We start from the raw sequence: 68263 nt of genomic DNA, 5'->3' as shown, positions 1-68263 counted from the left end.
GCTACTCTGTTGTGGTGCGCGGCTCCTCATTGCCGTGGCTTCTCTTGTTGCGGAGCTCGGGCTCTAGGCATGTGGGCTTCAGTAGTTGCAGCACATGGGCTCAATAGTTGTGGCTCACGGGCTCTAAATCTCAGGCTCAACACCTGTGGCGCACGGGCTTAGTTGCTCCACGGCATGTGGGATCTTCCTGGAGCAGGGATCGAACCCGTGTCCCCTGCACTGGCAGGTGGATTATTAACCACTGTGCCACCAGGGAAGTCCCTATTGATTCCCTTCTTGATGTAGGACATTATGTTTCCTGGAGTCATTTGATTTAGCCTCACTGTCACTCTATAAGGTGTATGTTCAATCCTAGGTCAGGAGCCATTTCACCATCCAATATGCAAGTTACCAAAGGGCTTTTGGGTGACTCAGCATTCCTCTTTCCCAGCCCCAAGAGTTCATGCAACTTATAGGCTTCCTGGACACACCAAAGACAATCACCTAGTCCCTTTGATATTCAGCCTCATCTCTAACGTTCCATAACCGCTGCCCATGGTCCCACCATCAGGCATACCTAATCTCCTGCTCCACCTCCTGCACTAGCCTACCAGCTCTACTCTCTGTCTCTGGTCCCCCTACCCCTCACTCTCCCACTATCCATCTTACCTAGCATGGTCAGCATCACCTTCCCCATAACTAGCTCTGTGAGGAAACTCCTGTAAACAGGATCTGGAATGAGATGGCCCGCCTTTGAGGCAGATGAGGCCAGGCAAGTCAGTTATCTTCTCTGGGCCTCAGTTTCTTCATTGGTAAAATGGGAAAAATCAATATATTTTATAGGACTTTATGGGAATTAAGTGAGATTATGTTTGCTAACATACTTTGTAGGGATTTCCCTGGTGGTCCAGTGGGTAAGATTCTGCACTCCCAATGCAGGGGGCCCAGGTTCGATCCCTGGTTGGGAAACTAGATCCCACATGCCACAACCTGGCATGGCCTAATTAATTAATTAATTAATTAATTAAAAAAATAAAGTACTTTGCAAATGCTTGGCACATGATAAATAGTAATTTTTTTTGAATAATCTAAATGTTGGTCCCTCTAATCAAACACCTGCTATAAAGTTGAAAGAAACAAAGCCTCCAAACCAGAAACCTGCTATGGCTTCCTATTGTCTCCTGGGATAAAGCAAAATCTCTTTACAATGGCACTGTTTTCCCAAGGGATTCTAAGTTCTATCTATTCAAATTGTGTCACATTGTTCCATTTCTTACATTTGCCTTGCACTCAGCTAAACTGAACTCTTAACAGTTCCTGGGACTTGCCTCTGTCTTTCCAAATTTATTCTTTTGCTTTTTCTGTGTCCCCCTAAAATCTCCTCCATGCCCTGCCTATACTGAAATCCTGGTCGGCCTTTTTACATCACAACTGCAAAGCTTCACTCTATCTCTTAGATCACAAGTGAGCACACTGATCTCCCAATGCCCCCTTGTGGCAATGACTGCATTCTACTTTTTAATTGGAGGTATTCTTATGTTTTACTTCTCTTGCAAGACTATAACTTTTCAACGGTTCTAATTGCATCTCATTTTTCTCTGTGTACCTGAAAGTGATCAAGGAGTTTAGTGCACGTATAAATATTTGAGAGGTAACTAAATGAAGTGACAGGCCTTCAAGGTACAGAAATGCAGTGCCCCAGAGCCTGGGTAAACCTGTGTCCAGGTCTGGAGTTAGGAAGTAGTGAATCCTGAAGGTCATCTTTGGAGAGAGGCAGCACAGTGGGGCACACACAGACAGAAATGATGCTAGAGCTGAGCCCAGCTTGGTAACTAATGTCCCCCCCAAGTGTCTGTGTCTTTTGGGGTGCTTCTAGGTCCTTCAGCTTCCTGGGGATAATTCTGTTTTTAAATTTTGTTCAAAAATGAAAACTTTATTGAGATGTAATTTATATACCATACAATTCTTCCATTTATTTTTTAAAATTATTTATTTATTTATTTATTTTGGCTGCACGGGTCTTAGTTGTGGCACACGGGATCTTCACTGCGGCATGTTTAGTTACAGCGTACAGACTTTTAGTTGTGACATGCATGTGGGATCTAGTTTGCCGACCAGGCCCCCTGCATTAGGCATGTGGAGTCTTACCCACTGGACCACCAGGGAAGTCCCAATTTTTCCATTTGGAATTTACAGTTCAACGGTTTAAAATCTGCATTCGGAGTTGTGCGCCAATCACCACAGTTGAATTTTAGAACATTTTTATCACCACAAGAAAATTTATTCCCATTAGCAGCTACATCCCATCCATACTCTCCTATACCCACCCCCTTACCCCCCTCCATTCCCACCCCACTGGCAACCACTCATCTACTTTCTGTCTTGATTGATTTGCCTACTAATGAATTTGTGTATTCATTCAACATTTGATGGACATTTGGGTGGTTTCCACTTCTTGGCTATTATGAATAGTGCTTCTATGAACATTTGTATATAAGATTTTGTGTAGACATATGTTTTCAATTCTCTGGGTAGGTAGATTCCTAGGATTAGAATTGTTGGATCAAATGATAACTCTGTTCAACTTTTTGTGGAACTGCCAAACTATTTTCCAAAATGGCTGCACCATTTTACATTCCCACCAGAAGTGTATAAGATTTCCAATTTCTGCATAGCCTTGCCCACACGTCTTGTCTGTCTTTATCATAGCCATCCTAGTAGATGTGAAGTAGTGTCTGAAAGTGGTTTTGACTTGCATTTCCCTAATTACTAATGATGTTGAGCATCTTTTCATGTGTTTATTGACCATTTATGTATTCCCTTTAGAGGAATGTCTGTTCAAATCCTTTGCCTATTTTACAATTGAGTTATTTGTCTTCTTATTATTGACTTGTAAGAGTTCTTTATATATTCTGGATACTAGTCCCTTATCAGTCTTTTCACTTTCCTGATGGTGTCCTTTGAAGCACATTTTTAATTTTTTTTAATTTTTAATTTTTTTATTTTTTACAATAAACTGCATATAATTTAGAGTATAAAAATTGGTATCCCAATCTCCCAATTCATTCCCCCCCCAACCCTCCCCACTTTCCCCACTTGGTGTCCATACAAACATTTTTAATTTTGATGAAATCTAACTTACCCATTTTTTTTCTTTTGTTGCTTGTGCTTTTGGCATCATATCTAAGAAATCATTGCCTAACTCAAGGTCATGAAGATTAACATCTATGTCTTGTAAGAATTTTACAGTTTTAGCCCCTACATCTAGGTCTGATCCATTTTGAATTAATTTTTGTGTAAGATATGAGGGAGTAGTGCAACCAAGCAGGACCCTGTGGGGCCCTCCAAGGTACAAAAGCCTTTACGTGTCTCCTGTTTCTTAGTTGTAAAAAAAAGGCTTCAGCCTTCTAGATCTTCCTAAAATTCCAAAATGCAGATTCAAACAGTTACTAATTAGGGAAGGGAGGAAATGCAGAAACAAAGGAAAAACAGTCAACCAAAGCAGAAGCAAAGCAGAGTCCTAGTTCCTCCTCAAGGGATATACATGACAATATATCAGGTCTTCCTTGGTGGTCCAGTGGGTAAGACTCTAAGCTCCCAATGCAGGGAGCCCAGGTTCAATCCCTGGTGGGGAACAGGAGTCTGCATGCATGCCATAACTAAGTAGTCTGCATGCTGGGACATCCCTGGTGGCACAGTGGTTAAGAATCCAGCTGCCAATGCAGGAGACATGGGTTTGAGCCCTGGTCCGGGAAGATCCCACATGCCATGGAGCAACTAAGCCTGTGTTTCACAACTACTGAGCCTGTGCTCTAGAGCCCAGAAGCCACAACTACTGAGCCTACGTGCCACAACTACTGAAGCCCACATGCCTATAGCCTGTGCTCCGCAACAAGAGAGGCCACTGCAATGAGAAACCTGCACACTGCAATGAAGAGTAGCCCCCACTCGCCACAACTAGAGAAAGCCTGCACGCAGCAACAAAGACCTAACGCAGCCAAAAATAAATAAATAAATAAATGAACAAAAATAAATAAATTTATTTTTTAAAAAAAGAAGTCTGCATGCTGCAACTAAAGATCCTGCATGCTGTAACTGAGACTGGGCGCAGCCTAAATAAACAAACAAACAAACAAACAAACAATATATCTTTGAGTTTGCAGGAACTAAGGCCCCCACCCTTGTGGTGAATGGTAACTTCAGGCTGACCCAAGATCCCTGGAGAACCGCCCTTTTACCTCACCATCAAGCAATCAGAAGAAAGTCACACACCCTGCAGCCCTAACCACAAATTTTGCCTTTAAAAACTCTTCCCTGAACACCATCTAAGAGTTTGGGTCTTTTGAGCACTAGCCACCCATTCTCCTTGCTTGGCCCTTGCAATAAACCTTTCTTTGCTCCAAACTCTGACATTTTGGTTTGTTTGGCCTCACTGTATATCTGACACATGAACTTATGTTCAACAACAGGGGGTGTAAATTCATCCTTTGCATGTGAATATCCAATTGTCCTAACACCATTTGGTAAAAAAAACTTCTTTCCTAATCACACTGTCTTGGTACACTTGTCAAAAATCAATTGCCCAGGGAGTTCCCTGGCAGCCTAGTGTGTAGGATTCAGTGCTTTCACTGTGGAGGCCTTGGTTTGATCCCTGGTTGTGGAACCATCCCGCCTGCCAAATGGCATGATGTGGCCAAGATACAAAAAAAAAAAAAAAAAAAAAAAAAATCAATTGCTTGTAAATGCATGGGTTTATTTTAGTTTTGGATTCTTGATTCTATTGCATTGAGCTATATGTTTAGCTCTCTTTTAAACTTACAATGCATTGGATCAAGCCTTATTCTACATGTTAGGAAGACAACAGCTTCTCCTCACTGCCAGGGGTCTGGGAATTCTCAGGGACACACTCCCTGCCCGCCCCCCCCCCCACCTTACCTCTTGTACCAATTCATTGTTTTCACTGAATTCTCTCTCTGCTTTGAGCCTGGTCTTCTATAACCTAGCCCTTCCCACTCCATTTCAACTTTCTTTGGACACCCCCATTCCTTCATGCCCTGGAGTACCACAAACACAATAGTACGTGGCAAACTCCTATTCAGGATTTATAAATGAATGGAGAATCTTGCAAAGTTCATATAGGCAGCAACTCAGAAAAACAATTTAAATATCACTGCCTAAAAGTGCATCAGCCACTTTCTGTGATGGTAAATTTTTCCTTGTCTGTGATTCCTTTAGGTCCTGGCTAATTGTCATCTTCCTGGGCTCTCTTGCTTCCTGGATACCTTTCTCTTTCCCTCTCTACATGCCAGCCTCCAACCCCCACTCCTCCTTTTCTTATGAAGGAAACTTTAGTTCTCTCCTTGACTTACCTTCACCAAGACCCTCCAGCCTCACTTTTTTCTAATAAAGAGGCCCATGAAGTTTTCCTGAGTGTTTCCCCCAACAGAAGAACTCCCATCTCTGATGTAAACACTGCTCCTTCCCTAGAGTGAGGAAGCACAGCTGGCTTTTTTTTTAACTCACAATATTTTTCTCCCTGTACATACATTTTAGTGTACATGGCATGGAGTGGCCTCTTTTGGTTGTAGCCTCCTCATGTGGGAAGCTGAACTACCCTATCTCCAAAGCTCCTTCCAGTTCTGATGTCCAAATCCATCTAAATCACTAATTGGAAGATTATACTTGATAGAGCTTGCTTAGAGAGGAAAAGGGAAGATGGAGGAATTTTCCTTCTTTCCCTGCTTCATAGATTTCCCAGTAGCCCAGGCTCAACTGTGAACATGAGTACCACTCTACAGAAATGCAGAGCAGAATCCCTAAAATACTTTTCAGACCCTTTTGTGTCATGTGGGTGAACAACAGCATGGCCATGGAATGAAAGTCAGTCTTGAGGATTCAGATTTAAATAACCTTCAGTGAGCCCCCAACTCGTTAAGCATTTCACTTGTGCTTTTAAACACACTACCTCATTTAATCACAAAAGTCTTAAGAGGAAAGTTTTATTGCTTCAATTTTAAGGATGACAAAATGACACTCACTTAAAGAGACAAGGTAGCTACTCAAAGTCACACAGCTACTGAGGAGCAGAGCTGTCACAGGACTTGAGTGTCCCTTGGAAAGCCCAGTTAGATATACGAAAACATGGTCAGGGCTGCAAACTCCATGCCTACAGGGGCCAGGCAGCTAGCACCAAGGAGTGAGGGGTTCAAGTAAGAGAAAACTGGTGTGGTGGTGCAACAGGAGGGAAGGGGGGCAGAGCACAAGCTCTGAAAGAATGACATAACCCAAGGACATGACATAAACTGATTAGAAACAAATGGGTCCAAGATGGTGGACAAGTTGACTTCCAGGTGCCATGACAGTTCCAAGGCCCACCGTCAGGATCAAAAAGTGGGCAGTGGCCTAATTCCTGGAAATCTCTGCCCCTTCCCCAAATAGCTGGAATACTCCTCCCACTCATTAGCCTATGAAACTGCCCACCCCTTTAAAAACTGACAATCCCATACCCTGGTGCCTTTCTCACCTTCTGAGATGGCCCACACTCTGTCTGTGGAGTGTTTCTCTCTAAATAAATCCACTTCTTACCTATCACTTTGTCTCACTGAATTCTTTCTGGGATGAGACATCAAGAACTTGAGCTTCATTAAGTCCTGAAACCAGGTGTGTGATATCAGTTGAAAGACATTGGGTTTTGGGTGGGTTTGAGTCCCAGCTGCATGGGTTCAAGTCCCAATCTGAGTTTTGGCTGTGTTTGAGTCCCAATCAAACTGAGGTGCACAGTTTCAGTGAGAGGAGCATATGCATTCTCTAAGAGTGACAGTTGCTGATGAGCACTGGGCAAGCAGACACGTAGAAATGTGGGTCTCATGTGGCTAGTATCCTGATTCTTCCCTAGATGCTGGAAATCCAGATTGTGTGAACTATCCCAATTTTTTAATAAGGCACCAATAATGAGTCAAACAAAATACTCCCACAGGTCAAATTTGGCCCAGCAGACGGCTGTTAAGGATGAGTTCCTTTAGCCTCCCTTCCAAAAGCAAACAGGCTCTAAGTGAGGTAACCATTCAGCTATTCATTGCGGTTCCACAGAGCATAACTGGTTGATTGGCGGTGTGAGGGCAGGGGTGCCTTCTGGCCTCAGGGGCTTGGTTGTTGGAGAAGAAATTAAGCCATTGGCTTCAAGGAGTTGGTCCTCTGGGAGGGCAGCTACTTTCACCGATGTTCCCGGGCCATGGAGACGGGTCTACTGCGGAAAGGGACAAGCATTTGGGGACAAAGAGGAGTTTTGCTGGATGCTTAGAATGAGGGTTTCGGAAGCTCGGGTTTTAGGTGGGATTAGGGGGAACAGAGCTTTCTTTCCATTGTTCAATATAGATGAAAAATCCAAAGGAAGATACCAGTCTCTCTTTCTCTCTCTCACACACGCACACACGCAGCTCAGCCCCTTGCAAGGTGCTTGTTTCCTCAGCCGGAAATGGGGCTCCTTAGCCCCTCCTTGCCTGCAGAGCTCACAGGGCTGTTACCAAAGGAATACGTGGGTAGAAAAGCGCTTGGGACAGGACAGGGGGCTAAGCGGGCATACGTTTCGCTATGATGTGAAGTCTTGCACGCCACAGGCCAGAGTCCGAGGTAGGCGAGAGTACAGGCCGTGAGCCCGGAACCATCGTTCGAGGGTCCCGGGATTTGCCGGTCCCACCCACCGAGCCCGCACGGTCGCAGAATATTGGGGCGCACGCGCAGGAGATATGTCCAGCCTTCACTTCCGGTGCGCGACCCGGAAGCGGAAGGGAGCCCATCTCTTTCTCCCTCCTGTGCGTCTCTCCTGCGTCGTTCCGGTGCGGCGGTAGTGGAGATTGGCGGCCGTTTGTAGCGTGAGGTAGAGGGAGCGGGGCTCTGAGACCCCCAGAGCAGCCGCGGCCATGGCGGATGTGACCGCCCGCAGCCTGCAGTACGAGTACAAGGCGGTGCGTGTGGGCTCGGCGGAGGGCTCTGGGCTGGGGAGTCCGGTGGGGAGCGGGAGGCTGAGGAAGGGAGTTTGTCTGAAGGCCTATGGGAGAACCGCTAAAGCCGAAGGGAAATCAGATCCCGGCGGAGGTGGGGGTACACGACGATAGGAATAACCTCTCTGGTGACTGGGGCGAGCGAGATGGCCTGAATGCTCTGCTAGGAGTGTTTGTCCCCTGTCCCCTCAGCGCTGTTCCCGCCCCCTTCCATATGTCATCCCCAACGTGCACGACACTTTTCCGGGGTCGGAGTTGTTATGAGCAGTGTTAGGAGCAAGCATTGTTCTACTCATTTGATTGCCCTTGGCTCATGCGCAAGTTATACGATGCGCTTCTTAAGGAAAACATCTTTATTCCGACTAGTGATCATCAGCACTTAATTGTTCCAGTTCTTTCTTTGTTATCAGCTGGTATCTCTGTGATACAGGAATTAGCCCTGCCTCTGTGAGAACTTTCATAATATTGTGATCTTTTCAGAACTCGAATCTTGTCCTCCAAGCTGACCGCTCTCTCATTGACCGGACTCGCCGTGATGAGCCCACAGGAGAGGTTCTATCCCTGGTTGGGAAGCTGGAGGGCACCCGGATGGGAGATAAGGCTCAACGGACCAAACCACAGATGCAAGAGGAAAGAAGAGCCAAGTGAGTACCAAGGGGAAAATGATTTTTCTTCAGATCCGAAGTCCATTTTCCCTTTGCATTTGATCAGTGTTTTTGCTGAATTGCTTGGTGCAAGGTGAGTCATCGGTGGCATTAAAACAACTTAGTGAAGTTAAAAACAGAACATAAGAATTGAAAGGTTCTTTGTCCTTAACAAGTGTACCTGAAGTGGAAAACAACTTTTAGATCCTTTTCCAGCATGCATTTCTCATCCATAGAGATCTTAATTTTCTTCATGGTATTTTGAAGACTCTTGGTAAACTCTTTTCTCAGTAACTCTTTTCTTTTTTTCTTTCTTTTTAAACAAATAAATGGATTTGTTTATTTGTTGGCTGCATTGGGATTTGTTGCTGTGTGCAGGATTTCTCTAGTTGCGGCGAGCAGGGGCTACTTCTCATTGTGTGCACGCGCTTCTCATTGTGGTGGCTTCTCTTGTTGGGGAGCATGGGCTCTAGGTGCGCAAGCTTAGGTAGTTGTGGCACGTGGGCTCAGTAGTTGTGGCTCGTGGGCTCAGTAGTTGTGGCTCACAGGCTCCAGAGTGCAAGCTCAGAAGTTGTGGTGCATGGGCTTAGTTGCTACACAGCATGTGGGATCTTCCTGAACCAGGGCTTGAAGCCATATCCCCTGCATTGGTAGGGGGGTTCTTAACCATTGCGCCACCAGGGAAGTCCCAGTAACTCTTTTCTTTTATTACTCTCCTACTTCTCTTCTCTGCTGTTGCCTGCTTCCACTTTTGTTGTTATAAACTACCATTCAAGCATGAAAAGCAGGTGTTTTGTTTTGCTTTTTTGTTGGGTTTTTTTTTTTTTTTTTTTTTTTTACTTTTGGAGAGTGATATATTTCCAAACTTAAAAAAAAAATCGTTGAACTTTATCTTACTGTTATCTTTCGACCCTAATCATCTCTGTTCTCCTCCTCTCTCGTGGTGAAGTCTCAAAAATTTGTCGGCTGTTTTTTGTTTTTTTTTTTAAATTTATTTATTTATGTATGTGTTGGCTGTGTTGGGTCTTTGTTGCTGTGCGTGGGGTTTCTTTTAGTTGCAGTGAGCAGGGACTACTTTTCGTTGTGGTTTGCTGGCTCCTCACTGCCGTGGCTTCTCTTATTGCAGAGCATGGGCTTGAGGCGTGTGGGCTTCAGTAGTTGAGGCACATGGGCTCAATAGTTGTGGCTCACGGGCTCTAGAGCACAGGCTCAATAGTTGTGGCACACGGGCTTAGTTGCTCCGCAGCATGTGGGATCTTCCTGGAGCAAGGATGGAACCCGTGTCCCCTGCATTGGCAGGCGGATTCTTAACCACTGCGCCACCTAGGAAGTCCCTATAGGCTGGGTTTTGATTAAAGCATTTGTGTTTGAAATGAGTTACATATCATTGCTCCTCCACTCTGCAAGGTTTGACTTCTTTTCCAGGAATCCATGTTAGTAGATTCCTTTGGAGCTTTAGTTCTCTGGCAAGAAAAAGAAAATGTGTCTGAGGGATAAAAAAAACGAGTCAAAATCCAATTGTATGATGTTGTCACATAAAGTATAATGGGGTTGTCTTTTTTAAATGAATGAGGAGGGTGTCGATTGTAACATTTAGTTCATTTAGTGAGAGAATGACAGAGTATTCCTCTTCTGTTACTGTGTTCCTGTAAAGAAATACTCCTGCAAGTGACTAAGGCCAAATGGGAATCATTTGCTGAGGTACAGATTTGTGGTGTGAATTAAATATTACCTGTGTGTCATGAAGCCGAGGGGAGGAGGGTGGGGTGGACTTGCTTTAGTCTTGCCTTTGAGAAGGAAGGTTCTGCCTGTTCAGCGTCACACTTTGTCCATTAGGCGAAGAAAGCGTGATGAGGACCGGCATGACATCAACAAGATGAAGGGTTATACTCTGCTCTCAGAGGGCATCGATGAGATGGTGGGCATCATCTATAAGCCCAAAACTAAGGAGACCCGGGAGACCTACGAAGTGCTGCTCAGCTTCATCCAGGCTGCCCTTGGGGACCAGGTGAGGCAGCCAGAGGGTGAAGCCATGGTTTTGGAGAGGGAGGAGGTCACGGCTGGGAGGCGCCAGAGGAACCTTGTCTGTGGATTTTCCTGTGTGGGCCATAGCAGAGTGCGAAAGTGGCTAATGTTTGCTGAGCTCCTACTTTATACGGGAGAGCACTTTACATGTCTTCTCTCTTTCATTCCTCACGTTAGCTCTGTGACTAGGCACTATTAATATTTACTTTCCATTCTATGGAAGAGAGGTGTGAGGCAAAGAGTCCTTTAAGTAATTTTCCCAAGTCACAGAGGTAGTGTTTGGCAGAGCCAGTGTATGAGCCCGATAGTCTGTGTCCAGAATCTGTGCTCTTCACATTACGCATGTGATTAGATTAAGGACCTCTGTGAGTCTCTGAGAGACTCTGGTGAGGTGGTTGCTAGAGGAGGTGAGGGTAAAGAATTACCGCAAGTTTGGCAGGCTAGGGCAGGACTGCGGAGTGCCTCTACCATCTGGAGTAATGTGGCAGACTGCTGTGGAAGCCGTGTCCATCTCCCTAAGACCACTTACCTGTATTTTTGAAACAGATGAGGCTTCCTCCAATTGTGTGACCCTTGGTAGCATTTTTAAATTAACATTAGTGAAAATGGTCAGAGCCTGGTATGCAGATTTTGAAGAGTTACAGCTCTTTACATCCTGTTGTCATACAAAGCTGGTCAGTGATATTCGTTATCTTAGTCTCATTGTTCTAATTTTTTCTTTTTTCCACCAGCCACGTGATATCCTTTGTGGGGCAGCTGATGAAGTTCTAGCCGTTTTAAAGAATGAAAAGCTTCGGGACAAGGAAAGAAGAAAGGAGATTGATCTGCTGCTGGGTCAGACAGATGATACCAGATACCACGTGCTAGTGAACTTGGGCAAAAAGATCACAGACTATGGTGGAGACAAGGAAATCCAGAATATGGGTGAGTGAGTTCTTTGTGTCCTGACAGTATTAACTGGCTGCTCGGTGACCCCTAAACATGATCTAGCCTCAGTCATTAAAGCATCTCTCTATAACCTGTTTGGTGTTTTTGGAGGAGTTATAATTGATGGACATCAGAACCCCTAGATTCCAGCAGCCATTTCTTACTCTGAGACACTTTTATTGAATGAACATGGGAGAAAACTTGGATAGGGTCCGGACAGGGCGTGGGGTGCAAGTGGTTGAGTGGGCTTGCTGGGCTGTGTGGAGGTTGTCAGGTTGGAGCAGGCCTCAGTGATGGCAGCACAGAAGGTTCTCTTATGTTGATCATTTGTCTGTTATTCCTTAGACCTTAGGTCTGTCCTGAGTCGAGGCAAGTCAGGCCATTAGGGAGGAAGTTAGCTCTCTGGTGCCTCATTTCGCTAACTGTTCTGTGTTGTGTTTTTCTAATCCCTCGCTGTTTCAGATGACAACATTGACGAGACATATGGTGTGAATGTACAGTTTGAGTCTGATGAGGAGGTAAGTGACGAGCAAACAGACCCAGTCTCGTCTTTGTTGTTGTTGTTGTTGCTGTTAAGGTAAGGGGACCAATTCTAGCGTAAAGAAGCTCCCTGACTTAAGCCAGGTAAGTTTTATGGTGTTGTATCAGTGTCAGATTTTGGCATAAGTAGTATTTTGCTGAAAAATTGTTGTGGCTATCTTTTTGGTTTATAAAGCAAATTTGAACTTATAAGTTGATATAATAATTGAAGATAAACCAAGTGGATCAGCAAAAAGAAAGAAAAAAGATAAGTAAAGTATGCACTTCATTGCGGGAATATGCTGTCACATTTTACTACATTCTAACCTTATTGTGATAATTTCCCTCTTCTCAGTACTGTGTCCTACTGCCAGTTTCAGAAAAAATGCACATTTGCCCAAGAGCATGGGCGTACTTAATACATGGTTGTTTAAGTAACAGTTGCAGCAGCCACTGGGGTTTACCATCTAATTAGAGTTTCTTGAATGTAACTAATAGGAACAAGTGGGACACTTGAAAAAATGTGCGAAGTTTCATTTGAGTTCTCAGTGGGTATTTGTCTCCTGAAAGGTAAAATGCCAGCTTTGAAACATCATAAACTAGGACAGGAAGAAAGGATAGCACAGGGGAGTCAGAGGAAAGAGCCTGGAACTGGAGCCGAGAGGGCTGAATTTTGGTCCTGTATATCCAGCAGGTCATTCTGCTCTAGTGTCTCCACCTGTCAAATGAGATGATTGAAATGGATGACTGCTGAGCCCCTTCCTGCAGTAGAGTTAGTAGGACTTCATGATTTTAAGTGGCAACAAATTAAAAGAAAGCTTTGCTCAGAGCATTCGTTCGTTGAACACACGCTTATTATTAAAGACCTGCTTTTAACATGACCCTGTGCTCAGTACACAGGGTCGGCAGGTGTGTGAGTAAAGACAGTAGTGAGCAAACGAAGTGTGGTCTCTGCGTTTCTGGTCACTGTGTGCTTTCCCAAGTGTGCTTCCGTATTGGTCCTTCCGTTAAATGTGCTCTGGAATGAGGCTGATCCTGGCTTCAGTAAGCTGTTGGATTCACTGCAGAAGTCTTTGTTCTAACCATGGAGCTTGTTTGAAGTGACTCAAGGGAGAGGTTCTCTGGTGATACCAGGGTCAGCTGCAGGTCACGAGTTGGGATTGGGGCTGTTTCCACAGGAAGGTGATGAAGATGTGTACGGGGAGGTTCGAGAGGAGGCATCTGATGACGACATGGAAGGGGACGAGGCTGTGGTGCGCTGCACCCTCTCAGCTAATGTGAGTACAGCTTGCTCTTGCCCGCTGCTGCAGGGCAGGTTATTTTGGGTGTAGGACTTCTTTCCCATACCTAGGTCCCATTATATATTACTTATTGAGCTACCCTTTTTATAGGGTGAGCCATGATAAACGTCTAGTGTCTTGATTTTCGTAAGATTTCAGCCAGTCTCAGTCACCCTCCTTCTGAAAGGCATGTGTTGATGAAATCTTGGTTGGTTTGGTATGCTCATGAACTCAATATACAGTCCCCCACCCCCCGCCCCCTCCCCGGAAAGCCCTCAGGAGAAGATAGGCTGTGGATGGCCGGTAGAGCTTTGCTGCAGGATGCTGAGAAAGCACTTGGGGCAGAGGGAGACGGAGTGAGCTCAGTGCCTGGTTACCTTGTAGCTCGTGGCCTCAGGGGAACTGATGAGTTCCAAGAAGAAGGATTTGCATCCCCGGGATATTGATGCCTTTTGGCTCCAGCGGCAGCTCAGTCGCTTCTATGATGATGCCATTGTGTCGCAAAAGAAGGCAGATGAAGTGTTGGAGATTTTGAAGGTACGGCTGGGATAACGTTTTTGTGTTCAGTGTATCTTAGCAGATGGGACAGAGTAGGAAGCTGATGGCTGTGTCCTCAATCGTGGTGTTACCTTCTCTCTGCAGACAGCCAGTGACGACCGGGAGTGTGAGAACCAGCTGGTTCTGCTCCTTGGTTTCAACACTTTTGACTTTATTAAGGTGTTGCGGCAGCACAGGATGATGAGTGAGTAAATACAGTGGACCCTTCTGTGTTGTGGGTGTGTGTGATGGAGGATGCGTTGCTTTCATAGCCTCACCATTTGTTCCATTTATTTTTCTTTCTACCCCAGGGTTGAAGGTTGATTTTATATCTCACCTTTCCTTTCTTCCTTTTGCCGTTGGCAGTTTTATACTGTACCTTGCTGGCCAGTGCACAGAGTGAAGCTGAAAAGGAAAGGATCATGGGAAAGATGGAAGCTGATCCCGAGCTGTCCAAGTTCCTCTACCAGCTCCACGAAACGGAGAAGGAGGATCTGATTCGGGTAAGGGCTCGGTTGGTTTATCTGTCTGATAACTGAGCTAGTGTATTTGCTTTGGAAAAGAATCACTAGTTAGAAGATTGCAGCATAAAGCCAAATTCCTATTAAAGGAGGAAGTTGAAGAAGTGAGTTATTTCTCCAGATTCTTTGAGTTTGCTCATTGGTACAGAGTGGAATCAACGCCTTCACGCTGGTGTGGTCGAGAGACCTGCTGCTGTTGTCACCAGCACCTGGGCGCTTCGCTGTTTTCACATAATAAGTCATGGTTCCAGAGATTCAGTGCCATCCCTCTCAGAATACCAATGGATTTTCTCAGAAAACTGCAACAAAGAATTCCACAGTGTATATGGAAACACAAAAGAACCTGAACAGTCCATACAATCTTAAGAAAGAAGCAGAACTTGGACATATCGTGCTGCCTGATTTCAAGCTAGGCTATAAACCTACAATCGTCTAGACAGTATGGCCTGGGCACACAAGAAATACACATAGATCCATGGAACAGATGTGAGAGCCCAGAAAGAAACCCACACTTATATGGTCAGTTCATCTATGACAAAGGAAGTGAGAATACACAAATGGGAAAAAGGTAGCCTCTTCAGTAAATGGCGTAGAAACAACAGCTACATACAGAAGAATCACTTTGGATTCCTTTCTCATACCATCTACAGTCACCACCTTAAAATAAATTAAAAACTTCCATGCAAAACCTGAAGACATAAAACTCCTAGAAGGAAAAAAAAGGTCATGGTGTCTACTGACAGTACAGGAACACAGTACGTGTTTGCAGTGTGTTTGACACTGTGTCCCTTAGGGATAGCCCTTGATACTGACTTGTTGAACGTCCACTTTTGAAACCCTGGGGTATTGTCCCTTGAAAGCGGGTTGATTTCATCATCCTGATGGTTCCCATGGCAAGTGTCTGAATGTAAAGGGCCACCTTTTTGTTTCAGGACTTACTAGTCAGCACCCATGAGTCAAGCTTCGCTAAGGGACTGAAAAGGACAAGAAGCTAGGATGGTGATGAATCGTTGCTAATCTTTCTGTCTTTTCCCATCATAGGAGGAGAGGTCCCGGAGAGAGCGAGTGCGTCAGTCCCGGATGGACACAGATCTGGAAACCATGGATCTGGACCAGGGTGGAGAGGTAGGTACCAGGGCTATTTCCAGGGCTGTGAGGGATGGAAACTCAATTTGTTCAGCTAGCTCACTTCCTTTGTATTCCTGTTTTTCATACTCCCAGGCACTGGCTCCGCGACAGGTTCTGGACTTGGAGGACCTAGTTTTTACCCAGGGGAGCCACTTCATGGCCAACAAACGCTGTCAGCTTCCTGATGGATCCTTCCGTCGCCAGCGCAAAGGCTATGAAGAGGTGCACGTGCCTGCTCTGAAGCCCAAGCCCTTCGGCTCTGAAGAAGTGAGTGCATTGCTTTTCTCAGTTTTCTGCTCTTCACCTCCCTTCGTTTGGATTTCCACCCACTGAGCACAGTGTGGCCTCATCTTACAGATAGTTTATTCCAGAAGTGGAAACTGCTGCAGAGTTGTCCCATTTTGATTTTGAGCCCAGGGGATAATATTGATCTCTCTGGTCTGGCCTTCAGTGGAGAGTTATGCAGGGAGGATGCTGGGAGATGCAATCTCGCAAAACCACATGCTGCTCATGGGATAAGTGTGGCCTGTTTTCTAGCAACTGCTCCCAGTGGAGAAGCTGCCCAAGTATGCCCAGGCTGGATTTGAGGGCTTCAAAACGCTGAATCGAATCCAGAGTAAGCTCTACCGTGCTGCGCTGGAGACGGACGAGAATCTGCTGCTCTGCGCTCCTACTGTAAGCACTGCCTGCCTGCTTTTTCCTCATGGAATGGAATGCGGTGTATTGTTCATCTCCATCCTTATCTCCTAATTCTTTATTCTTTGGTGGAAGAGATAAATGGTAGGATAAAATTCCCAGGACATGCTCTAGTTTGGTGATAAGCCTGTGGAAGTTGGGGCAGTGAGGTACACAGGCCTTCTTTTCCTTGACCTCCCTTAGGGTGCCGGTAAGACCAACGTGGCCCTGATGTGTATGCTCCGAGAGATAGGGAAGCACATTAACATGGACGGCACTATCAACGTGGACGACTTCAAGATCATCTACATTGCCCCCATGCGGTCTTTGGTGCAGGAGATGGTGGGCAGTTTTGGAAAGGTAAGGGGGTAGAACCTTCCTCCAGAAGATAGTGGGTGCAGCTGTCAAAGTATTGGGGACAGGCCTGGTGGTTCACTGCTTTTTATATCAGGGCTTTCCCGGAATGCCTTGTGTGATGTTTTTTTCCTCCTTCAAAGGTGGAACTTGACCCAAGTACAGAGTGTTTATGAAGCAAGAAAGTCCTGAATCTGTTTCGGACTTTTACAAGGGTTTATCATTTTTTTAATCTTCCCCTTAGCAGTTTTCTGCAGTTGGTATCATTTGCATTACTGGAGTATTTATGAATCACTCACATGGGTGGTTGGTAATAGGCCTAGTGTTATTCCAGGTCTGTTGTTTGCAAGCTTCCATTCCCCCTCTTATGTACAGAGCTCCCAGAGAGCCTTTTTCTGCTTCCTTAGCCCGAGTGTAAACTTGAATTTGTTTTAGAAATAAATGTTCATATGATTGATCTCATACACCTTATATTCCCTGATGGGTTGATACTTCTAATACCCCACACTCAGACTTCACAGACTGAGTGTGGAGTCCAGGGCCCTCCAAGCGTTCTTGCCTGACATGGCTCTCCTCCACCCAGCGCCTGGCCACATATGGCATCACTGTAGCAGAACTGACTGGCGACCACCAGCTGTGCAAGGAGGAGATCAGTGCCACTCAGATCATCGTCTGCACCCCTGAGAAGTGGGACATCATTACCCGCAAGGGTGGGGAGCGCACCTACACCCAGCTCGTGCGGCTCATCATTCTGGTGAGCAGGACTCCTTGTGGGAACTTGGAGCCCTGGCCTGGTTGAGGAGGGCTTGCTGAAATTTAATGCTAAGCTTTTCTTCAGTGCCTTTTTTCCAGTCACTGGTCTTTGTAATATCAGTTACTGTCATTATTGTTCTTACTGCTAAATGAGAATCTGCACCGAGTTGAAACATTTTCCAGTAGGTGCACGGTGTTTGCCATATTAGTCTTTGTATCTTCTTTATGTCTGAAATATTTTGAAAGAAATATAAACAAACAAAAAAATTACTTGTGTCTTCCCAGAACAAAGGGTTTTATAAGTAAATAATTCATTTTCAGAAAGAATGAGTTAGAGGTCAAATATTATGTTCCATCTACACAGAAGCACCCAGGGAGGAATGACCAAGTCTGAGTGTACTTTCTTTAGGTTGTCTGGGAAAGCAGAAAGGAGACCTTGTATGTTGAATTACAGCTCTCTAGAGCAGGGGTTGACAATCTGTGGCTACTGGTTTTTGTTTTTTGGTGTTGGGTTTTTTGTTTTGTTTGTTTTTTTTTTTTGCGGCACCACGCAGCTTGTGGGATCTCAGTTCTGGGACCAGGGATTGAACCCAGGCCACGGCAGTGAAAGCCCGGAATCCTAACCATAAGGACACCAGGGAGCTCCCTGGTTTTTGTTTTATTGGAACACAGCCAAATCCATTTGTTTATGTGTTGTTCACAGTTGTTTTTGTGCTGCAGTGACAGAATTGAGCATTTGTAAGGGACTGTGTGGCCCACAAACCAAAAGTATTGACTCTCTGGCCCTTTAAGAAAAAGATTGCCCAACCTCTGCTTATAGTCTGCTACTCAGAGTCTGGTTAGAAATGCAGACAGAATCTCAGACCCGACTCCCACCTGCTGAAATACAATGTGCATTTTAATAAGATTCCCTCCTGCCTTTGCATGCCTGCTGAAACTTGAGAAGCACTGCCTTAGGCTGTGTGAATTCTTTTGATGCATTGTATAATTTGTTCTTGGTAAAGATAACTGCCCAGAGGCAGCACCTTATTTGATATAAATATGGTCTGTTCAGAAGCTTCATTTTTAGTGAAGAAATTTGTCTTTGAGTGGAGTTATGAATTCATTACCCAAAGTGTCAGATTTTCTTACTGTAAAGCATTGTTGCAGTGAACCGCAGTAAAGCAGCTCATAGTCGGAGCGTGTTATTTCTTGGGGTATTTCACAGTGAATATTATCACATCCTTTGGGTTTCCCTTGCTTGGGATCTCTTTTCTTGTCTTCTTTACTTGGCATATTAGGTGTGTGCCTACAAAATGGGACTTCTTTCAGGAAAGGGGGCCACATGGCTCTAGTCCTACGGGTAATTTGCTGCCCTCCCATTCCTTAGGATGAGATCCATCTTCTCCACGATGACCGGGGTCCTGTCTTAGAAGCGTTGGTGGCCAGGACCATCCGGAACATTGAGATGACCCAAGAGGATGTCCGACTCATTGGCCTTAGCGCCACCCTCCCCAACTACGAAGATGTGGCCACCTTTCTGCGTGTGGATCCTGCAAAGGGCCTCTTCTACTTTGACAACAGGTATAAGAAAAGACTGGGAGATGTTTAACCAGGGTGACCTTCCTGCTGTCCTCCTCCTTTTCCAGGGAGCTCTATTAGATTGGGTTTTAGAATGGCCTTTGGGTTTTGATGTGATATGAATCCTAGAAGAGGAACATCTCTCCTTGGCAGTGAAAGGGATTGTTTATTTCCTCAGTGATTTTGTGCTAAAAGCCTCATTTGTTTAACTGTTGAACTTCTAGCTTCCGCCCAGTGCCTCTAGAACAGACTTATGTGGGCATCACGGAGAAAAAAGCTATCAAGCGTTTCCAGATCATGAATGAAATTGTCTATGAGAAAATCATGGAACATGCTGGAAAAAATCAGGTCTGTTATGGTTTCTTGTTATACTTTAACTCTGTTTTGAGTTTTTGACTTACTGATGATCAAGCAAGATTGACAAAGATAGAGAAGACACAAAACAAGTCACTAGTACCAGAAACGAGGTGGGATGTCACTGCAGAATCTGTTACCTTTGAAAGGTTATTAAAGGAATATTGTGAGAAACTTTACACATAAATTTGACAACCTAAAAGAAATGGGCCCATTCCTCAAAAACTACCAACTACCAAACAGTCTTGAGGAAATAGATAACCTGAATAACCTATAGCCAGTAAAAAAGTTGAATTTGTAACTTAAAAACTCTGAAAAAAAGAAATCACCAGGCACAAATAATCAGTCTGTCTATATTATCAAGGGTTCTTCCATAAAAAATTCAGGTGGCTTACACTAAAAATATAATAAAAATAAAGATGAAAATTAAAATTAGTGAAAGGGCATTTTACTAGGATGTATGATATAATTTTTTAATTGAACACTGAATTTTTTTTTTGAAGATTTATTATTTTATTTTTGGCTGTGTTGGGTTTTCGTTGCTGTGCATGGGCTTTCTCTAGTTGTGGTGAGCATGGGCTGCTCTTCGCTGAGGTGCGTGGGCTTCTCATTGCGGTGGCCTCTCTTGTTGCGGAACGGGCTCTAGGCGCGCCGGGCTTCCTAGTTGTGGCATGCAAGCTCAGTAGTTGTGGTGCACGGCACGTGGGATCTTCCCAGATCAGGGATTGAACCCATATCCCCTGCATTGGCAGGCAGATTCTTAACCACTGTGCAGGGAAGCACTGAACACTGAATATTTTTGTCTGATAAAAAGCATAAGAATTTAGATGAAGACACAAATCTTTTCTTGGAGCTAAATACTTGGAGCACTTTATTTCCTACAAAATAGTGCCTGTCTCATACTGAGACTTATTTCCTAAGTTGGTTTATAAAGGCCGGTGCTCATTATTTTGTATAACATTTTAGCAGCTTAGAATCTCATCAGGTACCTGAACACAAATTAATTAAGATTCCTGAATTTGCATCCATATTATATTTAAACTTGCTGTTTGGAATTCCTTGGCGGTCCAGTGGTTAGGACTCAGCACTTTCACTGCTGAGGCCCAGGTTCAGTCTCTCTTTGGGGAACTAAGATCCCTCAAGCCAAGTGGCATGGCCAAAAAAACAAAATAAATAAACTTGCTGTTAAAGATAGGGTGCTAAGAGTTAATTTCCCAGTTATAGGCTCCTCGTCACTGTACGTCACTGTACGTGGTAGGTTTGTTTGCTTTGGGTCTTGTGGGCTCTCTTAGGTTTCTGAGCCAGTGTGTATTTCCGCCATCGTCCCTCTTCAGGACCTCAGTTTCTACCTGATAATGGTACAGCCTCTGCTTCTGCTGCTGGTTCCCCAGGGCTGTGGGGGTGGCTGTTGCAGCTGTGTCTCTTGACTGTGGCACATTGTGGCTTCCACTCAGGTGCTGGTGTTTGTCCACTCCCGGAAGGAGACTGGGAAGACAGCCAGGGCCATCCGGGACATGTGCCTGGAGAAGGACACACTGGGTCTGTTTCTGAGAGAAGGCTCGGCCTCCACAGAAGTGCTTCGGACGGAAGCCGAGCAGTGCAAGGTGAGGCGAGACAGGCCCGGCTCTCATTCCTACCTGGTAACTGGCTCAATCCGAGTTGTCTGGGCGGTCCTCCAGGGCTGCATGATGGTGCTGTTTCACCCGGGGTGAGGTTTGATTGATTGTGGTTATGGGGACTAGGTGAGGGGCAGACTCTCTGCTGAACAGATTGCTTCGTCTCTGGGAGAGTTCCCTCAGGAAGGCTCACCTCGTCTTCTGTTCTTCTGTTCCACAGAACCTGGAGCTGAAGGATCTCCTGCCCTATGGCTTTGCTATTCATCACGCGGGCATGACCAGAGTTGACCGGACACTTGTAGAGGATCTTTTTGCTGATAAACACATTCAGGTGAGTGTGGGCAAAAGCACGGACAGAGGAGACGGGAAACATCGGAGGTTTGTGCTATATGTTTGCACCTGGTACTTCGTTGTTTCTGGCTCAGGTAACCCAGGTCAGAGGGGGTGGTGGTAGGTACAGTCAGTATAACGTCCTGCCACCTCTCCCGACTCTTCACGTCCTGCAAGAAGGAAGATGAGTGAGTTTAGGAAAGCATCTGAGACCCACAGCAAAGCAAACTTGTTGGTGAGTCCAGGCATCATCAGACAAGGCCTCATAAAGTCAGGACCTTGTTCATTCCCTGTCGCAGGAGAGTCTATATTTTTAATTGTCTAGTAACCGTAAGTTGATTCTTGAAGAGGTGAGGAACCCAAGGACTCCTTTCCTCTTTATTCTGGTGTTACATTGACAAGTACCGGACCCTCCTCGGTTCTGCTAGGCGCTCTGAGGCCAGTTGCCTAAAGAAGTCGAGGATATTAACCCATGGTGGTAATGCCTTCTTTCCTTATTACCTTGCCTTGCCTCTGTAGGTTTTGGTTTCCACAGCAACCCTGGCTTGGGGTGTGAATCTCCCTGCGCACACCGTCATCATCAAAGGCACCCAGGTGTACAGTCCAGAGAAGGGGCGCTGGACAGAACTGGGGGCACTGGACATCCTGCAGGTATGAAACTTTTGAGTTTATTTTCAGGGGGGAGAAGCATGTGTTTTATACATAGGAGGCCCAAAAGATGTCAGATGGAAGGTGAGGTTGTATAAAGTAGAAGCCTGGAATCAGACCCAGTAGCTCTGTGGCCATAGCCCTCTTGGTTGCTGTCTCTGACCTAGATGCTGGGACGAGCGGGAAGACCTCAGTATGACACCAAGGGCGAAGGCATACTCATCACTTCTCATGGGGAGCTGCAGTACTACCTGTCCCTCCTCAACCAGCAGCTTCCTATTGAGAGCCAGATGGTATCAAAGCTGCCCGACATGCTCAATGCGGAAATTGTGCTGGGGAACGTCCAGAACGCGAAGGTAGGGGAGGGCTCTGTCCTTGGCACCTCTTTTCTTCCTCAGAGAGGCCAGGGTGGTCTCGGTCATCATGCTATAGCCCCCAGCACTGGGGTCCTCGGACCCTGGCCCCACATCTTCAGTGTAAGCAGGCTCTCAAGCTTCTTGGGTGTGTGACTGACAGTTCCCCTTGTTGCCAAAATCTGAGAAAGAACTCTGTCTTCTTAATAATGAAATATTATAAACATTCACAGGACAGCATGATATATATTCTCATAGTTGGGAATTAATTTCTAAGTGCTCTGTGGGAGCGTTTCATGTGGACATCAGTTTTCCATGCTGAGACCCATAATCTGTCTCTTACAGGATGCGGTGAACTGGCTGGGCTATGCCTACCTGTATATCCGAATGCTCCGATCCCCAACCCTCTATGGCATCTCTCATGATGACCTCAAGGGAGATCCCCTGCTGGACCAGCGCCGACTGGATCTTGTCCATACTGCTGCCTTGATGCTGGATAAGAACAATCTGGTCAAGTACGACAAGAAGACGGGCAACTTCCAGGTGAGTGGACTGAGGGACGGAGGTCCCCCAGAAGTTGTAGCCCCAGGAGACGATTTTTCACATTGCTTTCTTGATTCGAGTACTGCCTAATTGCCCATTGCTTGGAACAGCAGAAAAACAGGTGGCATTGGACTGTGCCCTGTGAACCTAGGAACTTCTAAAATGGTATACAGTCTGACAGAGCTTCCTTTCTGTATCTTGAGCTGTGGTAGCTGATTCATCTCTCTTTTCTGTGTGGGCAACAAGTCTCTGTAGATCAGTTTATTGGGCCATCTTTCTTCCCGTGCTTGGGCCAGGCACTTGCAATGCTGTGAGCTCATCCAGTGGGCACCTGTTGTCCACAGTGAGAGGTTGACGCTTGTTAATGGTCGGTGTTGGATTGAATCTTCTGTCTTTGTAGGTGACAGAACTGGGCCGTATAGCCAGCCACTACTACATTACCAATGATACGGTACAGACCTACAACCAGCTGCTAAAGCCCACCCTGAGTGAGATTGAGCTTTTCAGAGTCTTCTCATTGTCCTCAGAGTTCAAGAACATCACCGTGAGAGAGGTGAGTCCGCCCAGCATGTTGTAACTGGAAGTTGGTACCCACCGCCACGTTGCTGGATGGTTCTCTCCTTGACCTCCTGGCTTCTCCTTGACCTGTTTCCTTCTTGTGGCAGGAGGAGAAGCTGGAGTTGCAGAAGTTGCTGGAGAGGGTGCCCATCCCTGTAAAGGAGAGCATTGAGGAGCCCAGTGCAAAGGTGAGCCCATCTCCGAAAGACGAACCTGGAATTTGGGTTTGTTCTTGGTAATCTGCTCAGTTTTCCCAGTTTCTGTGTCCTTCTCACATGTTCTTTTTACATGGAGTAAACGGTTATTTAATGTCTGTAAATCAAGGGCTCTAGATCTCACCTGGCATGGACACCCAGAGCAGTAACGTGATTCACTTTTCTTACATGGTTCAGTGATCAGCCTCCTTCTGGCTGACCTTGCTTTTTTCCAGATCAACGTGCTTCTCCAAGCTTTCATCTCGCAGCTGAAATTGGAGGGGTTTGCGTTGATGGCCGACATGGTATATGTTACCCAGGTGAGGGCAGAGTTGTGCCGCCTCTGATGAGTTCGCATCCCCTGTGTGCTGTGTGTCTGGTGAGAAGTAGGCATGACACTAGTGAGGGAGAGGGAGTGCTGAGCTGCGCCACAGGTGGCTTGTTGGCTGGTGCACGTGTGGTGTGGCTGCTCTGCTTTACTCATGTTGAGCACGTGGGAAGGTGAGGCCTTCGGAGAGATGCTGGGAGGCTCTGTGGGGAGATCCGTAACACACAGGGCCTGCTTCCCCGTGGTTCCACTATGGCTGCCGGGCTCCTAAATAAACCCAGAAATGGCAAAAGGCTTTATTAGCTACTCTTGGTCTCTCCCTCAGAGCAAGTCACTAGCACCCTTACTCTTGCTAGAAGCCTAAGTCACATGCTTTAAAATCACGCAGTGAGCGGTAGGTTACAATGCTGGGCAGTGACCTCTAGCTGCACTTCTCTCACTGTCCTGAGTCAGTGAGCATCTGCTGGGCAGGGGGGTGGGTAATGACAGAGGGACTTGGGTTTTGGGTTGGCGTGGTTTGTTGCATTGGAGCTTGAGGTAATGAAACCCTGTGTAGGGTGGCTGCATTATTAGGTCTGGGGACAGTGGGGACTTAACAGGGGGAATGCTTCATCTTTCCCCAGTCGGCTGGCCGCCTGATGCGTGCCATCTTTGAAATTGTCCTGAACCGAGGCTGGGCGCAGCTTACAGACAAGACCCTGAACCTCTGCAAGATGATTGACAAACGCATGTAAGGCCCAGTGAGCTGGAAGCTGGTCACAGGGTGGGGGTCCCTGGGCTGAGGGTGTCGTGAGAAAGCCTTAGAACGCATCCAATCTGGCCCTGTTGTGTGAAATGTGCGCCTGGGTGAACGTGGAGAAGGGGGCAGGCCCTTTGTGGGACGAGGAGCTGGGGAGTCCAGGAGGGTGGGGGTGAGTGTTGGCTCTCAAGTCTTGCTGCTGCCATAGCTGTAAATGTCTCTTTAGTGATCGTGTCTCCTGTGGCCACGGATCATCTGTTGGAGGCTGTGAGGAGAGTGGTTTGTTCCAGGCTCCACCCAAGGGACTGACAGGTCCATTTCCTTCCTGTACAGGTGGCAATCCATGTGTCCTCTGCGCCAGTTCCGGAAACTCCCTGAGGAGGTAGTGAAGAAGATTGAGAAGAAAAACTTCCCCTTCGAACGTCTCTATGACCTGAATCACAATGAGATAGGTGTGTGGGAAGCCGTCCCCCTTGTCTGCACAGCTCAGACATCTCCCTAAGCCTACCTGCTTTCCAGTTCCTAGACCTCGTGCCCTGACGTCCTGGGCTCACTGGTCTTGCCCCGCCAGTACTAGGCTCGCTCTTGGTCTCGAGGCTTTGAATCCTTGGGGCCGCACTGAGAGTGGAGGGAAGAGCCTGCCCCTGTGGAGTGGAATCACCCATTTCCCTCGGGGGCCCTCAGGGCTGGGTTCGCGGGTATGTTGGGCAGGCTGGGCTGCAGCCCTGTGCACTCTCGTGTCCTCGTAGGGGAGCTTATCCGCATGCCCAAGATGGGGAAGACCATCCACAAATACGTCCACCTGTTCCCCAAGCTGGAGCTGTCGGTGCACCTGCAGCCTATCACGCGTTCCACCCTGAAGGTGGAGCTGACCATCACGCCTGACTTCCAGTGGGATGAAAAGGTCAGGTTGTGCGAGGCAGGGGCCTGGTTTCAGAGGGACCTTGAGGAGAGTGGGATTGGAGGGCTGAGTCCCCGGCGGCTCACGTTCCTGTCACTTGTGCTCGTCTGGGCAGGTCCATGGTTCTTCAGAGGCGTTCTGGATTCTGGTGGAGGACGTGGACAGCGAGGTGATCCTGCACCACGAGTATTTCCTACTCAAAGCCAAGTACGCCCAGGACGAGCACCTCATTACGTTCTTCGTGCCCGTCTTTGAGCCGCTGCCCCCTCAGTACTTCATCCGCGTGGTGTCTGACCGCTGGCTCTGTGAGTGCATCTCCTCTGCGTGGTCCCCGGGTCAGGTCCTCCCGGTGCAGTTAGATGAGTGTCTTCTCCTTGTACTGGGCTGGACTTGGTTGGAAGAGTGGTGTGGGTGCTGCCTCGGGGATCCCAGTGTGCTGACTGCCCTTCCTGTTTCTTTTCTGGCAGCTTGTGAGACCCAGCTGCCTGTCTCTTTCCGGCATCTGATCCTACCAGAGAAGTACCCACCCCCAACTGAGCTTCTGGACCTGCAGCCCTTGCCGGTGTCTGCCCTGAGAAACAGTGCCTTTGAGAGCCTTTACCAAGATAAATTTCCTTTCTTCAACCCCATCCAGACCCAGGGTAGGTGTTTCTGTTTCCAGGTGGGCAGTTCCTTTGGAGGCCTTTTAAGGTTCCCTAGAGACAGGTTGGTTCTGCGGGAGGAGGGGGCTCAGGTGCTTGGCAGGTGTGGGAGCAAATCAGCGCCAACTGTTGGAGCAGCCAGGACGGCTTCCGTTCTCAGAAGCCCTCGGTTACTGTAAGATTTGCTTCACTGCTTTGCATGTGTCCCTGAGGAGGGTTGGTAGAGCAGGTCTTATCGTGGTGCACTGTCATTTCTCAGGCTCGGGCGGCTCCAGTATTGAACCAGAGTGTGCAGCGTTGACTGAAGCCTCCTCCCCCCTCATTGCTGTAAACGACAGCTGCGTCCCCAGAGCATGTCTCATGTTCTGAGTACTCTGGGCAGAGTGCATCCCGAGTGTTTTCTCTTTCATTCCTCCCATCAGTCCTATGAGGGATTTACTATTTGAGATACTATCACCAGTGTCCTGTTCTGCAGATGAGGAAACTGAGGCAGGGAGAGGCACCCCAGTTGAACCAGCTAATAAATAGTAGAACTTGACTTTACCCCAGTCTTGATGCCAGGGCTTAGGCTTTTACCTTCTCTGTGTATTAGACTCTTTCCAGGAAACAGAAGAGGGTTAGAGGAGCAGGGAGGGGAGCCCGTTCCCTTTGGTTCAGCATCCTGGTTCCTGAGAAGAGTGGCAGAGGAGCTAGGAGCAAGCCCTGGTCTCCTTTGCTTCTGTTGTCCTCTTGCAAATCTCCAGGGGCCCTGAACTCCTGATCTTGGGCTCTTCCTCTCCACCTCTTGTGTGGGAAGGAGCAGGTGAGGGGAGAGATGTTGCAGGCCCGACTGCAGTTGGGGGCCCTGCGCCGTTGCCCCTCGTGGTCGCCACTCTGGACTGACTCGCTGAGTTTCCCACGTGGCTTCTGTCGAGTCTCGCTCAGGGTTCACGCTGCCTCTCTGTCGGTTCTCAGTGTTTAACACCGTGTACAACAGCGATGACAACGTGTTTGTGGGGGCCCCCACGGGCAGCGGGAAGACCATCTGCGCGGAGTTCGCCATCCTGCGGATGCTGCTGCAGAACTCGGAGGGGCGCTGCGTCTACATCACCCCCATGGAGGCTCTGGCGGAGCAGGTGTGTCACGTGCCAATTTTCCCACAAACCGTTTTCATCTCTGAGTCCAGATCAAGGTTTTCTGAGCCCTGAAGTTTGCAGAGCCAACTGGGGCAAAATTGTTTGCCTGCTGGTGGCCATTTCCTCAGTTGTATACTAAAGAAAACCTCTCCGGTCACTTAAAGGTTGGTGTGTGATTACCAAGTATTTAGCTTGAGATCTGCAGGGCGACAGGTCTATGTGTTTGGCTTCTCGGGTCTTTCTCATGATGAATGAAGTGATGCCTGACGTGGCCTGATGTTTTTCTGCGCTCCCTCCCTCCGCCCGCCTGCCAGGTGTACATGGACTGGTACGAGAAGTTCCAGGACAGACTCAACAAGAAGGTGGTGCTGCTGACGGGGGAGACCAGCACGGACCTGAAGCTTCTGGGCAAAGGCAACATCATCATCAGCACCCCCGAGAAGTGGGACATCCTTTCCCGGCGGTGGAAGCAGCGCAAGAACGTCCAGAACATCAACCTCTTCGTGGTGGATGAGGTCCACCTTATCGGGGGCGAGAATGGGGTACGGCTTGACCTTGTAGCACAGGAGGGGGCTTGGGACCGGCAGCGTAGCCTTGGCCTTCGGCCTTATGTGTGGGCCCGAGGCCAGAGACTAGGGGCTTTTCCTAAGAGGATTCTGCCTGTCACCTTATTCCAAAAGGATGACCTGAGATGTTTTTGTAGTTTTTTGGAGAGTAGCATCGCTTAGCGGAGATTGGCTAAGGAGAAGGTGGACCCAAAGACGGGAGAGCCCCTAATTAGAAAGAATTAGGAGATCGTTTCAAGTGTATTGGGCTGCACATGAAGGTAGCTCAGGGCTGAGGAGGAAGCACCTGGCCTACAGTGACTCCCCTCCCTCTTCCCAGCCTGTCCTAGAGGTGATCTGTTCCCGGATGCGCTACATCTCCTCCCAGATCGAGCGGCCCATCCGCATTGTGGCCCTCAGCTCCTCGCTCTCCAACGCGAAGGATGTGGCCCACTGGCTGGGGTGCAGCGCCACGTCCACCTTCAACTTCCACCCGAACGTGCGCCCCGTGCCCTTGGAGCTGCACATCCAGGTGGGACCTGCTCTTCCCGTTCCCGTGTGGCCTCACAAAGTCCGGGGCTCCGTGGGTTTGTAACCTCCTTTCTCCTTCCTTGGTCTCAGGGCTTCAACATTAGCCACACGCAGACTCGCCTGCTGTCCATGGCCAAGCCCGTGTACCACGCCATCACTAAGCACTCGCCCAAGAAGCCTGTCATCGTCTTCGTTCCGTCTCGCAAGCAGACGCGCCTCACCGCCATCGACATCCTCACCACGTGTGCGGCCGACATCCAACGGCAGAGGTGGGCGGGGCCTGGCTCCTGGGGACCCGTTGCGGGGTGGGGCGCAGTGTTGGCCTGAGTGAGACTGGTCCACCCTCCTGGGTGTTCTTTTCACAGGGGTGGGGTGGCCCCAGCCTGGCTCGGGGCTGGGCGGTGCCCAGCTGGAAGGGTATGTGGGTGGTGGCACCGCTCTGGGCTGAGTCGGTGTTTGTGCCGCCCAGGTTCCTGCACTGCACTGAGAAGGACCTGATCCCCTACCTGGAGAAGCTGAGTGACAGCACGCTCAAGGAGACCTTGCTGAACGGTGTAGGCTACCTGCACGAGGGGCTCAGCCCCATGGAGCGGCGCCTGGTGGAACAGCTCTTCAGCTCAGGTAGAGAACAAGCTTTGAGGTGCAGAGTGAGACTAGATCCAAGGGTGTCAGGGGGCTGTGTGTTGAATTTTTTTATAAATTTATTTATTTATTTGGCTGTGTTGGGTCTTTGTTGCTGCACACAGGCTTTCTCTAGTTGCGGCGAGCGGGGGCTACTCTTCGTTGAGGTGCGCAGGCTCCTCATTGCGGTGGCTTCTCTTGTAGTGGAACACGGGCTCAATAGTTGTGGCTCATGGGCTCTAAAGCTCAGGCTTAATAGTTGTGGCATACGAGCTTAGTTGCTCCGTGGCATGTGCAATCTTCCTGGAGCAGGGATTGAACCTGTGTCCCCTGCATTGGCAGGCGGATTCTTAACCACTGTGCCACCTAGGAAGCCCATGTGTGTTGAACTTTCAGGCGTGGGTCATATTTCTCTCAAAGCACACTAGTCATTTTCATAACGTGTATCAGCTTATTTTGTATTTTATTTGATTCTCTCAATGAAGGTGGGACAAATATTACCCCTACTTGCTGGATAAGAAAACAGGCAGACACATAGGTTGTGCTCTTTCAGAACCTGGTTTTTCAGACTAGGACCTTTGGCCATGTTTTCCATGGAGACCAGACTTGGCAGGGTGGTTAGGCCTTACAGATGGAGAAAACTCTGTGATCTCCCTTGGGCGGCTGTGGGCCTCTGTCCCTTGTCGACGTCGGGCATTTCGTGCAGAGTATTACCATTTGGACAGTGCTTAGTGGAGCTGCAGTGGAGCTGCTCCTGCCAGGATGGTTACTGTCACTCTTTGACCCCTGAATCGGCCTGGTTTGGGGCACCCCCGGGCTTGGTTTTGCTGCCATGTACTAGCCAGCCCGCGGCTGCATTGGCCTTAGCACTTCCCAGTCGGCAAGGCCCCTCTGTCACACAGGAGTGTGAGCCTAGCTTTCCCTGGGCTTGGGCTTCTCTTCCAGGACGACCTTGTTTCCTCCAGAGAGCCCCCCAGCAGAGCAGCAGTGACATAGAGCCACTTCCTGTAGTACTGCGTTAGTCTCTTAGTCATTAAACCTTGTTCACTGCAAGCTTTGCTCTGAGTTGTGAAATGTAGCACAGATAAGCCACTACCTGTCCAGGATGCAGCGTGTCCTGCCTCGCCCAGTGAGCCCTGCGCTCAGTCTCCTCCTTCTCTCTGCTGCTCAGGGGCTATCCAGGTGGTGGTGGCTTCTCGGAGTCTCTGCTGGGGCATGAATGTGGCTGCCCACCTGGTGATCATCATGGACACCCAGTACTACAACGGCAAGATCCACGCGTGAGTACAGCTGTGCTCTGCGTCTACAGGACCCTCCCTCCTAAGATGAACGGAACGTCTGCAGAGCCAGAAGCTTGCTATTGTGAAGAAGAGGTGTTAGGGAAATAAACAGCGAGCCGAGATCCCACCCCAGCCAGGGTTTTATTTATATGGACTTATTTTTAATGTGTGAACCTGCTTTAGGTTTGGTTTTTGCGTTGGGTTGACTTGATCACTCATGAACTATATAGTTGTGAAGTTGGGAAGCCTGCCTTAACGTATTAGGTCCTTCAATAGGGAGTTATTTGGTTATTGACATTAGATGGGGTAATAGCTTTGGGTCAAGGACCCGAGCAACAAAGTCATGTCTCTTACACTTGAAAACTGAAGTGAAGTATAGCTAACGTGAAACTACTGCCTGAACACAGGAACTCGTAAACACAGTTTTGCCATGATTCCCACGTCTCCGAATATTTGCATTTTATTTGACGTTGAGGGAGTCAGCCTCCTGAGTAGGGTCTCTGTGGCTGCAGCTTCGCCTCCTCTCCCCTCCTGTCTCCAGGTACGTGGATTACCCCATCTACGACGTGCTGCAGATGGTGGGGCACGCCAACCGCCCTTTGCAGGACGACGAGGGCCGCTGCGTCATCATGTGCCAGGGCTCCAAAAAGGTCAGCCTGGGCCTTTCTGTCTTTTCATCCTCGGCCTCAGGACCGATTCTTTCATTTCTCTTTCAATAGATGTCTTTACTTGATATTTTATATTCATCTTATCAACTTCTGCCTCTTTTATTTTCCACATCGTTTTTGTAACAAGCCTCTAGGCTGCATAGAATTCTGTAGCCTTCAGTTTTGGCTACTGCTGTTGGCTCTGTGTGTTGAGGTCTTTGCCCTCTGGCTGGTTCCATCGTCCCTCGTGCTCTGCTCAGCCTGTGGGACGTGGTGTACCCCCGTCTCCACTGCAGAAGTAACCAGTGAGGCCAGTGGGGAAAGGCATACATGCCCAAGTCTCCAGGTCCAGACCCAGCTCACCTTGTCTGTGCAGCTGGTTTCTTCCATTTTGTATTAGCTGTGTCTGGCTGTCACTCAGGGGCCATCCGCTGTGGATTTGCCCTTGGGCTTCTCTTTGTGACCATATTATCATTGACTCTTTTTTTTTTGTCTCCTTTCCCATAGGATTTCTTCAAAAAGTTCTTATATGAGCCTTTGCCAGTAGAGTCTCACCTGGACCACTGTATGCATGACCACTTCAATGCTGAGATTGTCACCAAGACCATTGAGAACAAGCAGGATGCTGTGGACTACCTCACCTGGACCTTTCTGTACCGCCGCATGACACAGAACCCCAATTATTACAACCTGCAGGGTCAGTGGTTTTGGAGCACATTATCCTTTTGCGGTTTTCATAGCCCTTGCTCGCCATCTCCCTGTGACTCCGCGCTTACCTCTCACCTTCACAGGCATCTCCCATCGTCACCTGTCTGACCACTTGTCGGAGCTCGTGGAACAGACCCTGAGTGACCTGGAGCAGTCCAAGTGCATCAGCATCGAGGATGAGATGGACGTGGCGCCTCTGAACCTGGGCATGATCGCTGCCTACTATTACATCAACTACACCACCATTGGTGAGGGCTGGCAGAGGCTGGGTCTGTGTGGAGCCTGAGCTGGAGGGATCTTATGCAGGGTCTGCAGCCCGGGGGGTGAGAGATGACGATGCCTCTGGTGCCCCATGTGTTTGTCAGAGGGACGCATCACAGGGTAGAGCTGGGCTAGCCCAGGAGTTAACTCTCTCCTCTCTGCTCCTTCTCTGCCTGCTTTGACTCCTCCCAAATCTTCCCTGTTTTTCTCAGAGCTCTTCAGCATGTCTCTGAATGCCAAGACCAAGGTGCGCGGGCTTATCGAGATCATCTCCAATGCGGCTGAGTATGAGAACATTCCCATCCGGCACCATGAAGACAACCTCCTGCGGCAGGTGAGGGCATCTCAGCTTCAGGAGAACATCCTTGGAGCTGAAACCTGACCTGTGTGCCCAGAGCACGTGATCCCCCTGTCACCACAGGAAAACACCAAGCCCTCCTCCCCACTGACCTCCCTCACACACCTCCACACACATCTCCACCCTTACCACCCACAGCCTCCCATCCAGCCCTCTGAGTTTCGAACGGTTATGAGCCTGGGACAGGTGGTGCTTTGGGCCTGAGAGCTGGTCTCAGGCAGGGTCAGCTGTTCTCCAGCAGCTCTTTTTCTTCCACTTTCCAGTTGGCCCAGAAGGTCCCCCACAAGCTGAATAACCCTAAGTTCAACGACCCACATGTCAAGACCAACCTGCTTCTGCAGGCTCACCTGTCCCGCATGCAGCTGAGTGCTGAGCTGCAGTCGGATACAGAGGAGATCCTTAGCAAGGTATCGAATGGTGTGGGGGGAGGGGAGGGGGCCCACGTGGCCTGCGAAGCAGCGGTTCCAACCCTGCCTGCTCTCGCTCTCCTGTCCCTGTTCAGGCCATCCGGCTCATCCAGGCCTGTGTGGATGTCCTCTCCAGCAACGGGTGGCTCAGCCCGGCTCTGGCAGCCATGGAGTTGGCCCAGATGGTCACCCAGGCCATGTGGTCCAAGGACTCATACCTGAAACAGCTGCCACACTTCACCTCAGAGCACATCAAACGCTGCACAGACAAGGTGAGCTGGGCCTGGACCTGGAATGTTGGGTGGCTGAGCCTGGGAGCTGAGCGTCCTGCACTGGAGGTGGCTGTGGGAGGGGAGACTTCTCGTTCTGGTTTCTCTGAAGGTGTTAGCCATGGAGGTGCTAGGGAGCCTGACCGTTCTGGGCTGTGTTCTTCTGAAGCCGTGTCTTCTTTACATGATCTGATAGCACAGGAAGTAAAATTAGCCGCTCTTTGGAGCCGGTTTCCTCTGCTGCTAGTCTGTGTTCGCTCTTCTTTCCTGACCTCTGAACACCTGCTGCAGGGGGTGGAGAGTGTTTTCGACATCATGGAGATGGAAGATGAAGAGCGAAACGCGTTGCTTCAGCTGTCTGACAGCCAGATCGCCGACGTGGCCCGCTTCTGTAACCGCTACCCCAACATCGAGCTGTCCTACGAAGTGGTGGACAAGGACAGCATCCGCAGGTGAGCCAGAGAGCACCGGGTGTGGGCCCACCCCCCCGCAGGTCCCTGCTGGGCACAGCCGTGATGGGTGCCTGCATTTCTCTTCACAGTGGCGGGCCAGTTGTGGTGCTGGTGCAGCTGGAGCGAGAGGAGGAAGTTACAGGCCCTGTGATCGCGCCTCTCTTCCCACAGGTACGTCCTGGGAGTGGGGGTTCCCAGGGGTCCACTTGAGGCCCTACCCATTGGCTAGAGTCTGGGCTACAAGGGTACATAGTCACGGAGGGAGGGAAATTTCGAGTAATGACGAAGTCGCAAGGCTGAGGATTACTCTTCGGGCCGTGGGTGTTTTTTGTGTGGGAGTTTTTGGTGGCTTTTCTTGCTTTAAGGCAATTTAGGGGACTGGTTGTTGTTGAAAGCCCCAGTCGTGCGGTGTTGTTGACGTCATGGCTGTGAAGAAGCATTTGTCTTTAACCCTCAATGGCTCCAGGGGACTTCCTTGATGGTCCAGTGGTTAAGACTCCCTGCTGCCAACACAGGGTCACAGGGTCAGTCCGTTGTCGGGAAACTGAGATCCCACATGCTGCTCGGCCAAAAAGAAAAAAAGAGCCTGCAGGACAGTTGGGCTTTTCTAGTTGGTGTTTCTTCACTCTCCTCTCTCACAGCTGCTTACTCAGCTTCCAGTGCTTGGTTCTTTACCACCAAAAAGGAAATCTGATCCCTTATACGGGAGAATAATTGAAGGCTGAAAGGAGAAGCCAGATACACTATAATGTTTAATTTTACAGACTAGTTATTTAATAGGCTCTGAGGAAAGAGCACTTTAAAATGGAATTCTTGGGTTTTCTGACAGTGGTGCGGCCAGCAGAGAGGGATCCTTGGTAGACGCAAGGCCTACATTTTGGATCCTCTCTGCTGGCAGGCTTACCTCCATGTTAACATGTTTTTCTCCTCTGGCATATATGCCTTTTACTTAGAAGGGTCTCTGAGGAATTCAGAGCTGCCGGGCCCCAAAGACTAGATATCTGATAGTGGACTCTCAGATTTAGTGTCCGGCACTAAATGGGAGAAGGTACTTTGGGATGAGGAAATGAGCCAGAACCAACAAATGAGTTCTTTTAAGTAAAAGACTGTGAGATACCAGTCTTAGTTCTATCAAATTATATTTCGGGAGGAAGTTTTAGAAAGCTTCCTTTCTGGTTTCTATTTTCTTACTTTTGTAACTTTTCTCCTGGTGTCATGGCCATCAAGTTTTACGTGCTGACGTTGTTGGCTTTTGGTCACTATAGAAACGTGAAGAGGGCTGGTGGGTGGTGATTGGAGATGCCAAGTCGAATAGCCTCATCTCCATCAAGAGGCTGACCCTGCAGCAGAAGGCCAAGGTGAGTGTGTCCCCTGCCCCCAGTGTTGCGAGATGGGGCAGGGCGAGCCCCATCTTCCCATGTCTGAGCTGGCCCTGAGTTCTGCCTGCTCTCTCCAGGTGAAGCTCGACTTTGTGGCCCCGGCCACTGGCGCCCACAACTACACTCTGTACTTCATGAGCGACGCTTACATGGGATGTGACCAGGAGTACAAATTCAGTGTGGATGTGAAAGAAGCCGAGACAGACAGTGACTCAGACTGAGCCCAGAGGCATTTGCTCTTACACAGAGAAGAGCTGGACCTGAGTTTGGTACTTGTACGCTGTTATGGGACCTCAATCGTGGAGACCCGGTCTGTCTGTGTGAGCCGCTGCGGTCCCAGCCCACCCCAGTACTTTCCCCTGTCTCCCTTGCTATCCATACTTTGGCTCTCGTGTCTGCAGGTGTCAAGCATAAACTGTGTACAGCATTTTTAGGCATGTTCTTTATAGTTCTTTTTGTCACACATTCTAATAAAATGACGTGGAGAAACCATTTGTCTCTGCAGTGATTCCAAATTAAAAGCTTCCTTTCTCCAACCTAAGGATTGTTTTTTTCAGCCAGTGAACGTGCTCACAGTGAACTCTCAGAGAATGAGGCTGCTCTTCAGTTGGGCTGTCACCTGCACCATTTCAGTCAGCGTACAGGGAACAGTGTTGGTAGCTTCCCTTCTGTCAGGCTTGTGCCCTTGGTCCCCTCCTCTGTATCAGTGCTACTATGGGAACTAACACTGAACTTTGCTGGAGAGATCAACAGTTGAGAGCCTTCTCACGATCAGCACTGTAGGGACTTCCCTGGTGGCGCATTGGTGAGAATCTGCCTGCCATTGCAGGGGACATGGGTTCGAGCCCTGGTCCAGGAAGATCCCACATGCCAAGGAGCAACTAAGCCTGTGTGCCACAATTACTGAGCCCACAAGCCGCAGCTACTGAGCCTGCGCACTCTAGGGCCCATGTGCCACAACTGCTGAGCCTGTGTGCTGCAACTACTGAAGCCTGTGCACCTGGAGCCTGTGCTCTGCAACAAGAGAAGGCACCACAACGAGGAGCCCAAGCACTGCAATGAAAGAGTAACCCCTGCTCCCCACAACTAGAGAAAGCCTGAGCACAGCAACGAAGACCCAACACAGCCCAAAAATAAACAAATAAAATGAAAACAGGGACTCAGATACTTGTAAAAAAAAAAAAAAAATCAGCAGTGTCCCCTATCATAATGAGGCAGCACCAACTGGGTGCTTAAAGCAGTTTTAAGATCCAGATCTACAAATTTTTCTTCTCCATTTCTTGCCTTCTGTTGCATTTTAGGAATAAATGTGCATATAATTGGAAGATGATTCTGAAGGGTAATTTCCCTTGGTTGGGAGTTTTCAAATTTAGTCTTAGGACTCCTTAGGACTACAAAAAACTAAGAACCCCAAACAGCTTTTATTACCTGGGTTACAGCCATTGATGTTTATTTACTATAGTAAATGCATTTTAAAGTAACAGTAACTTAATTATGGTAACTTTTATGAAAAAAAACTTCTAAAACAAATCCAGGGAGAAGAGTGACGTTTTACATTTTTGCAAATCTTTTTAAAACGTCAGGCTTAATAGAAGACAGTTGGATTCTCATAGTTGCTTCCACAGCCTATTGTGTGTTGAGGTGACATAAAGCTGGCTTCACACAGATACAAAGTTGGAAAAAGAAGTCTTTAAATAGGCTTCTCAGGTAATTAGGCTATGTGACACTACGGCACCACTCCACAGGTGGTAGTTTCTTCAAAAGCAATGTGGATCTGAACCCTTATCAATGAGTTTTTTATACTCTTACATTAAAACCTACTGGTCTTACACTTTTAATGAGTCTTACCCATGATTTTGTAACATCATGCATTAGTCATTTGGGAAATACTCATTCACTGAATTCTGCAAATCTTCCAAATGTCAATACACTTCATCATACAAATCACATTTATTCATATCACCACCAATCCCCTCAGAAAAGTCTAAGCACTGAGAAGATGTCAAGCTCATGGTAGCAATACAAGTTTTCAAAAATTCTGAGTTGCTTGAAAGCTTTTGTTTTATCACTGGCAACACTCAGTTTCCCTTGAAGTGAAAGTCTCGTTTCGTTCATTTTCCAGAAAATTGTCTCCCAAATAGCCAAGTCTAAATACTATAATTTGCTAGTTCTTTCAAGTGGAAATGGTTAATGCCATGAGCAACACGGCTGGTTCAGCTGCACAACTGCGTTTCCTCAAGATGGCCACACCTCAGTGTGCAGCAGGAGTGCTGCGAGCGTGCTCCCCGCCACCACAGAACATGAGCTGTATGCTCAAGGGTCGAGATTTAATACAATTTATCCTTATTGGTTCTACTGAGGACATTTCTCAGTGAAGTTGGCAATATTTTCACTGTGAGAGCAAGGCATGGAGACACGACTAGTATTTGGTGCCATGCCTGCCCAGGCGTCAACCACTGATCTCTCCACTCACCCTGAAAAGCTCTAGGGATTTCCAATGACCGGCAGACCACATCTTGAGAACCACTGCTCTAGGTACTGCCACAGCTGTCCTTTCAAAATCTACGGTTATGATTTCTGTGGTGTAGAGAATGAAGTGAAGGCTGTGGCCCTGAAGACAGTCCTCAAGTCAAAACCTACTTGAAGTGCCTATCAGAGGACAACCTGAGGCTAAAGCACTGACTGCCTGTGCCAGTGTTTCTCTACCTTTTTGCATCATCATTCCCTTAAGGAGCCTTAAATCGGCATCTTTTTACTACTCTTCCCCACTGTGAAAATCTAACATGACAGGCCACATTATATTTATGTACTATGGTCCTTTAGAGGGCCACAAATTGTCTGATTTTTTTGCCCCCTCACCCAAGACCCAATATTCATCCCCACTGAGAATGTATGACCTGTGGCTACCAATAACTCTCCCTTGTAGGGGTCACATCCTCCCCATTTATTTCTCAGCACTCCCTGGCTGTCATCACAGCACACGACTCAGAGGTACGTGAGAGTTTCTAAGGGGAAGCAGAGGTGTCTCTTACTCTAAATCAGCCTACATTAAAGAATTTCCTTCAGTATTGACCGAATGTCTTAAATGCAAGGATTTGCCCTGAAATCGGGAAGGCAGGACCTATTTCAGAAAAGGACTCACTATGGAATTCTTTTAAACTGTGTATGTCCTTAGAAAATAGGACTTGGGACTCAGATGGATTATTTCTATAAAGCTTATAGTTTCAGAAAAGGCTGAGACACATCCCTCCTACATATAGATATGATTATTACAAACAGTATATTCACCACCACCCCCCAAGTTTAACACTGCCCTAAAGCAAGCAAAATCTGGTTTAAGTACAATACACTGATATTCTGTAGCTCTACCAAGGACTTGGGTCAAAGGAGGGGATAGAGTGAGTGGTTCTGTGGCTCTGCACTTCTACCCAAGTCTGGAGGAGGGCCAAGTTAAACGAAGGTCAAGGATGCTCCTCCAGGTCTTCTCAGGGGCTGGGAAAGTCTTATAACATTTTCTGGGGAACTATGATTCTGTCCAAAGTCAAGGTGGCTCAGAGGCCTTCAGATGGCTGATATTTCCAGAAGGCCAACTCTCCATCGTCACTGCAGGAGGCTAGGAGCCCCTGCTCCTTGGGGTTCCAGGCCACACAGTTGACATCCTGGGAATGGGCCTGAGACACATGGGCTGTCAGGGAGAAGGTGGGCTGCTGCGGATCTGAGCCGGGATCCTCCTCAAATACTCGGATGGCATCATCCCCACAAGCGGTAGCCAGGGCCCCTGTCAGCTGACACCTGGGACAAACACGTGCATCAGTGCGTATGCAGGTGACTCCTCCCTCCCCAATCTGGCAAATCACATAGAAGAGACTGGTTCTATTCCCCCTGGCCTGCTCCCGTCCCAAACTTCAGGCCTCAACTACGAGTCTCTTATCAAAGAGCCTCTCTAACAAATATGTAGCCACAAACATCACCCCAAGCTTCACGTGCTGCCCCCTCCGTTTTCCTCCAATATAATTAACCTAAAAACTACATATAACTCTGAATTTCACTTGACTATTTTTTACAAGTTATATAATACGCTGCTGAATTTTACCATACTTTTACTTGAGTCCACATATGCTATTCCCAAATGTTTGCTAAATATAACCTAGATGCACATCAACTTTTCCCATTATTTAGGATTATTTCCTAGGGATAGATTCTCAGGGCCTAAACTGGCCTGTAACCGACTTTCCTGTATGAATAACGTGGCTTTTCTAGACTGCATAAGAGTCAGTGTTACCAAACCATGAATCCAGTTTCAAGAATAAGTATTTCTGAATGGTATGATGCTGTGTGACCCATAAAGGCTGCAGCTGCCCTCATAGCCTGGAATCTTTTTTTTTTTCTTTCAGTTTTTGAAAAACAGCTTTATTGAGGTATAATTGACATAGAATAAGTGGCACATATTTAAAGTATATAACATGATGTTTTTAAAAATTTTTTTGTTGTGGTAAGAACACCTAACATGAACCCTACCCTTTTAATTTTTAAGTGTACGATACAGTATTGTTGACCACAGGTAAACGTTGTACAGCAGATCTCTACAACTTATTCACCTTATTAGCTGGAACTTTATACCAATGGATTAGTAACTATTTCTCCCTCCCCGCAGCCCCTGGCAACTACCATTCCACTCTTTGATTCTATGAATTGACTATTTTAGATAATATCTCAGATGAGTGGAAGCATGTAGTATCTGTCTTTCTGTGATTGGCTTATTTTACTAAGTATAATGTCCTCAAGATAAATCCATGTTGTTATCTATTGCACAATTTCCTTTTTTTTAAAGGTTGAATAATATTCCCTCATATGTATATACCACATTTTCTCCATCCATTCACCTACTGAAGGACGTGTGAATAGTGCTGTGATGAACAAAGAGTGCTAGTATCTCTTAGAGATTCTAATTTCAATTCTGCACCCCAGTTGCAAAATCCTTTCAATTAACTTCTGGACTTCTCATGAAGGGAATTTGTGAATTGGTGCTGAATCTCAGTGTATTTGTGGGAGGAAGGAGGGTCCAGGGCTTCCTACTCTGCCATCTTGCTGATGTCACTTTAAAGACCGAAATTTTAATAGTTTGTTTTATAGGCCATGTTTAAAATGACATTTCATCAGGAGATCATATCAAAATGTGGGCCCAGTTTTAGGATTCCATGTAGCTCTTGACAGTACTTCTTCTTCTTCTTATAAATTGGTCCTGAGCTGGAGGACTGATGTTTTCCTTTATTCCTTAACAGTTCTTTTCTATTTACATAATCCTCTGTGGGAGCAGTACTCAACCCTGAACACCATATTAGTACCCCCTGGTCCTTCTTGGTGTTAGTTCCCATATCCTATATTTATCCCTGCCCATGCCCTCTGATGGGACCCCGCCATGTCTGGACAGGTTTGCTGGGGCCTCCCTGGATTAAACAGCACTGTATCTGGTTAGATCTCCTAGTGCTGAATCCTATCTGTTGGTTTGAACCTCTCAGTAATGTCCATTGCTTGCTTTGCGCTGGGGCTTTGTCAATCTGCCTGGTTGGAGTTGATCGCTGAGGCCAGGAGAGTTTCCTCCAGTGCTGTCCCTTCAGCATGGATTCCTCCTAGTCATAGCCTGGAATCTTAATGCAGGTGCAGGCCTGGGTCTGAGTCTGTCCCCTGCTCCTGTGCACCCCGGGCCAGCCTGCTCTAAGCCAGCATGGAGACAGTCTGGCCTGATCTGAAGCCTTGAGGGTGGCTGCTCTATATCCCCACGTATTTCCAAAGGTGAAAGGGAGCAGAACAGGGTCTTAAAATCTCTCCAACGGGGCGGGGTGGGGGTAGGGGGGAGGTGGAAAGGGCAGGGGGAGAGGGGGAGGGGGAAGTCTTACCAAGCGACATCATAAATGGTCCTGGAGTGGAAGCCTGACAAGGTGCAGATACATTTCCAGCTGGGGTCAGAGCTGCTGCACGCCACCCCTGCATGACAGACTTCTCCTGAGCCTCAGGCATGTCTGTGTCCTGGACACCTCAAGGGAGTACCTGCCCCACCGCAGAGGAGACCCTAATTTGCCCTCCCCCACCCCCACCCTCAGTCATGGTGCCTCATCTTCACTCCTCTGTCCCCATCCTCACTGATCTGCCTTACACACTGCAGCCAGACTGGTATTATTACAGCAGAATTGTGAGAAGGCAATGTCCTGTTTCTCAAAACCCTTTTGCTGCAGACTACATCTGATGAGTCAGCCTGCCTTTTAAGGCCACCCACCAGCCAGCCCAACCCACCTCATTTCTCTCCAAACCCTTTATGCCCTATACTCCATGGACACGAATCACTGTTCCTGCCATAAATCTAGGTTGTTTTTACCTGCAATGCCTTTGTTCGTGCTGTCCTGTTTGTACCTAGGATTCTCTTCTTGTGTTAAAATCCTACACACTCTTTCAAGTCTGGATGAAACGGTCCCCCCACCCCAGAGCTTCCCCCGACTCTTCCAGAACTCTTCCTGGAGCCCTCTGGTGCTACACCTGCCTTCCTAGCCCAGTTTCTTGTGACTCATCTATGTGTCTCAGCCCCTCAGGAGACTGTAAACCTCGTGAGAGATGGGTCTTTAGCTCCCAGGCTGGGTCCTCACCTTGCTCATTGCCTGGTAGATACTGGCGCCAGATGCGCACGGTCCGGTCATCACTGCAAGAGGCCAGGCGCTGGCCACTGGGGTCAAAGGCCAAGCTCCACACGGTGGATTCGTGGCCTTCGAGGGTGGCACAGCATACCCAGTCATCCTCTTCCTCCCGGTACAGCTTTACTGTGTCGTCATAGCTGGCGGAGGCTAACAGCTGTAGAGGAGGCCAGGGAAAACACAGCATGTGTCTGCAGGGCCCAGGAAGTGCCTGTGGTTCCAACATTTCTCACTCCCAGGACAGGACAGTCCCAGGGATCTGCTTTTATAAAGGGACTGATGTCCTTTGGTCACAGACAGAGACCCCTGGAAAAGCCAGGTTGAGGCTGAAGAGCAGGAGAAGGCTGGGTACAACCCTTCACCTCAGAACTCCTTCCCACCAAGATACCTGACTCTTACCTCCTGGCTCGGGTGCCAAACCACATGCTTGACATCCTGTGTGTGGGAGTTGAGGACACTGACACACTCATATTCGTCTTCTTCATCAACTGTGGAAAAGAAGGGAGCCCATGAGCTGACTGTCAGGGACACGGGGGAGATCTGGTGGCAGGTTCCCAACTGCATCTGGAGGGACCTGGACTCACCTTCCCAGACCCACACGCTCTTATCTCGGCTGCAGGTGGCAAGGAGGTTGCCAGATGGGGCCCAGGCCACTGACTTGACCTCATTTTCATGGCCCTCCAGAGTGGTTACACACTGTGAACAGGGAAGAGACAAGAATCAGTGGCAGCTAAGACCCCTGTGGTCCCTCTCGTGGGCACAGCCCAACTGGCCCAGGATGGCTTAGGTTCCTAAACCAGCCCTGGGGGTCAAACAGGCAACAATACTGGGCCCATCCAGCCCAGTTACCTCAAAGTCCTCCTCCTTCTTCTTCCAAATGCAAGTGGTAGCATCAAAGCTGGCAGAGGCCAGGTAATTCCCACAGGGAGACCAGGCCACCTTCCGCACGGTGCGCTGGTGGCCTTCACAAAGGACAGATTTGCAGACCCAGCTGTCACCTAAAAGCAGAGGACAGGACAGGCTCTGGAGGTGGGTGCACAAGAAGATGCTGAAGCACTATGAATGCCATTGGGTAATGGGGACCAGTATGCGAGCCAAGCTGGGGGGACAAAGCTCAGTGGGTGTACTTAACAACATGCTTTTAGAAAGTCAGTGTATTAACTGACTTCACTTCCTCCAGAGGTATCCTTCTAAAGCAAATCTGAGGAGTCACCCTCCTGATTAAAAACTGTCAACAGCATCCAAATGCCCTTGGGATAAAATGTAAACTTCATTGTCTGCCGCAAATTACTCTGCAGGCTACGTTCCTCCTCGTTTTCTTGCCTCAGCAACTATCACAACTTCCTCAACAGTTTCAGCCTATCTACTGACACTTTAGCATCTAGTATTTGCCCACTCCTCTGCCCGAAAAACCTTTCTCAGGGTGGCTAACGTCCAACTCGAAGGTGGCTCCTCCATCCTCTCCCTTGGCCAGTGACCCCGTTCAGGATCTGCCCGCCCCGCAGGCTGCGCACTCCCCGAGCCTGGCACCCACACCAAACACACGTAGACCCCTCGGCGGCAAGGGTCGCGCAGCCGGGCCAGGCCTTACCCTCCCTGCCCCAGATGCGGACGCTCCGGTCGCCACCGCACGAGGCCAGCAGGGTTCCCGCGGGGTTCCAGGCCAGGAACCAGCAGCGGGAGTCCGGGTGCGCCAGGATACGGCCAAGCAGGGCCAGCGAGTCCTTCATGGCTGCCTGGCGCAGGAGGAGGCAGAGGTGAGCAGAGCCAGCCGCGCCGCCTGCGGCTCCCGCCGTGCAAACCTCCTTTCGCCCGAGGGCCTATGTCCCCGCTTGGAACCCAAGTGCCCGCTGCTTCGGCCGCCCTGCCCTCTGGGAGTTGTAGTCGGCCTTTCAACCCCCCACCCCCACCCCCAGCGGAAAGCATCGCGGGACTGACTGGAACTACCAGTCCCGTGAGGCCTTGCGCGGAGAGCCGGTGGCGCGCCTGGGCTGTGTCGCGCGCGGGGAACAGAGCGGGGAGCCGGAGGAGGCGGGGGCAGAGGTGGAGGAAGCCGGAAGTGGATTGGGCCCGGGTCGGTCCGGGCGTTGCGGGTTTGGGGCCTGGGAACGCTCGGCCCCGGGCAGCTGAGGAGCCCTTGACAGGACGGAGCGACGCCATCCCGGCATTGAGGCCTGCTGACCGGTGAGGATCAGGAGGCCGTGAGGGGTGGGTCCTTTCTGGGAACAGGTCGTACCCCAGAGCCGCGTACCCAGATCCTTGGTCCCCGATCCCTGCGGCCCAGCCTGGTCCTCCGCCCCGCGGCACCCTCTGGCCAAGACCCCGAGTCCGGGTCTCTCTTCCACCAGTAACAGATACCTCCGTCTCAGCTTCCAAGATCTAGCGGGCCTCCAGCCTCTCCGGGTCATCATTTCGCACCTCCGCAGCCCTACTCTAGGGACCCCGTCCCCGCCCCCCGAACCTCTGCAGCTCTCCTGTCTCTGCTCGGCCCTCGGTCCCACCCCCATCCCCCGGTGTCGGCCCTGACAGCGTTGCGCCAGCCTCACCTGCTGCGAACCCAGCGCGTTGCTCTCCTCCCCTGGACAGGCAGGCTCTGTGCGCCCCGCGGAGGTCGGCGGCGAACAGCAGCGACCGCGGAGCGACGGCGGGCGGCCCCGGGCATGTACGCCCCCGGAGGCGCAGGGCTGCCCGGCGGGCGCCGGCGGAGGAGCCCGGGAGGCAGCGCTCTGCCCAAGCAGCCGGAGCGTAGCCTGGCCTCGGCCCTGCCGGGTGCCCTGTCCATCACCGCTCTGTGCACTGCCCTCGCCGAGCCTGCCTGGCTGCACATCCACGGTGGCACCTGTTCTCGCCAGGAGCTGGGGGTCTCCGACGTGCTGGGCTACGTGCACCCGGATCTGCTGAAAGGTGAGGGCGCTGAGCGCCGGCCCTCTTCTTTCTGGGCGACCGGGCTTCCTTGGCAGAGTGCGGGGTGGAGCTGAGATGGCCTGGGGCAGGCACTTGGTTGAAGGAAAGAGCCCCTTTCCTGCCTGGTGTTCATGCCCAGCAGGTGGCTCTGTTGGGGGTCCGGCCTCTCATTAATACTGATGTTATTCAGCCAAGCACCCACTCCTCAACGCCATGCTAATCTGGACTGCTATTTTAGGCTTCTGCCAGGGGAAGGGCCGCTGTATATTGGAGAGAAGATAAGGGTGCTAGGGCATCAGAATTAGCTGTCTCCTTCTAAGGAGCCTGTGGGGGGGGGATACAGGAAGGTTTCTCTGGGGCAGCCTGACTGATGGAGAAAAAGGAACTTTTAAATATGGCTAGCTTTTAAAAGATATTTTTAGTAAGTGGATTGTTGTTACAGAAAAAGGGAGTCTATGGTATTTTCAATAACCAGAAGTCAGTTCCATTGCCACCCTCAGTAAAACAATAGGAATTTGGCTCTTGGAACCCTCACAAGTGTGGCTGAATGAGCTAAGGCTGCTTTGTTCATTCTAGTGCTTCCCAGCCAGGGAGGCAGAGGAAAGGGGACAGGGACCATGGTCTTTACTGGACACAGGGGAGGCCTGTAGCCCATCCTGACCACCCTGTCTCCAGTAATGAAGGTAGAGGCTGTGTGGTGTGGGGCAGGATTGCACTGCCTGGCTTTTACAGGGAAAATGGTCACTGGTAACAGGCCTTGGTAACAGCGGAGTTCATTACCCTCAGCATCTTTTGAACCCTTCTTGAAGGTTTTCTCCCGGTGCCACTCCTGGCTGTAATTCATTCCAGATGTTTACTGCCTCATGTGTCAGAAGCCCCTCCTGTTAGAAATCTTCCCGTTGCCTGTTTAAGGATTCAGGGACTGAAAAAGGTCAAGTTCTCCTTTGGAGAACTTGGATCATGTAGCAGTTCTGCAGGTCACAGCTGAAAAGCCCTATCCTTGTGGCCTAATGTTGTTTGTCTCTGAGAGCTTTCTTGCTGTTTTGCTCTTGAGTTTTTGAAACTTTCTGATGATTTCGTAGAGAACAGGTTGGGAGCTTCTGGTTCGTTTCTAGATTTCACCGTGATGATAGCTTTTGCTGCGTTGGCTCATTAAGATCCAAGTTATCCACATGATGGAGGCTGTGTGACGTGTGGCTTTTTCTATGGCATGTAGCCAATGGCAGAAAGCCTATCAAGCTTGAGTCTGGATGGTTTTTCCCTTAGCGTGTTCTGCTGCGCTTGCCTTCTGTGAGGCACAGCTGCTACCTTCCCAGACCTTCGCAGTTGATCCCCTGGTGGTCAGTGTTTCAAGGGGTTGGTGTCATTTCCCAGCTGGGAAAGAGTTCACGATGCTTCTGCATTTCAGATCATTCCTAGGGAGGCTCCTAAAATTCATTCGATGGAGGGAGGGGCCATCTGATCCCATGTCCTCATTCCAAAGGTCCAGGAAACTGGTGTCTCAGAGAAGTGAAATGATCTCTCCAGGGCCACACAGCTAGGAGTGGCATAGCTGAGTGTACCTCACTGTTGACTCCAGTGTAAAGTGACACTGTCTCGTTTATCTGTTTTAACCTTTGCTTTACTTCAGCTGTCATAGGAATGATATCATGACTGTTCATTCCATTCTGGCGTGCATCCTTGTCAAAGGCATGTCAAAAACAAAAATAAATTCTCCTTTGTTCACACATATAGTTACCTTTTCTGAGAAATTACCTAAGCCAGGTTTTGTCTTTTATAAAGCACGTCACCTTCACCTTTACATTATCCCTGTTTGTGTGTTTAGGGATCTTAACCCATGAATAGTTTCAGCCTGGTTTTCCTCAGCCATCTCCTTGGCCATTGCAAGCTGGGAACACTTGGTGTCTGTTAATAAGGGAGTTGACAGTGGTACCTCATGAGCTATCACAGAAGAAGGCGAGGAATCTTGAGCTTCCTGATTGCTTCTCTTCTTTTTCTCCTTGGTAGCAGTTGGTTTTTTGGTGCTCAGTGGGCCTTCGTATGTTCACTGTTCTGTGGGGTTGTACTGAGCCTCAGGGCCTAGCAGATATCCTAGCATGGAAGCCTGGGATATTCCCCATCTCAGGAGGGAGCAGAGCTGTGGGGTACAGATCTGGTGCCTGTAGATGCTTCCAGCAGGAGAACAGACCCTGCCAGGTCTCTGCAGGTGACAGGGAGTGGGCAGGGCCAGTAGGCTTTGGAACAGTGCCTTCCCATTTCTTGGGCCCCCCCTCCCCTCCTGAGTACCAAGTGTGCTAAGCACATTTCACACCTGACTGTAGTGTCTCCTAAACATCTTTATTTGGTAGGGACTGTCATCACCCCCCCACGCCACCCCAACACACCCACACAGGTCGCAGGCTCAGGGATGTCGGGTCACTTGCTCAGGAACACACAGCCAATCCGAGTGGCGTGGACTCCTCTCTCACCACTGTACCTTAGTGCACAGTGGGCTTCTTTTTCCTTCCGTCAGAGCTGTCCCAGGCCTCTTACTCCCCCATTCTAGTTGAGCTTTTATCACAAGCCCAGCCAAAGCTGTGCACTGTATTCCTCATTACCTCATGTTGGTGAGCCGAGGCAAAGCCACTCATGCTCCCACTGTCATTCCCAGAGCCCTGAAGGCTTTAACAAATGCCAGCAGCTCAAAACATCCCATCAGGAATTCTTCCACTCCCTGGGGCTGCCTGCTTCTCACACAGCTCTTCTTCAGTCTGGGCCTGGGACCAGAGATGTGCCCAGGCCTCTAGTGGCCCCCAGCAGGGGAGCCCAGATAATCACTCCTTCTGAGCCCCAATCCCTTGCTGCCTCTCAAGCGTGCTCAGCAAAGGGCAGTGGGGACCACAGCCTCAGGAAGCATCTCTGGAGAATGAGGGAGTTTAGGATGTCAGGTTAGGGGAAGCACGTTTGACGACAAGCCACGGGAAGGTCAGGGACCTCCCAGGAAGGGCTGGAGTGTCTGAGGGGTGGTGACCGATGCAGCTGGCATTTCCGGAACCTGTGGGGCCTGTCCTCGGAAGCAGCGGCTAGGACCATTGGTGTCTGTGGGATGACCCAGCCAGGCACTGGAGGGCCCTCTTGCAGTCTTGTGTCGGAGGCCTTGGTTGGAAAAAAAGTCACAGTGGGGAGTGGCTGGCTGCACAGGTGGGCGGATGAGTGCTGAGAAGGACCGGGGCCACCGGGGATGGGCCTCTGACTCAGGGACTCCAGTGAGGAGGGGAAATAGGAGATGGGACAGAAGGGAACTGGCCAGAAGCCACTTTAAGCTTTCTGCCTGCAGCCTCTTTGGGTCAGGAGTGGGTGAGAGCCATGGGCAGGTAGACAGGAAGAGCCAGGGCCTTCAAAACAAATCCAGCCCAGTGACTCACCAGTGACCTTGGGCAAAGTCAGTTCCTTGGGATCCTATTACACAGCAGCTGCCTTCTTCCCTGGTGACTGGAGGGGACAGTCAAGCAATAGTTACCAAAACAAACAGGCCACAGCACAACTGGAGGATAGGATGCGTTCTGTCTTACCAGAGTGTAGTGGATGCACCACTGGTTTTTTGTTTGTTTTTTTTAACAATTTTTGTTTGTTTGTTTGACCGTGCTGCATGGCTTGAGGGATCTTAGTTCCCTGACCAGGGATTGAACCTGGGCCCCCAGCAGTGGAAGCACAGAGTCCTAACCACTGGACCACCAGGGAATTCCCTGCACCACTGGTTTGAGTTTAAAATTAGGACCCTGCCCCATGTGCCATTTCTCTCCACAAATAAAATAACACACACATAACATTTGAGGATTTTGTTTCTCTCATTGGAGCAGATATCCTTTGCCCTCCCTGCCACATGGGAGGAGAGAAAGGGACATTGAGATCCCGACCCCAGGAGAGTCTGAGGTGGGTTCTAAGCATGTCTGGGATAACGCTGCCTGTCTTCCCTGTGTGCTCTGAGACCCTCTGATGAAAGACCACTGGGGACGTGGGGCTCCTGGGGTATCTGTTAGCATCACTCCAAGGGAAGTTCCCATTTGGCTTCCCTGCTGAGCCTGAAGGTTTGCTTAGACCTTTGGAGTGGATAAAGACAGAAGGCAGTCATGCTGAATAAAAACTTGTTTGAAGTGTGGGTCCAGAGCCCCTTCTCTGTGCTGCATCATCACCCTGGTGACGCAGATCCTCAGTCTGGCATTAGTGGGCTCCCCCTGTGGCCCACACTGGCTGACGTGTGGGGACGGGGCAGTCTCGGTCTAAGGAGGAAAGGCACGCCAGGGAAGACACTGCTGCGGCCGCCCAGCGCAGAGGGACTGGGGCTGCTCCTCCCCGACACATTGTGATTTGGCTCTCCTCACGCACCCCTGCGCTGATGGGGCAGGTGTTACTGCTTCTGTTTGACAGGTGAGAGGGCAGAGGCCAAAGGCATTAGGTGACTTGCTCAAGGTGACCCAGAATCTGGGGTAGCACTAGGATTGGGTGCCAAGTCCAGTGCCTTCTGCTTTTAAGAGCCAAGACTGATGGCTGCAGAAGTTTAGACCACACCCAGCAGGTTTTGCCCAATAATTCCTAGTATGAGCTCCTCTCATTGCTTAATGACCCAAACCTTTGTTGCCTGGAAGAGATTTCATGCTTCCAGCTGTTCCCTTGGTGAGCTCAACAGCTGCTGGCCCTGACTGCGGCTCTGCCAGCACTCAGTCGCTTTCAACCTTTCATTCAAATACAGCTCATTAGGATTCAATTGATTAGCTCCATCGGGGAAAGTAAAATGGCTAACTCTGGTGCTTGGTGATTGGGAGCATTAGGATGCAAGGCAGCCTGACCTGGATTTGGAGTCTAGGTCTGTGCTGTGTGACCCGCAGGAAGTCACTGAACCTCCTGGAGCCTCTGATTCCTCATCTGAACCATGTGATGAGTCCCCCAGAGTGGAGTGAGTCTTCACTAAGATAATGTTTGCCCCATCTGCATGCACAAGCAGGAATACCTGGAGGGGCACACAAGAAACTGCCAGCAACCTTTGTCTCTTGGAAGGGCTGGCTGGACATCTGTACAAGTCTTCCTTATTACTAAGATAAGTGTATTTTGAAACATAAGACACTTAGAAGTGTATCCAATGGATGTACCTTTTAAAGGATGACAATGAAATGAACATCCTGTACTCACTATGCAGCCAAAGAAAGTATCTTTGAAGCCATGTGTGTTACATTTTTCAGTTAAAACTAGTTTAAAACTGCATTGACTTTTAAGTACCACAAATAAAGCATCACTCAGAGGGCCTGGCCAGGTTGAATAATGCTGGAGGAATCTGAACACAGCCTGCTGCAGAACCGAGTGTGATGTAAGCCCTTACACCCTGCCGCTCGCAGGTTATTCTTGGAAGCACTAGAAGAACACTTTTGTCCTGCCCTGTCCCTGCCACATGCCACATACTACCTGAACCCCAGAAGAACGGTCTCAGAGAGCTTTTAGCAATATCCAGAATGCAGCCAGGAAACAGCCCTTGTCTTCAGGAGCTTTTGTTTCAGAGAGGCCCCGTGGGTTTCTAGGTTCCTTCAGGCCTGGAGGGCCAGATTAAATGGAGTCTGGACCTGGTTGCTGGCAGAGCTCAAGCACAGGCAAGCTTCCTGGCGGCAGGCGATTGCCCGGGCTGGGTGATTGGGCTCAAAACAGATGGTCAGCTGACAAAAGAGTGACAGATAGCTCTGAGGGCAGCTTAGCGGGTGACTTGAAGCCAGATTGAGGCGTATGAATCATGTGTGGGCTCAGCCAGCATCTGCCTGGCAAATTCTGAGCCTGAGGCAGGGAGTGCGTGCTGTCACAAAGGCCCAGGGCCTCTGGATATCTGGTCTGGTTTTGCCGTGTGGGAGACCAGGCCCTCTGTCCAGGACTCCGTGATACCAATGTCTGTTGGTTTGAGTCTGCATTGTTGAGCTCAGGTGCCCTTCCCAGGTTTTTGGGCTCTTCTTCACCAGTTCACCTTCCTCTAGATCCAAGATCAGTGTTTCTTGGCGTGTAAGGCTTAGGCCACCTGTGCTGCTTGTAAAAATCCACATTCCTAGGCCCTGCTCCAGACTAAGAGTTCAGAACCTCTGGAGCTTGGGAACATGGTCTCAACTAGCACCCCAGTGATTCTCCTTTGCACAAGAGAGTGATAAGCACTGTCCCACAGCCTCTCGGCCTGAGATCAAAACTCAGAAAAGGAGCCTGTAGTGTAAGTCTTGCCAGCCCTTTTCAAATTTTCCCAAATCATTTGGTGGCCCATGGCCTAAATAAAAGAACTTGCCGGTGGTGGCTGAATAGAGGAAGTTGAGGCCCATTTCCTACTTTTTCTCAAAGCTTAAAATGGTTTCTTTTTGGATCAGCCTTTATTCTGCCTGTGTGTTTCTAGAACTATGGCAGTTTGCGTAGATATCAAAGGGAACTGACAATGTGGTCTAGATGGAATTAAAAAAAGAAAAAAAAGAAAGAATGGTATTAAAGTCCTAGAAGAAAATGTAGGTTGCTCCACGTGTCTGGTGTGTAGTTGTCATCCTGGGATCTTTTCACCTTGACCCTGGGGACTCTTTACTCTTTGAATGTTGGGTCTCCTGTTCTAGCATCCTCCTTTTTTTGGTTCATTCCCTCATTTTGGTAGAGCGAGCAGCCCCCAGTGGCTTTGCCCTCATTTTATTTTATTTTTTAATTAATTAATTAATTGGCTGCATTGGGTCTTCGTTGCTGCACGTGGGCTTTCTCTAGTTACAGTGAGCAGGGGCTACTTTTCATTGTGGTATGCAGGCTCCTCATTGCAGTGGCTTCTCCTGTTGTGGAGCACGGGCTCGAGGTGCACGGGCTTCAGTAGTTGTGGCACATGGGTTCAGTAGTTGTGGCACATGGGCTTAGTTGCTCCGTGGCATGTGGGATCTTCACAGAGCAGGGATCAAACCCATGTCCCCTGCATTGGCAGGCGGATTCTTAACTACTGTGCCACGGAAGTCCCTGTCCTCATTTTAGAAGGTATTTGGTGCTGTCAGTTTCTGAGCCTTTCAGGCTTTGTGGTGTAAATCTAATTGCTTCTTAGCTTTTCCCATTTCCAGCTTATACTTCAGCTTATCTATTCTATCAAGTCAGTTCTAGTTCTGAGTCCCTTTGCTTCCTAGTTTCCAGAATTTTGTTTTGCCCTTCTCCTCTGTGTGTGGGTTTCTGTGTTGAATTTTTTTTTTCTTTTGTTTTAGTAGGGTTTGGGGAGGGAACAAAAATAAATGTGGAGGTCCAGTCTACCAGCTTTTGTCATCTATTTATTACTCTCTTGTGATTACAGGGTTCTCTAAACTGCTTCAGCTTCTTTTTGAACAAAAAGGGAGTAAATGAGGGACTGGATAGAGAAGGGACTTAAATGGGCCTCTGGCCTTCGTCCCTTTGGCTGTGTCAGCTCAGAAGTCAGTGGGCTTTTCCTGCCAGCCTGAAGCATGCTTTAGCAGAATGGACTAACCTGTCTGATGAATTGTTGAGGTTTTTAAAAATGGTTAGAAACACATGGCAAGTACACTTAACCCTTGAACAACAATGGGGTTGGAGTGCTGGCCCTCCCAGCAGTTGAAACTCCGTGTATAACTTGTGTGATTTATAGCTGGCTCTCCAGATTCACGGTTCCACATCACAGATGTAACCAGCCCTGGTCGTGTAGCACTGTAGTATTTACTATTGAAAAAAAAATCCGCATGTAAGTGGACCCTCATAGTTCAAACCCGTATTGTTCAAGGGTCAACTAAAGTAGGGTCCTGCACTTGGACTAGTCTTGTTGGAAAGGGAGGAAGGACTCGAGGCACATGGGAGCGGTGACCCAGGGGTCCTGTCTGCTAATAGGGAGGCTCCTCCACCTCCTGCAGACCCCCTAGGAACAGGAGCTGAGACACACCTTCCCTCCAGTCCTCCCCTGGCTCCCCAGGACTGTGGCGGAGGGGAATACTCCTCCCAATTGAGGACTTCCTGCCCCAGGGTGTTGCCTGGGGCCTTGAGGAGTTGGTTCTCTCCCTATAGATTTCTGCATGAATCCCCAGACGGTCCTGCTCCTGCGGGTCATCGCCGCCTTCTGCTTCCTGGGCATCCTGTGTAGTCTCTCCGCATTCCTTCTGGATGTCTTTGGGCCCAAGCATCCAGCCCTGAAGATCACCCGTCGCTATGCCTTCGCCCACATCCTCACAGGTAGGCCCGGGCCCACTCCCATTGGGGGAGGAACTGCCACAGGGTAGGGGCATCCTGTCTGGAGTTACAGTTGGGGACCTAGGGGTTTCCATGAGCAGACACTGTTCCCGATGCTCATTACCTCTCTAGCCTTTCCCAGAACACTGGGGTGTGAGAGCAGCTTACTTCTGTTATTTGCATGTGCGCCTGGGAGGACCACAAACCCACTGGGCCCAGCTGCAGGAAGCGAAGATTGTTACAGTTTACATTATGGCTCTCTAAGAATAGGATTTGAAATTCAGCCCAGCTCATGGGGCCTGAAAGGAGCAAGGGAAGAACCAGGGTATCTCAGTGTGTCTCCCAGGAGTACATGGTCTTGGACTATCTCTCCTCCCCCTTCCTGCTTCCCTTCAGACCAGGCTTCTCTGCTTGTACAAGGCTTCTCTCCTCCCTCGAGACAAGGCTGGTGTGTTGATTTGACTTGGGGTAGTACCGACTCCAGTTCCCATACTGCTGCATGACCTTGTCTATGCCTCTCAAGCACCCAATGACTTCTAGCAGCCCTAGTATCCCAATTCCAAATTCTTAAGGCAGAATCTGGCTGGCCCCAGGGGGTCAGGCCTCTGTCCCCAGCCCCGGCCACGAGAGCTTCTTCCCCTTGCAGGGTCTGGGGTCAGGCAGGTGCGCTGAGAATGGGGTTTGGGTAGAGAGGCTGCAGTTGGTTGCTCAAGCATCCCAGCTGTGGGGTGTATGCTAACCCCCTTTCCCTCTGTCCCTCTGTCCCCCCCAGTCCTGCAGTGTGCCACTGTCATCGGCTTCTCTTACTGGGCTTCCGAACTCATCCTGGCCCAGCAGCAGCAACATAAGAAGTACCACGGCTCCCAGGTTTACGTCACCTTTGCTGTTAGCTTCTACCTGGTAGCAGGCGCTGGCGGGGCTTCCATCCTGGCCACAGCGGCCAACCTCCTGCGCCACTATCCCACGGAGGAAGAGGAGCAGGCACTGGAGCTGCTGTCAGAGATGGAGGAGAATGAGCCCTACCCGGCAGAGTACGAGGTCATCAACCAGTTCCAGCCGCCCCCAGCTTACACACCCTAGTGCCAGCCGTGGGCTCTCCTCCTCGGTAGCCCTCCCCACTCTGTGGCGCCTCCCACACCCTGAGGTGCTCCCCTTCCCAGCAGGCCTCGCCAACCTTCCCCGGGAGAGACTCTGCCTTTAGGGTCATTCACGGATCCCTGCTCTCGAAACCTGGGGTTCACTGATTTTAGATAACGCACTCTTTCCCCTCTTGCCACCCCCTCTCCCTCCACGGTCAGTAGTCACCACCAGCCAGGGATGGGCATGCACGTTTTCCCCCTACGTGGGCCCTGTCTCTGAGACTGAGACTCTCCTTGGGGAGCTGTTGACAGTGGACAGTCCCCACTAGAAGAAGTGTCCACGGGGCCCAGGGGAAAGGGGACCGTGCCCTGCGGGCTCACCTCATAGCTATCCGTGTGTGTCCCGCAGCGGTAGCTCTGGGCTGCGCCTCACCCCCACCCCTCCTGGGAGTGCCCAGCACCGGGCTGCCCGCTCTGTGGGATTCTCTGCACTTTAGTCTTCGGACTGCCCGTCACGTGGGTTCTGGTTGTGTGGGGAGAAGCGGTGGCCACTGGGAAGCAGAGCACGTTGTCTCCCTGCCCCATCCCTGCCTGGTGTCCGGCGCCCCCGTGTGAGCCTGAGGCCCCCTGGGGCCCGGAAAGGATACGTGTGAAGGGGGCCGAGTCTCCCCAGCCCTGCCACCTTTTAAAATGTGAGTGGTTTTAAAAGGGAAAAACAAAACCGAGCAACAGTACCCATACTCTCTTTTTAAACTAGTGACGCGACTGCCATCCTCCCTCGGCTGTTTACCCCATCCCTTCTGGCCCTGCAGTGTTTGGGGCCGCAGTCCCTTCCAGCCCCTGGTAGTCCCTTCCCGAATCTCTCCCGGCAGAATGCAGCCCTCCTCCCTCGCTCCCTCCCTCCCAGTGACCGTGGCTCCCTGGGGCCTTCCTGTGGAACCCAGAGCCGCTAGGGCCCAGCGGGCTGAGGACTGTGGCCTGGCTGGCTGGCCAGCGTGGTGCTCCTCAGGACCTTGGCACTGAGATGTAACCTGGCCTCCGTGCAGGAACAGAGGCCGCAGCAGGGCAGGAAGCCCACTGCTCTCCACATAGGAACCACAACCAGGGGGGCTCCCGCTGTGTGAGGTGTCAGAACCCCCTGTCAGATGAGTGGACCTGGCTGTGCCCTCCAGGCTCAGGTGTCCCCTGGACTGTGACTTGGGGCAGCAGCCTGCTGTGTGCCCCTCTCCCCTTGTTGAATGTACTCTGGTCTCACAGTGTGCTACTGGCTCTGTCTTGCCCCTTCATCACTCTGGCTGTTCTGTTGGCCACACGTGGCTCTGGATTGGCTCAGTTTTCTGCCCTGAGATCTGGGGCATCAAGTGGAGAACGCTGAGAGACCTTCAGTGCGGATCCAGATGGCCAAGCTTCCTTGGAACCAGTGTCCAGCACTGAGCCGAAAAGCAGGTGGATTCCCGTGTCCTTCACAGGCGATAGAGTAAGACTGGAGAACGGACACCGTTGTTGACCTGTGGCTAGACAGGGACCATCATGTCCCTTGTCCTTCTTTGGCCAGACTGCCTGGGGATGCCTGTGTGGCTGGTGAAGGCCATGTCAGCGGGTGAGTGAGCAGCTGCATGGGGTTCACCGTGATGCTAAAGTGTGTCCCGTGGTGACTCTCACACTCTTCCAGACTCTTCTCTTAGGCAAGAAAGACTGCCGTGTGATACCCGAGCACAAAGCCAAGGAGCTAAATTAAGTCCTGTCTTGCTGTAAACTCCGAGTTTGTCTTTGGCAGATTTCCAGGGCACGGCCAGCTCTCTGACCTTGGGGGTCTGAGTGGGTGGACCAGGAGACCAGGCACCAAACACGCATGCCAAAGTGACCGGTCATCTCATGAGGACCCAGACATGACCCTGTGGACCGTTCCACGTGGTTCGGAACCCACTTTTTATTAGCTACCCATGCCTCTGGCCTTTCTTTCTCTATTCCCCTACCTTCCTGACACTGATAGTTTGTCATATAAACTCCCCTGGTTGTGTTCCTTTTTTTTTTCTAGAAAAAAAATTAAAAGCAAAACAAAACAAAAAAACAGAAACCACAAATAAGAATGTAAATGCCAGCAGCTCCTTGTCATTTTTCTGTCGCGGTTTCCCTGAGTTGGTTTGTTCCCTTCCTCTTATAGAAGCAGGAGAAATTGAGGAAGTGTGGACGTAATTTTTAAAAAGCTAGAAGGGACTCGAGTGTGCCTGCACCATGCAGGGCATCTGCCCCTAAATGGTCCCCTAATCCGGACAACTTCCACACTGAGCTCCCGAGGCTGGGAGCCGTAGACGCCTCCGCCCAGGTCCTCGACTTCAGACCCCGAGCTCTTCCCTCTGCATCCTGTGAGCTGCAGGAGAGAGCACAGCTTCTGAACTCCAACCCTTGTGTGTTTTTGTGGGGAGAAATAGGCCTTCTTCAGGGCCAGGACTTGCAGAAGAAGCTGCACTTTCTTTTGAAGCCATGGGGAATGATCACTGACTTCCAGGGAGAGGCGTGTGAGTAGAAACGGTGCGCCCCGGGACCGTAACCTGTAGAAGAGCTCTCCAATGTCAGAGCCTCCAGTGATTACCCATGTGTCCTCCATCCATTCACACCTTCAGCCAACGCACTGGGCCTCAGCGTGCATCACAGCGAAAGAGTTCAGGGCTCCCTTGGAGGAGCAGCCCGCTTGGCCATCTTTTTTTATTCCCTGGAAGGGTATGTGTCTTTCTCGGGAGCTTGGAATGGGTTTGCTCTCTCATTTCATTTCATTTCAGACATTTATGAAAGGTGCCTTTGTGTACAAAGCACCGTTTTGGCACCATGAGAGAAACGTGGTGACCTTTAGGGGCCCTGTCTCCAAAGATTTATATTCTTAGTCCAGGAGATGGACTCAAACACGGAAAGGCAGAGTGAAGGCACAGCTGGGAAAAGTGCTACGCCCAGAAGGGAGGCTGGTTCCTACCTCAGGGATTATGAGAGGCTCCCTGGAGGAGGCAGGTTAGTGTGAGAGGGTGTTTGGAAGTGGGGTGGGGGAATTCCTGCTGAGGGAAAGCAAGAGCAGAAGCACAACTGGCTGCAGGATGTGGCGAGAGAAGAGGTTAGAAAGGCAGGGGGTCCATTTAGGGAACTAATAGCAGTGGAAAGCCCTGGAAGGATTTTGAGAAGAGAAAGAAGGGTTTATTTGAATGACTGGTGGTTGTGGAGGAAGTGTGAAGCCTGGTATCCAGTGGAAGAGTCTGAGGGTGTGCAGATACTGGGGGATAGGTGGGATGTGGTATGGAGGCCCGGACCCTGAAGAGCAGGCTCAGTTGGCCCCCAGGACCTGGAGCCTCAGGCAGGTGTCCCAGTAGGGAACCCAGGAGCCCCAGTTCCTGCTGACCCATCACGTGATGGGAGGTGGAGCCAGAAGTGCAGGTCTATAGGGCCACCCGCATCAGAATATGTGGGATGTGATGGGCAGCATGGGAGAATCTTGGGGAACAGAGGAAGAAGTGGTCATGTCTTGAGGGAGAGCAATTTTAAGATCACTGGAGAATCTTTTCAGCTGACATCTCGCACATAGCTGTCCATGCTCTCAGCCGCTAAATTAATGGGTCCCAAGGTTCTGTCCTGACAAAGGACCTTCTGATCCAGCTGTCAGGAAGGCAGAAACCTGACAAGGGGTACTTACTTGATGCCCCTTGAGACCGTAAGCTCAGCCTAGAAACAAGAAGGCTTCATGGAGACAGAGACACTTAATATGGGCCTTGAAGAATGGCTTTCCCTGGAGAACGATGTAGTCAGTGGAAAGGGATGGGCTTTAGGGAACACTGAGCTGGTGTTCTGAGCAGTGAGACACCCACTGGAGGGGGGTGATTAGGTAGATGGACCCAGCCCAGGTAGGTCTGGAATGTCCAAGTTATTGTCAGGACACACTTGCAAGATATGGAACTCTTAACATAGAACCATCTTAATGACATGGAATTTATTGGGTCCCATAACTGAAGAGGTGACTTGGCTGAATCCAGGGACTAAAACAATGATGTGAATGCACGATCTCTCTCCATCCCTCTGCTCTGCACATGGACTCACGCAGACTCTCTCCAAAGGTGGCCCCCAGCAGCCCCAGGCTCACACTAACCTCTTGTTTAAGGACCAGGATGAGTCTCCTTTACCCATCTGAGATCATGACCCTTTCCCTAAACTGTGGCCAAGGTCTTGGAGTGTCATCCCATGGCCAGGGGTGAGGATGGCTATCTGTGGGGTCTTGGATTCAGAGATGGCACCACCAGTGTTGGTTGGGGTGTGTGAGCATGAGGGCGAGGCCTGCACCAGTCAGAGATTTTCGCTGGCATGAAGCTACAAGAGGGAGATGGGATGCCCGTAATCTCCCCCTCAGCCCTCCTCACTGTGACAGTAGGACGTGTGGCCACTGACCAGCTCTGCTCTCTTCTCTACAGAAGTTCCGTGTGTCCTATCTTTAAACAGGGCTGGGCCTTGATTACCCTGGCCCTGTCCTCAGGAATTGTTTCTTTTCCTTCTGTCTTAAATTTGCCCCTTTCCTTCAGCTCCATTCCCTGGCCCTTCCAGCTTCTGACTTTGCCGACTTTGTTCTTTTCTACTTTGAGCTCAGTGGTTTGCTTGAGTAGTGCTTGGCACTCCTGAAGACACTGCCTGCAGGCATCCTGGCTGTTTGGGGGAACCGCCCACCCAAACCCAGTCCCCGCCCCACGTTTCCATCCTGAAGTCAGCCCAGTGAGATGGGGAGGGAGCAGGCCCCAGCGGATGAGCAGAAGGCAGGGGGGCTGAAGCCACATGTCACCATTTGGGTACATTTTTGCATTAATTCCTCAGAGCTCCTGAAATTTCTTCTGATCTTGGAATGACGCCTTCTTTGACACACGTTCAATAGCTAACATGCGTCTCTGTGGTGGGTTTCCTTCCCCCAACCTTGGACCTATGTACTTAAGAAAGATGTTGAGAATCTGGAGAGTCCAGGTAAGCATTCTACGTGGATGAAAGATTGGGAGAATAGTAAACAGCTCTAGAGAAAAGGATGGAATAGCAATCTGAAACATGTGAGGAGATAGTTACCACCAAGATGTGTGACCTTAAAAGGGTACTGCTCTCTGGGGCTCAGTTTCCTCATCTGTAAATGAGGGGCTGACCTGGATGGCTTAAAAGTTCCTGCCACCTCTAATCTCCAGCTTCCTTAGAGGGGGATCCCATCCTCCATATCCACTCTGTGGGATCAAGAAGGAATGGCTTTGAATTTAAACGTTTAAAAAACAACTTTGTTTTGAAAAAATTTGTACTTGCTAAAAAGCTGCAAGAATGGGACAGTGAATTCCCATATACCTTTCGGCTAGATTTACCAAATGTTAATGTTTTGTCACATTTATTTTTTTTAAGATATAATTCACATGCCATGAAATGCACCCTTGTGAAGTATAATATAGTGTTTTTAATATATTCACAAAGTTGTGCAACCATCACCACTAATTCCAGAACATTTTTATCAGCCCCCCCCCCAAAGAAACCTGTACCATCAGCAGTCACTCCCCATTCCTGTCCCTGCTCCAACCCCTTATAACCACTAACCTACTTTCTGTATCAATGGACTTGCCTATTTTGGACATTTCATTTAAATGGACTATGGCATTTTGTATCTGGCTTCTGTCCCTCAGCAAATGTTTTTAAGGCTTATCCATGTATCAATCCTTCACTAATTTTTATGACTAAAATTCCACCATAGGCATATACCACATTTTGTTTATCCATTCATTAGGTGATGGACACTTGTGTTGTTTCTGCTTTTTGGCTATTGTGAATAATGCTGCCATGAACATTTTTTTCTTTTTTGGCTGCACCGTGCGGTGTGTGGGATCTTAGTTCCCCAACCAGGGATCGAACCCATGCCCCCTGCAGTGGAAGCACGGATTCTTAACCACCGGACCGCCACGGAAGTCCCAGCCATGAACATTTCTGTACAAGTCTTTGTGTGAACATATGTTTTCAGTCCTCTTGGGTATATGCCTAAGAGAGGAACTGCTGGGTCATGGTGACTCTATGTTTAATAGTTTGGGGAACTACCAGGCTGTTTTCCAAAGTAGCCACACCATTTTATGTTCCTATCATCAATCTATGAGGTTTCCAATTTCTTCACGTTCTTGCCAACATTTGTTTTCCCTCTTTATTTTATTTTTTAAATTTTATTTATTTTATTTTATTTTTTATTTATTGACTGCTTGGGTCTGTTGCTGTGCATGGGATTTCTGTAGTTGCAGAGAGCGGGGGCTACTCTTTATTGCAGTGTGTGGGCTTCTTAATGTGGTGGTTTCTTTTGTTGCTGAGCATGGGCTTTAGGTGCACGGGCTTCAGTAGTTGTGGCATGCAGGCTCAGTAGTTGTGGCACACAGGCTTAGCTGCTCTGCAGCATGTGGGATCTTCCCAGCCCATGGATCGAACCCATGTCCCCTGCATTGGCAGGCGGGTTCTTAACCACTACACCACCAGGGAAGCCCCTTGTTTTCCTTCTTTATGTTGAAACCTCTTTTCTGATCTTACCTAAGTTAAAAACTCAAATTGGTCATGCAAGAAAGGAATTTACTGGCTGAGGACCAGAAAAATCAAATAACACAGTGAATTCAGGAGCTCCAGACGTGCTCTCTGGACCCCTTCACTCTCTCAGCTCCACTCCTGGAAGCTGGCTCTGTTTCCCAGCCAGGCTTTTCCCTAATTGTGCTACCAGGGGCTGCTTAGCTTCAGGCTTTCCTCAGAGCACTAAGTTCAACTGAAAACAGAGCAAACTCTCTTTCCCTGCAGTTTAAAACTGTCCCAGGGTTCACTCTGATTTGACCAGCTTGGGACTGACCTTGTTCCTGAATGACTCCCTGTGGCCAGGAGGAGCGGATGCCCTGACTGGCTTGGTCGAGGGTCACTTGTCACTTGTCCAGCATCTATTCCTGATGCTGGCAATAGAATCACATGGATGAGAGGAAGGAGGGGTGAGGAGGGGTAGTTCCATGAAAAGGAAGTCAAAGTACTTTCACTAAAAGAAGGGAAAATGGAGGCTGAGCAGCTGAGACACAGTGTTTCCCAGAAATGGAGAGGACGCTGGGCTTGTGAAGCACCCATGCTAAGCTTTGCCCTCCTCCCACAGGGTTGGGCTCCCCTCCTTGGTGGTCCTGACAGAGCCTTGTCGAAAACCCCCATTAGCACACTCAAGACGTGGCCTTGTCATTGTTTGTTTCCACGTCTGTCTCCCCAGCTGATCTCCAGTGTCTCCTCTTCGATCTTCTCAGCCGAGAAGGGAAAGAAATAAGGTAGTTACCCCAATAATGGGAGGTCATTCTAGAGATACACCAAAAGGTGCAATGGGAATTCAGAGAAGGGCAAGATTGAAGGGGTCAGGATGTTCTAAGGTCTCTTTGAGGTCCTGAGAAATAAAGGACTGGCCGACAAAGGCCCAAACATCCCCTTTATTATTGGTAGAGAGGCTGGGTTGGGGCATAGTTTTAGGTCTGTCCGCTAAGCAGGCTGCTAATACAAACCCATAATGACGCTGGCTAACCCACCCAGTCGTGGCAGCACTAGACCAGAGAAGGCCTCCCCTGCCGCTTGACCCCTGTAGGGGTAGAGTCCCGCTCAGCAAGAGCTGTGGGATTCTCTACCCTTCAGGCAGCTCACTCCCAAGAGGAAGGAGGGGTGGGGCATGACCAGTCTCCCCCCCAACCCCCACCAGAATGGTCATCTTTTACTTTCCTTGAGACAAAGTAAATAAAGGGGTAGAGAGAGGACAGAGTATTACCCCTAGTGGAGTTCCTTGAACATGGAAGGAAACGGGTAAGGTATCCAAAGATGGAAATGGCCTGTGGAAGGTGGTATTTAAGATGCATCTACCTGGGTCCCAAGGAGGAGGAACTGAAGAGGCTTCAGGCCAACACTCTTAGATGCAATTTCTAGTTGCCCCTTTGTCTCATGGTCCTAATGACTGCCCTCCTGCTTGCCTAGTGCAGGATCTCTAGACCCTGGTACTTGGGTCTTGACTTGCTTGTACATGATTGTATATCTCTGTACCCGAAGATCCTATCCCAGTCCTACACTGCAATGAGTGGTCCATTTCCAGGTGCAGCAGGCCCTGCTGTAGGGCTTCTTCCCACTTTGAACTGGGCCAGGCTCAAGATGAGAGTAACCTGAGCTGAGTCAGAAAAGCACTGATAGCAGGGAAGGAAGGAAGCAGTCAGAGTCATATACCACTTCACCCCGTGGGCTCCAGGCCCTCCAGTAGGGAAAACAGGTGCCGTTCTTGCCTACATGAGGCAGGGAAGCCTCGCTCCAGAGGCAGGGTTGGTGCAGGCTGCCTGAACATGATTCTCACCAGGGATTTTGATCTGGTTCTGGGAAGAGTTGATCTGAGGTGTCTTAGGTCTTGCAGTTCCACATACAGCCCCATCCTTGACGACAAAAACAGATGCTTCCATGAATTGTTTTTAGGTTATGAATTGCCTGCTATGAAGAAATTTCAGATACTGATGAATATTGTAAACACTTTCCATTCTGAATAATAGATGAATAGAGCTTTGGGTTACACACCATTTTGAAGGGAAGAGAAGGCGATTACTGCTATCTTTTGGCCTGACAGTTGGAGCCCAGGGGTTGCATCAGATGCAAGCAAATTACTTTCCAAGTTCTCGGGAAAAAGGGACTAAGGCATAGGCAGCAAAGTTAACCCTAATTCAATTAGAGTAGGTCTACTTAACCCTCGGGGGAATGCCTGTGCTCAGGTGTAATGCCTGAGAAATGGTTTCTACGCATGCCACTGCTAAGCCAGTAACTAGATGCTTCCTGTCTCTGTCAGATCCTGAAACTGGGAGAGATGAGGTCCAGCTTAGCACATGAAACCTGCAGGCCCTAAGGAAGAGCAGAACAGAGGGCAAGGGCATGTGCTAAAGGACACAGAGAAGGATGGCTGGAGGTGGGAGTGTGCAGTGTCCCTACCACTTTCCGGGCAGAGAGAGGGCCCATGACCTAACTCCCAGTACCAGCTCTCTGGGCAGGCATACTCTATTGAGCTCGATGACAGAGCCTGATTCAGGCTGGGTTCCCTGGGCAGCAGACTTGGACATGGAGATGAGTGTGTGGTACTGGGGGTGCTCTCAGGTTCCTGCACGTTATGGAGGAAGGGAAGGAAGCAGCCTTGGTCAGGTGGAGAAGGTGGGGTGCCAAGTAGTCTTGACAAAGGCCTCAGCTGACCCCACAGAGAGTTCTGAAGCTGGGATGGCCTTTTGAGTTGTCCTGAGTTGGGGTGAGGGGACCAGGCCTTTATACCCCAGCTTCAACCAGTCATTGGATGCATGCTGTCCCCAGAGGAGGGAGTGCCTTTGGGTGAGGAAGCTGTTTTCACTTGGGGGGCAATTCCTGAAGAGGCCTGATAACTGGGGGCTGTCAGCCAGCATTACTCCCAGAAGCAAGGGGCAGAAACCCCTCCGTCATGAAGGTCCACCTGGGTTGCATATCCTGGTGTCTGCTACTCCTTATGCCACTCAGATCTGCTTCTTTGTATAAGATCTGGGAGCAGCTCTACTTTTTCTGGTGGAAACTGATGGTTAACGGGACAAACCACAGCCCCCACCACTGCAGCTGCTCTTGAGGCCCCAACTGATACTCACCATCTCTCCTCTACTATCCATTTTTCATTCTTCTCACCCACAGGAAGCGCCTCTGCTGAGCCCTGGGTCACCACGCCCCTTTTAGGTCAAGGCGGCTGCACTTGTCTATTTACCATCAAAAGTGAGCAAGGGTATAACAGAGAGACACCCAGCTGGATCTTCCACTTGCCAGACATCTTCGTTTTTGCTCCCATTGTGAAACTGCAGCCTGGCTCTTCCTGAGGATTGGGGTCAATTACTGCCACCAGGATGGTGATTGCTGCTTCTTGCCTGCTGGTCCCTTGGCTCAAAGTGCCTGGTGGCAACTGTGAATGAGTTCAATGGGACTTTTGCTCTATCTCCTGATGGAAATATTTCCTCTTTGGGAACCAGGACCTCAAAACCCTCAAAACTCAGAGTTGTGGTGACAGAAATACCCCAATGGGATCACTGGGCTTAATGGTAGATGGAGCCACTCATACTTGCAGCCCTTGGTTCCTGGACCTATCTGTCTTTCATATTGGGACATAGCACCGTATTGGGTTTTTTTTTAAGATTTTTTTGATGTGGACCATTTTTAAAGTCTTCACTGAGTTTGTTACAATACTGCTTCTGTTTTATATTTTGGCTTTTTTTGGCTGCAAGGCATGTGGGATCTCAGCTCCCCAACCAGGGATCAAACTCACACCCCCTGCATTGGAAGGTGAAGTCTTAACCCCTGGACCTCCAGGGAAGTCCCTTGATTGTTGTTAAAGTGTAAACTGTGTTCTGGAAGATGGTGCCCCATACTTATTTGGTAGCATCTTGGTGCTCGCACCTCAGCTGTGCCTTCACAGGCTACTCCTTCTCTCTGTTCAGGCTGGTGTCTTTTGGTTGGTACAGAATGTGGTAGGGCTAGTGGATTCCATGGTCGTGTGCCACTGTCACACCTCCTTTGCTGTGCAGTGGGTCCTTTGGTCTGATTTGCTGTTACGTGGGACCCTGTGTCAATGTGTCAGACACTCAGTAGACACTCAAGGTAGTGGTTCTGACTGACGACCAGCAGGCAAAAATGGCAAACCATGCCCAGAATGCAGCAACTCCAATCAAAATAAATTGCTGCCATTTCCAGGATGGAGGGTAGCCAAGGTAGTCAACCCGTCATCAAGTGGCTGGCTGTTGTCTCTGAGGAATACTGCCATTTTGGGGGCTCAGCATTGATTTCATTGCTGGCAGCTTGGACATTCAGCAGCATCAGGAGCTACATGAATGGGAGCCCATGCTCTTGGGTCCATGTATTGTTGCCATCCCTGCCACCCTGGCTACTCCATTCATTGCCAGTACTGAGGTGGCTGAAAGCACCTGGCTGATATCAATTGGTGAGTCATTCTCTACTTGGTTGTTTAGTGCCTCTTTCATGGGAGATGCTCTCTCGTGGGCATCTGTACACTTCTTGCCCAAACACATAATCCATCCACATACCTCTATCCCAGACCTCCTGTCCTTGATCTTCTTTCTCCTCCCAGGCTCCTGAGCAACCAGCCAAGCCATCTGCTAGTGCCATGAGTCCATATATATTCCAACCTTGCCTACATTTCTGTTCACACCAAGTGTGAGAGGATTTATTCATTCAGAGAATTTCCCTTGCCACTGTCTTTCGAGATCACCCTAGGGTGGGGCCATAGTGCAGCCGCAGTTCATTTTTGGCTTGCACCCACACGCCACTTTGACTTATGAGCAAATCAAGCTTTGCTTTTTTGCCTCCTTTGTCCACTGGTCATAAAGGCACTCCACCTCCTATGCAGCCACAGGCGTGAGCTGAGGGAGAGGCATCAGTGCATAAATGCTAGGTGACTTGGATGTCTAGGCCATCTGTTTGTGTGGCTCACTGTGCCCCTGGCCCTCTCATCCCAATTCTGGATGTACCACTTCTTACTATGCATTATTGCTGGGCCTACTCAACTTTATGTTTATGGGTCTAATAGGCAGAATCCAACTTATATAACACAAGCTTGGGACTTCCCTTGTGGTGCAGTGGTAAAGAATCCACCTGCGAATGCAGGGGACACGGGTTCAATCCCTCATCCAGGAAGATCCCACATGCTGCAGAGCAACTAAGCCCGTGCGTCACAACTACTGAGCCTGTGCTCTAGAGCCCAAGAGCCACAACTACTGAAGCCCTGCACCTAGAGCCCGTGCTCCACAACGAGAGAAGCCACCACAATGAGAAGCCCGAGCTTCGCAATGAAGAGTAGCCCCGCTTGCTGCAACCAGAGAAAGCCCGTGTGCAGCAACGAAGATCCAACACAGCCAATTAAAAACAAACAAATAAAAAAAAAGACAAGCTCATGATGAATTCTGGATCAACTCAAAAATATACAAAGAGAATAAAGTTTTTCAACATTGTTCTGGGGTTACATAAGCAAAATAAAGTTTGTTGATAATGGATTGGAGGAGAGGTTAGGCTAGAGAGTACTGTTAGGGTGTGAACGAAAAAGTGGTAGAGAGAACAGTGTAGAACAAATGGATTTTGAAAATTCTAAAGCAGAATTGCTAGGTAAGTACAGAAATGGAGACAGCAAGCATGTTTATGTCATCTTTTCAAAAACAAAATCGTAGCTGTAAAGGGAAGGAGAAGGCGGTGGTAACCGGAAACAGGAAGAGTTAAGGTCTCTCTTTTTCCAAAACTTTTTTGAAGATAAACTTGATTGTGTTTATGTACTGAGGGGAAAGAGGCAATAGAGATGAGGAAAATGGCGGGATTGGAGGGGCTCAGCTGGAGTTCCCAAAAATCCATTTTGGTAAACAGAATAAAACAAAACAAAAAAGAAACAAGCACAAGTGCTAAGCTCCTTTAAATCAAAGGAAGCAGGAAAAGTCAACATTTCCCCTATGTTGGGCTGCACCCCGCAGGCCTACAAGGCCTGTGCTTGCCCAGCTTCAAGACCGAAGAATGAGCACGGAGTCAGCAACAGAGACATCAGTGGTTTAATGGATGGGGGTGCTTACACATCTGAAGCAAGGTCCTGGCACGACCTGGGCAGGACATGGTGGCAGTCTTTGCTCCCGAGGGTAAGGGGAGAAAATTGAGATCAGGTTGGTTCACTAGTTATCAGGGAAACCAGCAGAGGGGCACACCCCTCACAACCCCTTTGAAAAGCTATCACTAGCTGGCGCCTGGGGCAAGTACCAGGAAGGTCAATCACAGGCGTAGGGTGCAGGTGAAGCAAGCACTGGTTGGGCAGGGGATGTACAGAGAGCAAGAGAAAAGAGAACAGCCATCCCGAGTGGCCTGACCATATACACTCATACCCCCTTCCAGCCATCCTACCATCATTGAGAAAAGCATCAAATACTATTTTCTGCTATATACCCACTTCTCCTTATTTCAAGGGAAAATAAACATCAATACCAACCCCCACAGTAAAATCAGACAGTCTGGATAGATCTAAATTTCAGCTCCCAGTAAAGCATTTTTTTTCTTTTTGGGCAAACGTCTTTTATTAAGAACATATAAAATTGCTCAAACAGGTACATTAAGAGTAAAATTTCTAAATGCACTGCCTTGGAATGAGCACAGTCACATGAAGACTTCCTTCTACAGTATTTTGTTTGTTAATAAGGCACTTAATAAAGCTTTAAAAAATTAAGGAAACAATTTTGTGTAAGGTTTTCCTATTGGACATCCAGCCGTTTCGTTTTAATGAGGTTGGGTGCATCCTTCAAGATCCAGATTGTTCATGGGTGGTGCAAAGTAAGTTTTAGGAAACCTGTTTACCTTCCCACGCTGCCACCTCTGGGTCAAAGAGAGAAGGACAGCTACTACTCGACCAGGGGCATCTGTCCCAAGTAACTCCATTCTACTGCCCTTTCACCTAAGGGCTACCGCATTTCCAGACTCCGACGGGTCACCTGCCCACGTAGCTCTCTGGAAAGTGTCCTGGGCTCTAAGGATGTCACACCAGCCCACTCGCGTCGAGGGTTCGCCGAAAGAGGACGAGTACTCGGGCTCCGACCCTCGGAGGCGTTCTCAGCGAGCCGGGCGCTTCCGGGAGAGCCAGCGGAGAGGCCGAGGAAGATTTTGAGGGCAGCTGACACCAGGTCTCGGGAGGGTCCCCATTCACCAAGAGCGTCTACACCGGCCCCGATCCCCCAACGTGGACAACCCAGCGCCCTGCACAAGCAATGCCGAGACCCCATCCCACCCTAGACTCAAATCAGTGAACGTGGAGAGGGTCACGAGCCCCTCAGAACAGCTAAGCAAGCACCGCCCCAGGGTTCTAACAGGCATCTGGCCGCGCCCCCTCGCGGGGCGGGGTCCTGTGGCCGGAAGATGGCGGCGGCGACGGCGGAGTCGGCCGGTCAGTCTCCCAGGCGCCCTTGACTAGCTCTCGCCGCCGCGCCACCTACCTTGCTAGCAAGGGGTCCCGGCCAGCCGTGCGAAGGGGCGGGAAGGGGCGGTGACGAGCACTTGGTGCCGCCAATCAGCACCGGGAGTCCGGGCCGCGCCCAATTAGGGCCGGGAGGCGGAGACAGGGGTAGGGTGCAAGCTGGCAGCGCATGTGGCGGACGCGGAACGCCTGGGAGCTCGCCGCCAGCCTCGTCGCTTCGCGCGCGCTCTGCACCGCGGCCCCTGGCGCTGGCCTGAGGACGCCAAGGAGAGAGGGGGCCGTCGGGGCTGTCCGGCCGTCGGCCCGCCCGGGTGGCGGCGGGAGCCGCGGAGCACCTCCTGCGGCGATCGCGGGCCCGCCCCCTCGGCCGGAGCCATGGCCGACTCTCTCCCCTAAGGGAGACTCTTCCTCACTGGCTGCTGCGGAGAGAGATGAAGGACCTGTTACGCCGGCAGACGACTTCAGAGCCGGCCAACTAGCGGGGCTCGGCGGGAGGTCGCCTGCCCCCTCCCGGGCTCGTTCCTCTCGCCCCTTGAGCGAGGCCTCGCCTGCCTCTGGGCGCGCGGCAGGTGCAGAGGGCACCAAGGCCCGGCGGGGCGCGCGGGCAGCATGTTCCCTCGGGGGCCGCCGGTCGGCCTGGCCGCCTGGTTGGTGGGCGCGGCGGCGGCGGCGGCCGGGCGCGCGGGGGCGCGGGGCGGGGGCCTGCTCGCCCTGCTGGCCAATCAGTG

The 68263-nt window shown here is 49.7% G+C and overlaps 4 protein-coding genes and 1 non-coding gene across 8 annotated transcripts in view; 3 read left to right on the top strand and 2 right to left on the bottom strand.

Moving 5' to 3' along the window:
• The first annotated feature begins 7766 nt into the window (after nucleotides 1-7766).
• On the top strand, nucleotides 7767-35165 carry SNRNP200 (small nuclear ribonucleoprotein U5 subunit 200). Its single transcript, XM_057740519.1, has 45 exons — nucleotides 7767-7943; nucleotides 8460-8623; nucleotides 10460-10631; nucleotides 11380-11572; nucleotides 12038-12093; nucleotides 13273-13371; nucleotides 13759-13911; nucleotides 14017-14116; nucleotides 14278-14414; nucleotides 15474-15557; nucleotides 15654-15827; nucleotides 16098-16235; nucleotides 16440-16595; nucleotides 17173-17343; nucleotides 18712-18905; nucleotides 19127-19250; nucleotides 20711-20860; nucleotides 21093-21203; nucleotides 21722-21853; nucleotides 22018-22206; nucleotides 22549-22746; nucleotides 23147-23299; nucleotides 23412-23492; nucleotides 23735-23818; nucleotides 24450-24556; nucleotides 24899-25017; nucleotides 25315-25469; nucleotides 25582-25771; nucleotides 25934-26107; nucleotides 27062-27222; nucleotides 27537-27764; nucleotides 28108-28299; nucleotides 28389-28567; nucleotides 28768-28919; nucleotides 30091-30199; nucleotides 30741-30849; nucleotides 31354-31543; nucleotides 31638-31802; nucleotides 32028-32149; nucleotides 32437-32580; nucleotides 32676-32852; nucleotides 33141-33301; nucleotides 33391-33472; nucleotides 34567-34659; nucleotides 34758-35165. Exons 1-45 carry the CDS (start codon nucleotides 7899-7901, stop codon nucleotides 34899-34901), a joined length of 6411 nt encoding a protein of 2136 aa, XP_057596502.1. The 5' UTR covers nucleotides 7767-7898; the 3' UTR covers nucleotides 34902-35165.
• A 75-nt stretch (nucleotides 35166-35240) lies between these two features.
• Nucleotides 35241-44040, bottom strand: CIAO1 (cytosolic iron-sulfur assembly component 1). Of its 2 annotated transcripts, none has more exons than XM_057740520.1 (8): nucleotides 43910-44040; nucleotides 42955-43099; nucleotides 42213-42361; nucleotides 41948-42059; nucleotides 41763-41851; nucleotides 41319-41520; nucleotides 40578-40665; nucleotides 35241-38472 (listed from the first exon to the last, which is right to left on the bottom strand). In XM_057740520.1, exons 2-8 carry the CDS (start codon nucleotides 43091-43093, stop codon nucleotides 38232-38234), a joined length of 1020 nt encoding a protein of 339 aa, XP_057596503.1. In that variant the 5' UTR covers nucleotides 43094-43099; nucleotides 43910-44040; the 3' UTR covers nucleotides 35241-38231. The 2 variants fall into 2 exon arrangements, with proteins under 2 accessions (XP_057596503.1, XP_057596504.1); XM_057740521.1 differs by lacking the exon at nucleotides 43910-44040 and adding an exon at nucleotides 43722-43817.
• On the top strand, nucleotides 43373-55626 carry TMEM127 (transmembrane protein 127). Of its 3 annotated transcripts, none has more exons than XM_057740522.1 (4): nucleotides 43373-43547; nucleotides 43950-44267; nucleotides 52290-52454; nucleotides 53224-55626. In XM_057740522.1, the coding sequence occupies exons 2-4, from the start codon at nucleotides 44024-44026 to the stop codon at nucleotides 53529-53531; spliced, it is 717 nt and encodes a 238-aa protein (XP_057596505.1). In that variant the 5' UTR covers nucleotides 43373-43547; nucleotides 43950-44023; the 3' UTR covers nucleotides 53532-55626. The 3 variants fall into 3 exon arrangements, with proteins under 3 accessions (XP_057596505.1, XP_057596507.1, XP_057596506.1); XM_057740524.1 differs by having other exon boundaries at nucleotides 44216-44267; nucleotides 53224-54096; XM_057740523.1 differs by lacking the exon at nucleotides 43950-44267 and having other exon boundaries at nucleotides 53224-54096.
• TRNAG-UCC (transfer RNA glycine (anticodon UCC)) lies at nucleotides 47915-47987 on the bottom strand. The gene has a single exon. It is a non-coding gene; the product is annotated as a tRNA-Gly (tRNA).
• A 12515-nt stretch (nucleotides 55627-68141) lies between the features above and the next one.
• Nucleotides 68142-68263, top strand: part of STARD7 (StAR related lipid transfer domain containing 7) — a 21008-nt gene continuing 20886 nt past the window's right edge. The window contains exon 1 of the mRNA XM_057741346.1: nucleotides 68142-68263. This exon is cut by the window's right edge and continues 210 nt beyond it. Within this exon, the coding sequence (XP_057597329.1) occupies nucleotides 68145-68263 (119 nt within the window). The 5' untranslated portion in view covers nucleotides 68142-68144.

Source organism: Hippopotamus amphibius, chromosome 7, assembly GCF_030028045.1.
Source record: "Hippopotamus amphibius kiboko isolate mHipAmp2 chromosome 7, mHipAmp2.hap2, whole genome shotgun sequence".
NCBI lineage: Eukaryota > Metazoa > Chordata > Mammalia > Artiodactyla > Hippopotamidae > Hippopotamus > Hippopotamus amphibius.
The sequence above is the reverse complement of the archived record's forward strand: the minus strand, read 5'-3'. Positions and strand labels throughout refer to the sequence as shown.

Coding starts and splice junctions, on each gene's coding strand:
- TMEM127 (XM_057740522.1), top strand. CDS start 44,024: ATGTACGCCCCCGGAGGCGCAGGGCTGCCCGGCGGGCGCCGGCGGAGG. Junction 44,268..52,289: donor GCACCCGGATCTGCTGAAAG/GTGAGGGCGCTG, acceptor CTCTCCCTATAG/ATTTCTGCATGAATCCCCAG. Junction 52,455..53,223: donor CTTCGCCCACATCCTCACAG/GTAGGCCCGGGC, acceptor TGTCCCCCCCAG/TCCTGCAGTGTGCCACTGTC.
- SNRNP200 (XM_057740519.1), top strand. CDS start 7,899: ATGGCGGATGTGACCGCCCGCAGCCTGCAGTACGAGTACAAGGCG. Junction 18,906..19,126: donor CTCTTCTACTTTGACAACAG/GTATAAGAAAAG, acceptor TTGAACTTCTAG/CTTCCGCCCAGTGCCTCTAG. Junction 28,568..28,767: donor GCCGACATCCAACGGCAGAG/GTGGGCGGGGCC, acceptor TGTGCCGCCCAG/GTTCCTGCACTGCACTGAGA.
- CIAO1 (XM_057740520.1), bottom strand. CDS start 43,093: ATGAAGGACTCGCTGGCCCTGCTTGGCCGTATCCTGGCGCACCCGGAC. Junction 40,666..41,318: donor TCTACCAGGCAATGAGCAAG/GTGAGGACCCAG, acceptor TCTGTCATGCAG/GGGTGGCGTGCAGCAGCTCT. Junction 38,473..40,577: donor ACCATTTATGATGTCGCTTG/GTAAGACTTCCC, acceptor TGTTTGTCCCAG/GTGTCAGCTGACAGGGGCCC.